At 44.5% G+C, this 72089-nt stretch overlaps 3 long non-coding RNA genes across 4 annotated transcripts; 2 read left to right on the plus strand and 1 right to left on the minus strand.

Annotated features, from left to right (window-relative positions):
- Positions 1–480: 480 nt before the first annotated feature.
- Positions 481–16270, minus strand: LOC310677336. The gene is made up of 3 exons (XR_014511090.1): positions 15653–16270; positions 2577–2724; positions 481–723 (listed from the first exon to the last, which is right to left on the minus strand). It is a non-coding gene; the product is annotated as an uncharacterized lncRNA (long non-coding RNA).
- A 4453-nt stretch (positions 16271–20723) lies between these two features.
- On the plus strand, positions 20724–36433 carry LOC310677340. Its single transcript, XR_014511096.1, has 4 exons — positions 20724–20834; positions 28548–28623; positions 29734–30079; positions 36072–36433. It is a non-coding gene; the product is annotated as an uncharacterized lncRNA (long non-coding RNA).
- Positions 36434–44707: 8274 nt separating this feature from the next.
- Positions 44708–51180, plus strand: LOC310677964. 2 transcript variants are annotated; one of them, XR_014511536.1, is made up of 3 exons: positions 44708–45954; positions 47044–47140; positions 50185–51180. It is a non-coding gene; the product is annotated as an uncharacterized lncRNA (long non-coding RNA). The 2 variants fall into 2 exon arrangements; XR_014511537.1 differs by lacking the exon at positions 50185–51180 and adding an exon at positions 48381–49538 and having other exon boundaries at positions 47044–48003.
- Positions 51181–72089: the final 20909 nt, after the last annotated feature.

Consider the following 72089-nt stretch of genomic DNA (forward strand, 5'->3'; position numbering starts at 1 on the left):
TTTTAAATTAATCAAAGGTGTGCTTTCCATAGCATATAAATTGTATGACCTGGACTGGTTAGCAAATGTAGAAAACTTTCACATATATGTAATTTCCAAAGGATTTTTGCTGTTTAAGTGCAGTAATTTTTGCCTAGCCCTCTCTGCATGTTAATCAATAGAATTGCAGTTGTCAGGATGAAAAGCAACTCCATCCTCTGCTAGAACATAAAGGCTACAAGTATCAGCCCACATTTTGATGCCTGGAAGCATCTTAAGAGCTCTCACCTGTTGAAAGCAGTGTTTTATTGTGCTTTGGGCTGAATGAGATAATTGCACCACCAGTCTTTGAGGCCATAAACTATGTAAGTCTCTTTTAGTTTGCTTTGTTTGTTTACATTTTGCACAGAACAGAATTCAGTCAATAATTCCACCCTGCATAATACATTTTGATAAATACCTTTTTAGGTGCTTCCATCTGAAGCTACCCGACGTTGCGCTTCTTTAGAAAAGTGCTGACAGTCTTGAGAGAGAAAAATCAATCCTCTTTATTCCACATTCCAAATAGCCTATTCTCTCCCCAAACTAGGACAGTGTTCTTAGCGTTGCATGAATGTCTGGCAGTTTTCTGATATATGCAAGGCTGAATATGACCAAATGTTTGCTTCTGCCTCCGGCGCTCGTCATAACTTCTGCTCTTTCCTGTGGAGCTTGAAGATTACTGCATCAGCCTGCTGAGCTGACCTGCAGGAAAAAATGCAGCTGTGTTTTTTTCCTGGAAAGATGGATTTCTCCATGGAGGGCGTGAGAAATGGATGTCGACATGGAACCAGCGAGGAAGAGATTCGTAAGGCAAGTGCTACTTGCATACCATTCAACAAGAACTAGGCTGCCTTTTTTAACCAGAGCCAGTCCAGGAGGATAGCATGGCTGATGGTATCAAAAGTCAACAGGAGATAAGAAACAGGAGCAAAGTCACACTCCTTCTGTCCCATTCTATGCAAATATCATCCATCAGGCCTGAGGCCACATTGGAATGGATCTAAATAATCTCTGCCATCCAAGAATGCTTGTAGTGGCCCTACCACAACACTCGCCTTTCCTCAAAGGGGTATATTTGATAGGGGTGGATAGTTGCTTCAGTCTAAAGGGTCCAGAGCTAATTTCTTTGGGAACAACCACACCACTGCCTCTTTCAAAACAACAGGTACCACCCCTCATGCAATGAAGCATTAGCCGGGGTTAGGCTTAACGGTAAAGGGTAAAGGGACCCCTGACCATTAGGTCCAGTCGTGGCCGACTCTGGGGTTGTGGCGCTCATCTCGCTTTATTAGCTGAGGGAGCCAAGGGAGCCAGCTTCCGGGTCATGTGGCCAACATGACTAAGCCGCTTCTGGCAAACCAGAGCAGCGCACGGAAACGCCATTTACCTTCCCGCCGGAGTGGTACCTATTTATCTACCTGCACTTTGATACACTTTTGAATGGCTAGGTTGGCAGGAGCAGGGACCGAGCAATGGGAGCTCACCCCGTCGCGGGATTCGAACCGCCAGCCTTCTGATCGGCAAGTCCTAGGCTCTGTGGTTTAGACCACAGCGCCACCCGTGTCCCTTCGGGGTTAGGCTTAATTTTCTTCAAATCATATCAGAGCCTATTTCTCAGGACAGTCCCAAGCAGCGTGGCATACTGTTGAACGTATGGTTCAGGAGTTTTAGTCCAAAACATCTGGTGGAGGTGCCAAGTTGGAGAAGGTTCAACAAAAGCATGCCTTAAGAGCACCATTTCCAGCACTGGAAAGGCTGGAAAGGAGTTTAGTGAGCCTCCTCTGCCATGAGTTACTTTTCCACTGATGGTCAACACTAGCTCACCAACAGGGGTCACAAAGGAGGATCCATTTGGACAGACTCTGTAGGCTTTGTTGTAGTACACATGCTTGGTATGCAGTAGGTCCCAGATTTAATCCCTAGCACCTGTCTCCAAAAGGGCAGGGGAAAACCCAATTCTGAAACCCTGGAGAACCACTGTCTGCCAGTCTTCAGCTTGTTGCTCTCCTTTTCAATTGCAACTCCTATATAATTCCTAAATATGCACCATGCTAACTGGGGATAATGGGACTTGTAATCCAAAACATCTGGAAGGTCTCAAGCTGTGGAAGGCTGGTGTAGGCAATCCTGAGCTAAACAGACCAATGGTCTGACTCGGTGTAAGGCAGCTTCCTGTGTTCCCAGTACGTAGCACTTCACATACATACCACCCATCATAGAGCCAGGCTAGTAAGCACCATCACAATCACTGTTTGACTGCCACAGAATGGCTTTTGAGTGCCTATTCAGCTCCATTTTTAGAAAGCTAACTTGAGATCAGTTACACACCCCAACTCCTGTTCTCACTAGCTCTCGCTTGTGCCATTGTCCCTCCCCCAGACTCACATTTCAGAAGTCTGATTATATCTTGTGACTTGCTGGATGCCTGTAAATTACCCCTTTGCATGGTGACCCTGGGGTATTGTAAGTATTGCTGAGCTTTTTATCATCATAACTCTGGTTGACACCAGCCTTTCATCAGCATTAGATAAATTGACATTGAATTAACCTCTTACCAGTGAAACCATGGAAATCGTTTTTCATCAATGTTCCTGCTCCTCGGAGGTGTTTGCTTGCCGTCGGAAGCCCCCAGCATCGGTCTTCTTTCCATCAAAGGTACGGTAATAATTAATTTTTCTGTGCTTTGGGGGTTTGGGTTTATTTCTTAGACAAACAGAACAAACATTGTCAGAATTTATTTTCAGTTACTTTTCTCATCTCCGCAGCTCTGCAGCTTTGATAAAAGGATCTCATCTCCATGGGTTGTCTTTAATCTACTTCAATAAAATGTGAATAATCTCATCAACACCTTTGGAGACTTAACTCCACCCAGCTGGAACACAGGGGCTCTCTGTTGTGGTTGCCAGGCAATGCCGCAGTAGATGCTGAACCCTTACAGGAGAAAAAATTCTTACTGGTAACTGGTGGAAAAAATGTTGACGGCCTGGGTTGGGTTCTGAGGTCAGGAAGCTTGTGTATCCCTTAACCGTGGGATCGTGATTACGTCAACCAGAACTATCCATAAATCAAAGTGTGGTTAATGACAGTCCAAACATTTCCTACAGCATAGTGCAATCCCCTATGACCTATACAATGGAGTAAGCCCCATTGAATACTTATTGTTGTGTAAACATGTATAGGGTTGTTTGCTAGCCAACAGAGGTCCAGCAGTTGTCTCCAAATAACTCACGAACAAGGTACAAAAAATACTTCTTTCTTGATGTTTACCCCACTACCTGATATTCAGTGAAGTTTTACTCAGTGCAGACCTCTTGAAATTAGTGAACATGTACCGTATTTTTCCATGTATAAGACTATATTTTTTCCTAAATTTTTGAAGTTTAAAATAAGGGGTCGTCTTATACACGGATAGCACATAGTGCATTTTCTTAATTTTGGGTTTTTAAAAATATGGGTCATCTTATGCATGGGGGCGTCTTATACATGGAAAAATACTGTATATCCTGTTCATTATACATGTTTATTGATTTCAGTTAATGATATACAATGAAATGTTATACAGTGAATTGAAAAGAAGGTTCAAAATAACTTTTGTAAAAAACAACAACCAGAAGCTTTTCTTTAGGACTTATAGGGACAGAACTACCTAAATTGTATAGAAATGTATTTATGTATGTTACTACAGCAGCAAGAATGCTACTTGCCCAAAAGTGGAAAGAAGCAGAAGTCCCAGTAAAGGAAGAATGGATACAAAAACTTATGGAATATGAAGAAATGGTGAAACGTACCAGAAGAATAAGAAATCACGATAACAAACCGTTTATAAAAGAATGGAAAAGTTTATTGAATATTTACAGATAAATTGCAAACAGATAAAAATATTAGCAGGTTTATTATAATAAACTGCAGTTACTAAAAAACCTGCAGATATTAAAAAATAAAATTAAGGAACCGCAGAAAGAGGGTGAAGTCAAACTTTGAAATGTTAAATTGATTATAAAAGTAATGAAATGTATATACTTGAAAAGTATAAACAAAACAAAACAAACAAACAAAAAGAAATCAATGACTAATTTCTGTTAATTTCAATAAGACTTCTCTGGATAAAACTTGGTTGAATACCAACCAAGTTGTTTTTCCACAGTGTATGACATTTCACAGTTGGTCTCATCTGCCTTTGGGGGAGGGGGGAGTCCACTAACCATGTGTGGAAAACCAAATAAGATTTCCCTTCAACACCCCCCTTTTTAAGCTAAAGGCAGGCCTGCCTGGCTTAAGGTTAGTCATACAGTTTCATCTTCATAAAAATATGGGAAAACTTTTTTGTACTTGCTATGGATAGTAGCACTTGTTTCCCTTCAATATGCACTACTGCACTATCAATTAATTGAAACAGGAACTTTTGGCCAAGTGTCCCTATTTTCCAGGGATGTCCCTGATTTAGAGAAGCTGTCCCTATTTCTGATGTGATCCTGGAATGTTCCACTTTTCCTTTGGGCATCCCTATTTTCGTTGGAGGGTATGGAGTTATCTGACCCTGAGCCATCTGAAGGCAATCCTTTATAGGGAAGTTATTTTAATGTTTAATGTTTTATTATGTTTTTACATATGTTGGAAGCTGCCCAGAGTCTCTGGGGCAACCCAGTATGATGTGTGGGGTATAAATAGTAGAGTTATTATTATGGAATGGGATGTCCCTGTTTTCACCAGAGAAATGTTGGAGGGTATGTTATAGACATTTGTGTAGTGTAGCAGTATTACAGAGTGTACATGTAGTATTTTGGTTCATGAGTGGGTACATTTTGCCGCACATGCTATTTGGGGAAATTCTCCTTACTTCCAGACAATACAGATATCTGGTGTCAGGGAACTGCCATCGGCAGGACAGGAGGTGCCAAGGCTCTCTGAGGTAGAGAGAGACTTGACACCTGAAGAGGGAACCAGTAGGGGGCGAACAGGAACGTCAAGGGAAGGGGAGTCGGAGGAATGGCTCAGAGATGCTTCCAGTGAAAACAGTGGGGAAGTCTCAGGGCCCCCTATAGGAACACCCGTTCCTCGGCGGAAACTGTCACGCAGAGAGTCCAGAAGACGTGTTTCCATTAAGGAGCTTTTATGTTGGAAACGTTTCCGAAAGCAGCCACTTTCGGATTCTGCTAGCGACTGACGCAGCCATGCTGGAGGGGCTCCGTCACAGGCAGAGGTTTGAGAAGCGGTTCAAACTCTGAGGGATTGCAATTTACACACAAGCAGCTCTTCATCCCATCACAGCAATCCGAAAGTCATCGACAGCTAGCTTGTGCCAGGGAGAGGCATCATGAGCGAACCAGCAGGAACCGGAGGGGCAGCTGGAGGTCCAAGCCTGGAGGAAAGGTATAGGACGTTGGAAATCCAGCTTGCCTTGCAGACGGCGAGGCTGGAAGAAAGGAGGGCTCAGGATGCAGAGAGGGGGAGGGAGAAAGCCACCCCACTCAACAGAAAGATGCCAGGATTGGTGCAGAAATTTGGGGGGGACCCCAGGAACTACCATGCCTTTAGGACAGAGATGCAATATGCTCTCAATCTGCAATTTGATGACTTTCCTGATGAGGAATCGCGAGTGGCTTTTGTAATTAGCCACCTCGAATCAGGGGCGAAGGACTGGGTTAGACCCTTGATGGCAGCAAATAATGAGATCCTAAAGGACGCGATGAAGTTTTTTCGTGCCATGGACCTGATGTTTTCCAGTGACATTGAGCAGGGAGGAGTGCGAAGGCAGTTAATGGCTTGCAAACAGGGAAACCGGACTGTCCGTGAGTACTGGACTGAGTTCACTATGTTGATTCATCGATTGGGGTGGGACTTGGCTTCTGAGCCCATTCAAATGCTTTTTGAAGAGGGTCTGTCTTCGTCCTTGAAAGATGAACTTTCCCGGAACCCCAGAGCAGAGTCTATGGACCAGCTGACTAAAGCCGCGCTAGCCATTGGAGCGCGCCAGGAGGCGAGGGCTTTGGAGAAGCGGGAGGGGAAAGGAGAACGTTGGAGGGAGCTCCGCATTCCAGACATTCCAGAGCAGCCTTTCCCGCCGGCAGAGCCGATGGAAGTGGGAACAGCGCGTGCGCGCACAGTTTCAAACATCGGTGAAGGGCGGAAGAAAGAGGGAAAGGGCGGGAAAAAATGCTATCTCTGCCAACAGCCAGGACACTTTGCCAGAGTCTGTCCACGGAGAAAGGAATGGCAAGGCATGGCAGGAGCTGTTGGGGGAGAGGAGGAGGAAAGCACAGAGCAGGTAAAAGCCAACGCCTGGCTGCCGTCGGGGCACAGCAGCCAGGCTCAAAAGCAGTGAGAGTGCCCGCACCAGAACCTCCCAGGCCTGCTCTAGTGATAGAGGTGTTGCTAGAGCTGCCAAATGGACACCCCCTACAGATCAAAGCCCTGCTGGATTCAGGCAGCTCCTGTAATTTCATGAGTAAGGAGTTCGCAGCTGAGCACCAGATACAAACCCTCCCCTTAAGTAAACCCCTGCAGGTAACCACGATTGACGGCAGAGAGCTGTTGGGAGGAGAAGTGAACCAACAGACTGTTCCCATGATAATGAGGGTGGCAAGACACACCGAGAGGATAGCGTTCAATGTGGCCACATTGGGAGGAGCTCCCATTATTTTGGGGATGAGCTGGCTGGCACTTCACGATCCTCTAGTGGGATGGCACCAGAGGGTGGTCTCCTTTGGGTCGGCGCATTGCCTGGAACACTGCAAGCAGGGGAAGGATCCAGGGGGAGCCAAGATCACCTTAGCTGGGATGGAGGTAATGAAGCAAGGGGAGGTGCCTCCGCAATATGCAGATCTGAGCAACGTATTCAGCGAAAGAGAAGCGGACAAACTGCCGCCGCATAGACCCTTTGACTGTCAAATCAACCTACTCCCGGGGGCTCAACTCCCAGTGGGCAAGCTGTACGCCATGTCAGACAGGGAGATGCAGGAGCTGAGGGAGTTCATTGACAAAAACCTGAAGAGGGGTTTCATCAGAGAGTCCCGAGCGGTGGGGGGCAGCCCAGTGTTTTTTGTGGACAAAAAAAACACAGATAAGCCGAGACTTGTAGTGGATTTCAGGGCCCTGAACGCCGTGTCGGAACCCCTGGCCTTTCCTATGCCCCGAATTGATGACATTCTGACCAGGGTGAGGAAGGGGAAGATTTTTACAAAACTGGACCTGCGGGGGGCGTATAATCTGATACGAATAAGGAAGGGGGATGAATGGAAGACCACCATGTTCACCCCTTTGGGAGCATTTGAATACCTCGTAATGCCCTTCGGTCTCCAAGCCGGCTCCGCATGTTTTCAAGCTTTCATCAACCACGTCCTGGGGCCGTTGCTCTACAAGAATTGTGTGGCCTTTTTGGATGACGTGTTGGTGTATTCGGAAAATGAAGAGCAGCATGTGAGGGACGTGAGAGAAGTGTTGGGCCGGCTGCAAGCCAATCAGCTGTGGGTGAAACTGGAGAAGTGCCAGTTTCATGCCAAGGAGGTGGAATTCCTGGGGTACCGCCTGTCAGACCAAGGATTGGCCATGGATCCAGGCAAGGTCCAGGCGGTGCTGGAATGGAAGACACCGAAAACCAAGAAGGATGTGCAAAGATTCCTGGGGTTTGGGAACTTTTATCGGAAGTTCATCAAGAATTTTGCACACTTGACGGCGCCCATCACCGACTGCCTCAGTAGCAAGAAGAAATTTGTTTGGACGGCGGAGGCGGAGAGAGCTTTTGAAGAACTGAAAAGGGCTTTCGCTTCGGAAGAACAACTTCTGCATGTGGACCTACAGAAGCCCATGAGGGTGGAGACAGACGCGTCAGACAGAGCGGTGGGGGCGGTGCTCCTTCAGCCGGGAAGAAATACGTCAGGGTGGAGACCGTGTGCCTTTTTCTCGAGGAAGCTGAATAAGTCCGAGCGGAACTACACGGTGTATGACAGGGAACTACTTGCCATTCACGAAGCGTTCCGGAGGTGGAGACATTTATTGATTGGGGCACAACACAAGGTGCAAGTGTGCACCGACCACAAGAATTTGGAGTATTGGAGAACAGCTCGAGTACTCAACCAACGGCAAGTGAGATGGGCACAGGAATTTTCCAAATTCCACTTTGAGATTTGTTATGTACCAGGCCCAGAGAACGTCAGGGCGGACGCTCTCTCACGCAAACCAGAGTACTTGGAAGGGGAGGGGGCAAGCGAAGAAAGACATGTCATTCCTGAGGACCGCTGGGTGTGTGGGGCGGCGCTGGTGGGGAGACGAGAGCTGGTAGAAGAAACGGAAACTGACGAATATGCCCAAAATAAGCTCAGAGGCCTCAGGGGAGAGGGTGAGAGCCCGGAGGGTTTTGAAGAAAGAAATGGGGCATTGTATTACAAAGGGGCACTGTATATACCAGAAGGTGAATTGAGAGGGAGGGTACTCAAGCAGTTGCATGATAGTCCCACGGCGGGACATTTTGGACAACACAAGACCATGTGGATGGTCACCAGGGAGTTTTGGTGGCCCAAGGTGAGGGAAGATGTAAAGGAGTATGTAAGAGGGTGTGACCAATGCCAGAGGGCCAAGGGGGAAAGAAGGGCGCCGGCAGGGTTATTGGAACCACTACCCACGCCAGAACGGCCTTGGGAGGCGGTATCAATAGATTTTATGACGGATCTGCCCAAATCCAAAGGGAAGACGGCCATCATGGTAGTAGTGGACCTGTTAACTAAGATGTGCCACTTTGTAGCATGTTCACATGCAGTCACAGCGGAAGAAACAGCGAAGTTGTTTGTAGAACACGTCTTCCGGCTGCATGGCGCCCCCTTGAGGGTTGTCTCGGACCGCGGGAAACAATTTACTTCCAGGTTCTGGAGGAAGCTCATGAGCTTGCTGCACGTGGAAGTCAATTTTTCGACGGCCCGGCATCCTGAAACCAATGGGCAGGCGGAAAGAGCAAATGGCATCCTCCAACAATATCTGAGGTGCTATGTCAATGACAGAGGGAATGATTGGGTCGAAAAGCTGGCGCTGGCAGAATTTGCCTACAACAATGCGGAGCATGTGTCCACAGGGATGAGCCCCTTTTTGGCCAATTACGGGTGTCACCCCAGGGCATTCCCGGGGGAGGGGGGCGAGAGATGGAGCGTCCCAGCGGCCGAACAGTTTGTAGAAGAGATGGAAGCGATCCATCGTCAGCTTCAGCTCAACTTAGAAAGGGCCAAGGCTCAATATAAGAAGCAGGCAGACAAGAGCAGGAGGGAAGGTGAAACCATAAGGGTGGGGGATCAGGTGTGGTTGTCCACCCAAGGGTTGCCGTTCAAAGGGGGTTGTAAGAAATTAAGACCCAAGAGATTGGGACCCTTTGAGGTCATTCAGCAGGTCAACCCAGTGGCGTTCAAACTCCGGTTACCCAACCACATGAAATTGCATCCAGTGTTCCACAGGTCATTACTGTCACCGTACAAGGGGGGAGGTGAAGAGGAGCACACCAGGGGACCGGTCTTGGAGGAGAGGGAAAGCAGTAACCATGTAGCGGAAATCCTCGATTCCAGGTGGAAGGGCAATCAGGTGGAGTATTTAGTGGCGTGGGAAGGGGAACCGGAGTCAGAAAACACCTGGGTGACTGCAGAGGAGGTCAATGACGAGGTTTTAACAGAAACGTTCCACCAAAGATTCCCGCGGAAACCACAGCCGGTAGCAAGGTTTAGAAGGGAGTATTTCGGCACCACAGACGAGGAAGAGGAACTGGAAGGATTCGCGGAGTCGGAGTTGGAAGAAGGAACGGACTCAGATGACGAGGAGTACCGAGAGACTAGGAACCACAACGAGTGGAGAAAGGTGTTCGAAACTTCAGACGATGAGGAAGGTTCCTTCCGGGGTTTTACCTCCTCACAACCCGTAGGGGAGGAGACGGGAGGGGGTGAAGGGGGCCCTGGAGGGGAGGTGGATGTCAGGGAACTGCCATCGGCAGGACAGGAGGTGCCAAGGCTCTCTGAGGTAGAGAGAGACTTGACACCTGAAGAGGGAACCAGTAGGGGGCGAACAGGAACGTCAAGGGAAGGGGAGTCGGAGGAATGGCTCAGAGATGCTTCCAGTGAAAACAGTGGGGAAGTCTCAGGGCCCCCTATAGGAACACCCGTTCCTCGGCGGAAACTGTCACGCAGAGAGTCCAGAAGACGTGTTTCCGTTAAGGAGCTTTTATGTTGGAAACGTTTCCGAAAGCAGCCACTTTCGGATTCTGCTAGCGACTGACGCAGCCATGCTGGAGGGGCTCCGTCACAGGCAGAGGTTTGAGAAGCGGTTCAAACTCTGAGGGATTGCAATTTACACACAAGCAGCTCTTCATCCCATCACATCTGGCTTACTGAAGAATTACACATACAATGCAGTAGCTCTCTCAAAAGTCTACACAGACCGTCCAACTATCCTGATATGTGTGGTAAATACATAAGCATGACTTTGCACAAACAGAACAGTGTAAAGTACAGTTGTGGCTGACAGAAAACCTCCAGGTAAGATTACCTCAATAAATTTCTGAAGATGGTTGGAAACTGCAGCTCAGATTTCAGTAGCTGACTGGGGCAAGACAACCCGAGCATCACCAATCTTAGTATGACTGCACGGACCCCTCTCCATGTGCTCTCTCTGGGAGGTGTGAGAGGTGATGACAAAAAAATCTGGCCTTTTCAGCTCCCAATCTGTGGAACATTGTCTCCACTGAAGAACGTCTGGTGCCATCAATTGCTTTAAGGTGACAGGTAAAAATGTTTTCATTTATCCAGAAGTTTGATCCTTAATTTGGAGGGTATCTAGTCATATGCAGCCTCTTGTTGTGCTCATCCTTTAAGTGAGATGGGGAGGATTGGCTCCAAACACACACACACACACACACACAGAGAGAGAGAGAGAGAGAGAGAGAGAGAGAGAGAGATACAATTTGGATCAGCACTTTAGGCCTTGTTTTATTTCTGGTTGTGTGTGTGTGTGTGTGTATACAGTGGAATCTCAGTTGTTGAACGTAATTGGTTCTGGAAGACCGTACGACTTCCAAAACGTTCGATAACTGAGACGCAATTGCTGGTTGGCAAAATCCATTGAAAAAATGGAGAAACGCACCTTGGAAGCCGTTCAACTTCCAAGGCATGTTCAAAAACGGAAGCATTCACTTTTGGGTTGTTGGCGTTCGAAAGCTGAAACGTTCGACTTCCGAAACGTTCGACAACCGAGGTTCCACTGTACCTTAAATGTTTCCTATTATTTTCTTTTTTTATCTTGCAACTTTCTTTCATAGAATCATAGAATCATAGAATCATAGAGTTGGAAGAGACCACAAGGGTCATCGAGTCCAACCCCCTGCCAAGCAGGAAACACCATCAGAGCACTCCTGACATATGGTTGTCAAGCCTCTGCTTAAAGACCTCCAAAGAAGGAGACTCCACCACACTCCTTGGCAGCAAATTCCACTGTCGAACAGCTCTTACTGTCAGGAAGTTCTTCCTAATGTTTAGGTGGAATCTTCTTTCTTGTAGTTTGGATCCATTGCTCCGTGTCCGCTTCTCTGGAGCAGCAGAAAACAACCTTTCTCCCTCCTCTATGTGACATCCTTTTATATATTTGAACATGGCTATCATATCACCCCTTAACCTCCTCTTCTCCAGGCTAAACATGCCCAGCTCCCTTAGCCGATCCTCATAAGGCATTGTTTCTAGGCCTTTGACCATTTTGGTTGCCCTCAGGCACTTCAGTCCAAAAAGCAACAAATAAGGTTAAAAAAAAAAGGAGCTATTTTAATACATCATGTGTGCTTCATTTTCTGTGCGAGAGGCTGTTGGGATGCCTATAGGTAAAACTGACAAGAGGAGAATGCAAGCAGGGAGGTTCTGTTAGGTCAGCAAGTACCTAATTGCTCTGCCAGCTGGAGCTTGAGGAACCTGCAGGACTTGGCTCCAACACTTGTCATTCTGTAATAACTAATGTTAGACTTAATGGAGAAATCAGGTCACTGGTTGCTAGCAAAATGCCCATTTTATTACAGAGACTCCTTTCATCTGCTGTGCCTATAATACTTTTACAGCTCCATTAAAAAAAGATTTCATTTTCCCTTTACTGTAATGGCTTGGGTCATAAATGAATTAATCTATTAGTTAGTATTCAGGCAAACTCTACCGTTCTATCTATACGGCCCTCTTCATCACTGGTTAAGCAGGAGTTAATGGACTCTTAGAATTAAGTGACCTATTTGGAGTACAATAATTTCTGTTGGCCTCAGTTTGCAAGAATTTTGACGCCTCACTGCTCTGGTCAAGTGAATATAGCATCCTCCCAGCTAGGCCTCTAGCCGTACACTAGCCTTTCCCTCATGTGTAACTAATTACTCTCTACCATGTAGCTTCAAGAGGAACCAAATAGCCTTTGTAGACAAACGTACATCCTGATGAGGGAAGCAGAGTCCTTCCTGATCATAGTTTTTCCAGTATCTTATCAAGCAGTGAGTTCTCAACAATGAATTAACAGATAATTTGAAATATAAGGTTATGAGGCCTTCTACCTATGAGTACCAGATGCTGGGGCAAACCACAGGAGAAGTTGACCACCTCTAAGTTCTTCTTGTGATCTTCCAAAGCCATAAACTTTTTGGATGGATCCAGCAAGGCATTTTTTTAATGTGCTTCAGCTTAAGGAGTAGAGTCGCTGTAGAATGTAGAAAGGAATGGCAAGGCTCTGATCAGTGCCTAGAGTCATAGTTCCCTAGTCACCTTTCTTCTGGAATTCATATCAAAGTGGAGATTTCACTTGAGAGGGCTGCATTTCATCGACAACTTGTGCTGCAGTGCGCTGAGTGGCCTAGATGTGGCTTCAGATCTGGAAAACTTGTTTCAAATCCGTGTTCCGATAAGAGGCTCACAGCATGGCTTTGGGAAAGCCGCTGTCTTCCAGCCTAACATTTAGGAGGAGGGCTAAATCACCATTCAAGGAGAATGACAGAATACAAAATATACCAAAATAACAAGATCTCCTTTGCAATATACAATATACAGTACGGCCTATCTTCTGTAGTGACAGAGCACCGCTGCTAGCAAATATTTCACAGCAGGGAATTACAGAAGCATTTTTACCAGTGAGAAAAGCAGCTCTGCTTCTTTCCGAAGAATGCTTTCTTTTGAGAGAGAGATACTGACTTCAATGTTTCCCTGTTGTGGAAAACACATAATTGCAACCCTGTTGACTAGGGTTTGGTCGTATCTGGCATACACAGAAACTTTGAAGCCATTTTGAGAGTAGGCAGATGGTGTTCTTTTCAGTCACTCCCTCTAATGCTGAACTTGGGTGACCTGTGCAAGCATCTTTGTAGGCAAAATGGGAACTGAAGGCTTAGAAGGCAATGACACTTGTGTGCGGACAGGCCTGACTTTCTCTGGTCTTGTGTGAGCAGGGCTCACTTTCAAAGAAAACATTGTTCAGGCGCTTGCTTCTTCGTGCTGGGGAGGGGAAACAGGAGGTAGAAGGCGGCAGAGAGGGGGGAAGAGGTGAATGAGCAGCTGAAAGCTAGAAAGGCAGAAGTGGATAAGATGGTACCTAACACCAAGGAAACTCTCGTCGATACACCCAGGAGCCTCACCAAAATGCTGGAGAGGCTGCACCTCCACAGGCACGTACCTCCACATGTGGGAATGTCCCCAAATCCAACTTTTCTGGACATCAGTCATATAAGAAATACACAAAATAACTAAGGAGGTATTAGAAGTAACCACAGAACTGGCCCTACTCAACATCTTCCAAGATAACAATGTCCGTTCACATTATAAAGAGCTCATAACCCACCTACTCTCAGCATCCAGAAACATCATAGCCAGGAACTGGAGAGAGCTGTCAGGAGTAAACATGGACCAGTGGTATCAGACAGTATAGGAAACAGCCTTACTAGAAAAGTTAACCAATAAACTGAAACTGACACAGGGACAAATAGAAGAAGACACCTTCATCACATACACATTCGTAATACTGGCGTACAAGTATAGCCAAATACAGGTCTAAATTCACACCCCTAGATTCTGATCACTATAATCTCTGGAGTTGTTGACTCAGGGCCTGGTTTGGTGAGTTACCAGCACTTAAAAATTCTCCTCAGCTTTTTATATATTGTAGCTGCTTAAAAGCCTCTTGAGTTTGCTGATCTACCTCTGCTTTTTATTGATTTTTTTTATGGTCTTATATTTTTCTCCTGTGTTTGTAAGCTATCTGGGAACCTCCTGCCGAAGGTGTGGCATATTATATTCACCCAAAAATCGGTCAGGGATATCTGATTTCTTCTCTTTGTTACCATTTCCCCCAGTGAGTTTCAAAACTAGCTTACCCTTGTTACTTGTAAGAATTTGTCAAGAAGGGCATTTCTGAGGTGCATTTAACTGTGTGTGCAGAGCCTGTATGATTTGAAAGAGAGAACCTGAACTGAATTAGGCTAATAGATCACCCTAGATTTGTTCCAAATATGTTTTCTGAGGCTGCGTCCTGTTGAGGTAGGATGACCAACTGTTTTTTAGCTGTCCCTTCAGAGTGAAAAAGAAGGAGTCAATAAAACATCTCACCCACAACCTTTTCTGTTTATGGCTTTATTGAGCTACACATTTACATACACACTTTACCCTAGTGTAACATGCAAGTTTTTGAACGTTAAAGTCTGGATATTCCTAAGAAGAGTGTCAGTCATGTGTATGATTTGAGCTTCTTAGCTGTGATTTTGTTCTTCGTACTTCAACATGTTCTACAAGGTTGAAATGGAAGTGGCTGTTCAAAGTCTTGATAACTTGCATGATGAAATAGTTATAGTGAAGAACTGGAGAGTTAGAGGAGAAGGAGCTGGGGCAATGATTGGGATGTGGGGACAGTGCAAGAAATAGTGTTATGCCACTCTAACCTAAGGGACATCACATTAAGGTTACTACATGCTTCAGGAGATGCTGAATTTCACACTTAAGGGGAAAAAATCCTGTGGCAGAAGCATAGAAGCTGCATGCAGCACATTGAGATACAAATATGTGCAGAATACCTGGTGCAGACAGGTTTTATATCTTAACCCTGTGACAGCAATTCAGACTTTGACCTCTGCAGGTCAACTAATCTGAGGTTGACATGCAGATGGAGTGTATTATGGGGTGCATGCCTAGGCTCAGACTTCATGCAGGTGGTTGTTTCAAGTTTATCATACCGTCACACCCGCAGCGAGGGTCTGTATGTCAGAGGAAGCCTGCTGTAATTGGTAGAAACTCAAGTCAGACATTTCAGACCTTGCCACTTCATTATGTCATGTGTCTAAGGAAGAATCAGACGGCGGGGAGATCATAATGTCTCTGCCTAGGTGCCAAATTTAGCTTTTGAGTGGCACCCTTCCGCCCCTCGCTATCTAGTAGTTTGCAAGACTGAAAGAGAAGCGGCTGTAATTGGATATTGTACGAAGGGGCACTGTGCTGGCTTCAGTCAGTCTGCCCTTTCTGAGCCAAGCTGCTTAATGAGAAGAGTCAAGAAGTTCAAGGTCACTCCAGGAGCTGACTTCCAAGTCAGTCTTTAGCTAGAGCTTTTGCTTTGATTGAACTTCTGGCAAGGGGAAGGGGAACACATAACTAAGGAGAGCAATTTTTCTTACCTTGTGTGAGCATGTGATGAAGGAGTCATGTAGAACTGTAGTCAGTAGATGAATAGTATAATGAGGCTTTAATTTTGAGCCATAACACAGTCCTGGAAGATCAAAAGTAAAGTTGGGATTTGAGAATATCCAGAATGCTTTATTCTCCACTGAGCGCTCATCCACACTTTCGCTTGGCCCGTTTTCTTAATTGTATTGTGTATCAATTAATTCCCCCGACATCTGAGAGCTTTTCTCATTGTTCTGCGTCTTGCAAAAATCCAATCTTATCCACTGACTTGAAGCTAAGTTAAGCAAAAATCTCTCTTCAGAATTTGCATGCATCTGGATCACTCGCTGGATCATCACCTTGTTGTGGTGAGTGGGCTTGCACCTTCCTATGATCCTTGTGAGCAAAGCTGTCGGGAGTCCCGTACTCCCAGGAGGGTCACCCAAGGCAGTAAGGTCAAGGGGGAGGAGCTAGACAAAGAATGATCCAAGAAATTCTCAATGGCAGCACAGGCAGAAGATAACAAGTGGTATGTTACAATGGCTGCGAAGGCGGATGAAGGCTGCAGCAGATAAGAATCTACCAGTCATTGTGACACTCATGCCATCAGAATACAGCCTTACTGCGAAGACGATATGTTGGTCAATGTGCACTGATCTACACAAATAAAGAAATGCACAAATAAAACAAATTCATGCACAGGCATTTTCCCAAAACCCATCCCAAACCCAAAGCCCCATGGTAACGGGGAAAGGACTGTGAAATCTGGAAGCTCCTAGTCATGAACTGGCACATGGGCAGTGGATACAGACTCATTTGTTCTGACTCAAGGAATGAGGCAGTTGAGTAGCTCGGCAGCTGTATCTAGGATGGAGCAGCCCTATTTAGGATCCACTCTGCTTCCCCCGAAAAGGGGGAGGGGCTAGAAAAGGTGCCCTGAACATAGCCTGCCTCACTTTTTCCCTGACTGCATTACTGCACTCAGTGGGATCGCCACCCAGTGGTCGTAAAAATTGACCTTTGGAACATGGAATACACAGAGCAATATAACAAGATGAGTGTCCTGAACGCAGGACTGCCATCATTGCAAGAGAGTTGCGACGTTTTAACATCGATATTGCAGCACTTCAAGAAACAAAGAGCAGGAGAGGGACAACTGAAGGAAGAAAGAGGAGGCTACACATTCTTCTGGAAAGGTGGTGGTGGAGGAGTTTGGATTTGATATCCCGCTTTATCACTACCCGAAGGAGTCTCAAAGCGGCTAACAATCTCCTTTCCCTTCCTCCCCCACAACAAACACTCTGTGAGGTGAGTGAGGCTGAAAGACTTCAGAGAAGTGTGACTAGCCCAAGATCACCCAGCAGCTGCATGTGGAGGAGTGGAGACACGAACCTGGTTCCCCAGATTACGAGACTACCGCTCTTAACCACTACACCACACTGGCTCCCTTCAAGACTCCCTTCAAGGTCTACTTGAACAAGAATGTTGAATACATGGAGTAGGCTTTGCTATCAAAAACGATCTTGGGAAGCTCTTGTCAGAAGTCCCTACCGGCATTAATGAGCAACTTTAAACCTTTCAAATAAAACTTACCAAAAACCATCAGGCTACTATTTTAAGCGCTTATGCACCAACACTGAATGCCAATGAAGGCATTAAAGAAAAAAAGTTATTCTCAGCTGCCAACAGGCCTGGTGCCTAAAGCCAGCTCCCCTTAAAGCACATCTTCCATTCTGTGCACATGACCAAGCCAGCGTAAACATCACTGAGACAGGAGTGCAAACATGCTGAGATTGTGGGCTTGGAAGAGCACATCTTTGTTTGAGACTCTGTCCTGCCATATGATGCCCCAAATCAAAGCAGCAACAAAAATACAATGAAAATATGAATAATGTGATTGCGGCAAATGGAACAGAAAGGGGAGAGGATTCCTGAGGGATTTGTGTCTGTAGCCAGGATTGATCACAAAAGGTACAGTAAGTCGTATGTTTAAGGACTGGGAAAGGGCTGAGAAGCCTTGTAATAATAATTGTTTTATTGTTTATACCACGCCCATCCTGCTGGGTTTCCCCAGCCACTTTGTACTCAAAGCATCACACAGATGTGAACACAGTTACCTACAAAAATCGCATAAGATCTGTCAGCATTTCTCCTTCACCGTCGCTCTTTCCTTCCCAGACATAATTGCAGTTTGGTCTGTTTCTCCCCAGAATAGGACCTGGTGCTTTGGTCAGCTGAAGAGGCTGTCTCTCAAGGGAAAGACTAGAAAAGTACAGGCCAAGTGGCGGGAATAGAAAGGAACAAATCAATTGGTCACTGGACGGCAGCTCTGTGAGGCAAAGGGGGACTGAGGCTTTGCAGTGGGGTCAGGAGCCTTGGCCAGCTCTGGGAGGCCTGTCTGTGTGTCCGCTCAGAGAAGAATTAAAACACTTCCAACCAAGCTTTGAGAGAACCCAAATTATCCCGCTGTGTGCAAATGGAAGCTGCTGTCGACCAGGAGAGCCAAGTTTTGATGTGCCACCCGCCGCCTCCTTACTGACAGATAACCGTTCTGTTTGGACACAGAAATGGGGACATTAGTGAGTTGCTTCTAAAGCTTCTCACAAGGGCTTTTTAACCGCTCGGCTCCTGCTGGCTGCAATGGGAGTCTTGCTGCTAAATCCCTCAATTGACAGTTTCAAAATGGCATGGCAAAGAAATATCAGGTGCCCATTCTCTCAGGATGATCCTAGGACAATGCAAGGGACATCTTTGACAGCCTCTTGGCCCCACATGAGAAGTTTTTCCCCCCTAAACATGTTCTTGAAAGCCAAGATTGCTATATTCAGTCTTGTATAATAAAGGCATTTGAGCCTGTACATGGATACAATTAACTGATTGGATGATTCTACAGCCTGCCTTTCTACTAGACAGTGGGTCTCCAAGTGAAAACCTGTGTACATATAATAAGATTTTTTTTTTTAAGGCAATGATGGCTTGAGTAGGCTCTGGGGGAACAACTATGGATGATGTCTAATCCCAAGACATCTGCGGCTGTTTCAAATGATGCTCTTTGAGGGTTTCCTGGTAACCATGGAGGAGAATCTCCCTCTTCCTGTGTGTGTGGTACCTAGTGACCATGTCCAGGTTGTGGACTTCCCACCGACATCTGCTGCTATGAGAACGAGATTCTGGGCTAGATGGGCCTTTGGTCTGATCCAGCAGGGAGGGTTACTGTGACATTTTTGACTCTGTGGGAGACAGGATATTTCACTTATGTAGCTGGACAGGCTGTAGCTCTTTTTTTTTTTTTTTTTGCAGGCAAAGACAGCTCTGATGGAGGGCTCTGTGGATATTCAATTCCCAAGGCAGATGAGGGGGGAAAGGTCAGTTCTACAAGGATGGGGAACATGCGACCCTCCTGATGTGGTTTGACTCCAGTTCCCATTAGCCTCAGCCAGCATGGTAAGTAAGTAAGTGGTCAAGGATGATGGGAACTGAAGTCCAACAACACCTGGAGGGCCACAAGGTTTTCCCGTCACTGGCACCATCTCCAGGGGGGCCTGGGGACCCAGGCACCCACAAATTTTTTGCTTGGATTGTTCCACTGTAGGCCACAAAGGGGCACTTCAGTCTCTGCAGAATGTCCTGTAGTTTGTTTCCTTATCTTGAGTTTGTAAGAAGTGTCTTTAGTTATCCTTTTAAGGTGAAGTTTGATTTCCTACCCCGCACAGCTCATTCTGGTGAGTTTCCCTGACAACAATCTCTCGCTGTTGACGAATTCATGCCACTACCTTGATGACCACTCGTGGTGCCTTTCTTTAAAGAGACAGCGTTGATAGCATTGGCGAGTGTTGCAGATAATAACTATGGGCACAAAACAGATTTTAGTGCTCCTTCTGCTTGTTGCTTTGACAAAGTCAAGCACCAAGAAAAAACGACTTCGTTCATTTGTTTCTGGTGTAGCACTTAAGTAAGTTCAACCAAACTTATCAATTAAAGGTATGTCCCCCACCTTTCTTCCAAGCAGCTCGGGGTAGTATATACATTGCTCCCTCTCCTCACATCATCCCCACAACAACCCTGTGAAGCAGGCTAGGCTGAGACAGAAAGACAAGCTGAAGATCACTGAAGGAGCGTCTCCACCCCCATCATTCAGCCCAAACACTGATGTCAGGAGTGCATGCAAGAGCCAGGCCCTGTGACCAGTAGGGCTTCACAGGACTGGAGCCTTCCTAAGTTTGTTCTGGAGAGGCAAGACGTGGCCACACAGGTGAGGCCGCTTGGTAACTCACTGCACCTGGTGGCAAGAGCCGGGAAGGGATATGTCAGCATTTCCCTTTGGCTCTTTGCCACAGCAACACGCTTCCTCCCTCCTTCCTTGCAGCGTTTGGCTTCTTGCTCCTGATCCTCGGACCCTTGACCTGGTGACTCCCTGCTTCCTGACCCTCGGATCCCTGGCTTCTGGACGTTTGTTCCTGCTCCCACCCCGTCATTGTGCCCCCGATCCTGACGTCCTCAGCTGGGACTTCGATCGTCCATAGACTGGACCGTGACAACTGAGGTCCACCTCTGAGGGTCTTCTGGCATTTCCTTCACTGTGAGAAGTGAAGTTACAGGGAATAAGGCAGAAGACTACCTCAGTGGTGGCGCCCTGCCTATGGGATGCCCTCCCTTCAGATGTCAAGGAGGTAAAGAACTACACAACTTTTAGAAGACATCTGAAGACAGCCCTGTATCAGGAAATTTTAAATGTTTGACGTTTTATTATGTTTTTATATGTGCTGGAAGCTGCCTAGAGTGGCTGGGGAAACCCAGCCAGATGGGCGGGGTATAATAATAAAATTATTATTATCATCGTCGTCATCATGGCTGAATGGGGATTTCAACTCTGGTCCCCCAGAGCCTCATCTGACACATTAACCCCCACACCACCATGCATCTTAAGCCTCCAAGACATTACATATGCTATCTTGTAAGAATCAAGCATTGTGACATGGAAGAACAAGAACCTATGAGGCTACCAGGTGGAGCTTGATGATTGTTACATCATAGCCTTCAGGGTGTTTGCTGACTGCTGGCCATATGTGTGTGCTTGCAGAACACAGAACAGCACAGCACAACTTTTCCAGGGCCTCCTAAACCTGCTGTTGGTCCAGAGCTCAGAAGGTTGGGCTTTGAGGCTGGAATGACTGAGCCGAAGCTGGAGATTTGGTAAGGCTACCCTGCTGAGATCAACTGCATATGTGCTAGCCCCTTTGGTTTAAAAGAAAGAAACACAGGAATATAAATATGAAACAAGCTTAGGGCAGTGTAGTTTCTCCCATGAACTTCTAACCACTCGGCAGGCTTTTCAGTCAAATAAGCCATAGGACCAGGGTGGATTGAGTTGTAGTCAATTAACTGTTGTTCAGAGTAGACCCACTGAAATGGATTTAAGTTGGCCATGGTCCTTAATTTCAGTGGGTCTGCTCTGAGTAAAAATTAGGTGAATACAATCCATTGTGTCTACGAATAAAGAGCTCAGGCACTAAAATGTGAAACAACAGTAAGGAAGAGGGTTCACTGAACTACGCAACTTTCTGAAGACATCTGAAGGCAGCCCTGTATCGGGAAGCTTTTGATGTTTGACATTTTGCTGTGTTTTTATTATGCTGGAAGTCACCCAGAGTGGCTGGGGCAAACCAGTCAAATGGATTGGGTGTAAATAATAATAATAATTATGTGCAGGGTGCCACAAGCATTCAATCAACTCTTGGATGCAGGCGCTATGTTTTTAAGTACAGAGAGCATGTGAAGTAGGCAAGCTTGAGCCCCAGTGTAGTCCCCAAATAGAAAATATAGCTGCTGTCTCTTTATCATTAACTCAATGAACCCATAATTATAAAATAAACCAGGGAGAATAATTAGCATCTCCATCTTCAATTGACTTTCACCGTTTTAAATGCAATTATGTTTTAACTAATTTAGCACTTGCGATAAATGTTAAGAGATCCAGAGTCTTCCTAGCCGGGCTTATAATTTGATTTTACGGCCCTTGAGGATGAGTTTCTTTATATGAATACTGGTTACTTCTCACTTCCTGATTTTTCTGTGTATAAGGGGCTTCCTTTATAACCCTCACATCACAATAGAGCACAATATATTGTCATAGATCGTGTGGAAGACAATTCCCATCATCCCTGACCACTGGCGATGCTGAAGGGGGCTGATGGGAGCCTGTTGCTGCCCCATCCTTTTCATGCCTCTTCTGTTCCTGGGAGACAAATGGAGAGGGGAGCTTGTCACAGCAGGAGGAGGAGACACCTGTGACTCTTCAGACTCATCTCTGCCTCTTGGCTTCTCTCCTCCCACTCTTTTGCTTCAGCTTCCGCCTCTGATTCTGGACTTCTCTCTACCACAGACTCTCCCAGCTCACTAAGCCCTGTTATCTATTCAGCTTCTGACACCTCTTCCCTGTCTTCTCCCTCTGATCACTCATCATCATCCCACCACTCTCTGGGCTTTGAGTCTTCTTCTCTGGTGGTTCCCCAACTGGTTCCTCCCACCATTCCTCTGTGTGCAGCCAATCCATGACACCTGATTGAGCCCCAAACAGTTTATTCTAGAAGAAGTCATGCCCACCAAGCTCTCAGAACAGAAACATACCTGTTAGGGAGTGAAGAGGCACTGCAGCATTTGCCTGCAGGTTCCACTTCTTCATTCTAAGTTTTCTTCCAGGCTTGTTAAAGGTTCCTTACCTTAGTGTGAGGCATGCAGTTTGCTTGGTGAGCAATCAGATCTGAGATGATAGTGGGGGGTTGTGTGAGGGTCTTTTGTGGCTCCTTAGGGGGAAGGGTGTGATCTCGATGAGTCCTTCTCATGTGCATATCACAGATTCCACAAAACACAATCTATAATATCCCCTCCCCTCACAACTTGCCAATAGTCCCTCTCCTGATTGTGCCAGCAAAGCAGTTCGGGAGGAGGTGGGTAAACACAGAATCATATACTTGTAGAGTTCAAATGGACCCTTTAGGACCACCTACCAAAACCCTGGAATGCAGGAATATCAACTAAAGCATCCATGACAGATAGCCATCCAAGCTCTGCTTAAAAACCTCCAGTGAAAAAGAGTCTATCACCTTCTGAAGGATTCTGTTCCACTGTCTGCTCCATAGCTATGGAGCAGAACAGCTATGGATCACAGCTAGCTATGGATCATAGCTTTTACTGTCAGAAAGATATTTCTGATGTTTAGTTGGAATTTACTTTCTTGGTATGTGTCCTACCCTTTGGAACAGGAGAAAACATCTTCCATGTGACAGCCCGTTAGCTATTTGAAGATGGCTATCACATCTGCTCTTAGTCTCCTCTTTTCCTGGCTAAACATACCCAACTCCCTCAACCATTCCTCATAAGGCTCAGTTTCCAGACACTTGATCATCTCGGTTGCCTTACTGATATCAAGATATACTGCTCCAATTGTGCGTGGTTTCAGAAGATTGTGGATTTTGCCGAGAGAAAACCTGTGAATAGCATCGCACGACAGTGATAGCCAAGTCAATATATGTGAATGATAACCCTGCTTCTAATAAAAGCTGTGAAGTGTTCACATAGGTTTCCCAACAATGCCAGTTGCTTTTTAATCATGTACTTCAATAAGCTGCTATACTTGACTGCAGTCCTTCCTGCCCCATTAAAATCAGTGGGTGTTCTGTAAGCAGGGGATTGCATGCTTTTTACTATTTCTCTAGCGCCAGACAACAGAAAGACAGGTGCAGAGCTTCTGAGGCAACCCATATTTTATTTTGGTGGATTAGCATCCAGGGATGGATTTTAACACTTATTGCCGAAGCAGGCTGTAATGGAAAATCTATACTTTTATCAATAGCACTGACAGTCAGCAAAGATTACATCCTATTTTATTCTTTCCTCCCTTTCGGTTGCTCACACTGAAGGATAATACCGGGTCAAGAGGAAACTAAGCAGAACATTTGCTAAGTAAACAAGGTTCGTTCAGCTGTTTCTAGAATGGTGGGAGACTCTATTTGGTTTGCCTCAAAAATGACTGAGCGGGGGCACTTTTTCTGGAGATACTGAGAAAGAAGACAGTAATCTTAATGAAATTTAAAAAATAAGAGTGAAGCATGCTGGCCCACATTCGTTTCCCTGTGCAATGTAAGAATAAAAAAAAAAATACTTTGAGAAGAGGAAATGTATTATAAGCAGTGGCAGAGAGGCTTTGCTGGTCTCTACTTTACAGGAGATAATGCTAGTGGAGTATTCCCAGGGAGAAACTCAGGGGCAAGAAATGTTCTTCCTGGGCCTGCTCAGATAAGATTTTCCCTCTTGGGCAAAGTGGTAGCGGCTTGACTGGGTGTGACTTGTGGGAGCAAATCTGAGCTGGATGCAGATTTGAAGGGAACTGGAGCTGACCTGAACCAGGGTGAGGATTTTCTAATGAGGGTATGTTTCAAATGCACCGAATCGTAGTTTTACCAACCACTGTTAGCTCTGTCAAACCAGCCTCCCTATTGTTTTGCTAATGCCCTAGGATTCCAGTGGCTGAATGAAAGCAATACTAAATGCAGGGCTGTTGAAATTGAAAGCCTTATATTGAGTCTCTCTCTCTCTCCCCCCCCCCCTTGAACAGGTATTTTTAGGCTGACCTGCCCCTTTTGTTTTCCAGACTTCACAACTGATAGCAGTTACTTAGAGTGGGACAGGAAGTTAACATGGCACACTATGGGCAAGTCACTTTGGGGTGAGGACATGTGACAAAGGGGTGCCTTTTTTGGCAGTAACCTTATATAGTGTTCCTTTTTAATGCTTATAATCAGTTTAGATCTTTCAATAATACACCTTCAGGGTTTTGCTTTTAACAGTCTACAACTTTCTTTTCAAATTCTGTTAAAGAAACACACAGGGTCTCTTTATTCATATAAACATTAAGTTGAAAATACTGTAGACAAATAATGGTTTTATCTGCTTGTTAATTGCTTAAATCAGTTGCTAGCATATATAAAGGCCCCTCACTTTTAAATCTAACTTCTCTTATTTTTACACAGAAAAGACTTGATTTATTTTCATTATTTACATCCTATGCCTTCAACGTAACTTCATGATTATGTTATGCCAACAAAATAGTAAAGTACACTAAAAACAGAAAATAGTAATATATGATGTTGGTTCTTTAATTGTTCACAAAATTTCTTCTAAAAAGAACTTGGTTCTTTCAACACAACTTCTTCTTTCTCTATAATTCTTTATGACTTCAATAAGCAGCAAAACTCTTTACAAACCAGGAATAAAATTATTTGAAATTGTTGACCAAAAAACACAGGGAGATACTTGAGGGTTAGGAATGTTCTTAAAAATTGGCCTGCACTTCCAATGTTAATATTGTCAATCAAGGGTGTTCCACAGGGTGGGTGCCACTACTGAGAAGGCCCTCTGCCTGGTTCCCTGTAACCTCACTTTTCGCAGTGAGTTATTTAGGCAACTCTTGGTTGTTCTCTATCCCACTTAGCATTTGCCATGTTAAAAGTACGTTCTGCAATTGAAACGAGGTGCATTTTTGGTCAAGAAGAGAATTCTTGATTGTTAGATTTCATGAACTACCTCTGCATGGAACAACCTGGTCTAATTCTGAATATAGAAGTGGAGAAGAACAACTGGGATCCAGGGAGTTCAAGCTTCTTTGATAACATTATAGATCACTGTTGAAAGATGCAGAGTGTAAGCTGAAGAGCATCTGTGTGTGTGTGTGTGTTTGCAGGGTCCTTTTAAAAAATATTTGCAGAAGCAAAGCTTCTGCTAACAGTTTACGCATATCACTCCAGGCCAGCAAAACTGCCAGGGGTTTTATTTCACTGCTTTCATTGATCGTGATGTGACAGAGTGACTATTTCAGGAAGTGCATAGCCATGTCTTTATTTTCTCCCCTAATGCGTATGGAGCAGTTAATAGGTTTGCAGTCCAAGGTGATTTTCTACCACAATGCTCGGAGCCATTAATGTATTATAATAGTCTCGTGTTTGAGATGAAAATGCACAGTTGAAAACCAAAATTTTAAAGGTGCCTTCCCAATGCTCTTGATCAGGGGTCCTCAAACTTTTTAAACAGGGGGCCGGTTCACTGTCCCTCAGACACTGTTGGGGGCCGGACTACATTTTGGGGGGAAAATGAACGAATTCCTATGCACATTACGTGTTACAGCTAATGACTTGCATTTCAAACAATGGCAAAAATATTTATCTACGTTTATAAGAGCAAGGGGGAACCTATAAAGCTTTACAAGTTGCAAAGGAAAGGGGAGGGTTGGGTGTACCAAATCTAAAAACGTATTTTGCAGCTTGTTGTTTAATGAGGATGAAGGAGTTGTTGACATTAGGGCTGAGTGATACCTGCTTTCCAACATCATAATGTATCTCCAGCTAAACCTTGTGATATGCCAACATTAATAATAATAATAATAATAATAATAATAATAATAATAATAATAATAATAATATCCCACCCATCTGGCTGGGTTTCCCCAGCCACTCTGGGCAGCTTCCAGCAGAATATTAAAATACAATGATTCATCCAATATTAAAAGCTTCCCTAAACAGGGCTGCCTTCAGATGTCTTCTAAAAGTCTGATAGTTGTTTATTTCTTTAACATCTGATGGGAGGGCATTCCACAGGGGGGTGTAGCCTTATGAGGCTTTGCCCTCGGGTGGGAAAAATATTGCGCCCGGGAAAGGGAAGTGGGAGTCAACAGACACTCAAGGAATAGTTTCGTAGAAAAGGCTTTTATTTCTACCATCCATGAACTGGTAGAAGGAGCAAGTGTGATAGTTCACAAAAAGCATGCATGAGTTCACAGTCATGTGCACAAGCATATATACCCACTTCTAGTTCCCTCCTCCTTTTCTCCTCCCTCAGGAGTCCTGCCCCATGAGTTCCTCTGAGCATGAACAGAAAGCTGTCTTGGGACTATTGGACTCTTCCCAGGAAAGGGGGCGGGGGTGAGGAGCCTTGCGTTCAGCATGTTCAGATGTCTTGCAACTGGAATGAGATAAGATTCGTTTCTCAGGCCTGAGTAATTCTTGGCAATGACAGAGCCTATTCATTAACCTTTAAAAGTAACATTTTGCCTTTTGCACAGCATCTTGTGATAGAGCAGAGGAGAGAAGAGAAAAGCTGTTTTGGATTTTTAGAAGACAAAAGGAATTTTGGACAGTTTTGAGGCCTGGTTGGATTTCACAGACAGGATTTGGGTATCCTGTCCCTTCAGGGGGACATATTATGATGCTGGAAAGGAGGAAATAAGACATGAAGGAAGAGGGCAGTTGCCGGCCACACAGACAATCAGCTTCACCATGCACAACTTCTGCCTGATTCTGGCAAGGGCATGCACTGCTGCCCCGGGCTAAGCCTTGGACAGAGCACATCAGCCAGGGCACCACATGGCATGGCCCCCCCACACAAACAAAGAGCCCCAGGGTGCCACTGGCCTCCCCAGAGCTGACTCACCCTAACAATAGCCTCTTGCCAGGCAAGTGGCAGCTACTGGGAGCCACCGTGCTGGGGGCACTAACCAAACATGTTCCGCTCAGGCTCCATTCCACTCAGTGATCAGCGCAAGGGAGGAGGTAGCTTGCTGGTGCTCACACGGCCAGAGAAACGAACTGAGGGGCTGGGGGACCCCACTCACATTTTGGGCTCCTGAGGCCATGGCACGCATTCTTTTCAAGTGTTAAATGTTCAGAAAAAGTCAGAAGCCCAAGGCAGTATAAGTTCCTCAACTAAGTTTATTCAACATTTGTCAGTGACAACAGCTCACTCATAGGAGCACAAGAACCAAACTGACTGGACACACAATAATAAACCAGAGCATGAACTGACCGTTGACAGTTGACGGTTGAAAGTGCATGCGCTTACTTGCCATTAGAATGTTAGTCTACCAACGCTTCTATGATTGGTTAGAATGCGCCTTGTAACATAAAATGTGTTAAACCCAATACATAACATCAAGGAAATGCCTCACCTCACCGGGTTTACCTCAGTGTGTGGGGACGGACTGAGCAGGCAGCGAGGTCCTCCACATTGTGGGGGGCGGCATGCCTTGCCCAGAGAAGCCATTCTCTCTCTTGCTACCTTGCTCGCTCTTCCCAAGGCCCTCCATTCTGCCCTGGGTGGCCTCGCTTCTCTGGAGCGCCTGGCCAGAGGACACGTGCCTGCCCGCAGCCAGGCCAGAGTGGGCCTCCTGGGCTCATCAGAGTCTGCTGCCCGAGCTGGCGGAAGAGGCAGAGGGAAAGCGAGGTGGTGTTGTTGTCAAAGGATGGAGTGGCAGGTTAAGCGCGAGGTGGCACCGCCCACTCGCTTGCCACAACTTGCTGCTTGTTTGCAGGGGGAGGTGGCAAATGAGGAGCCCCAGCAGCTGAGCCAGTGGAGCCACTCCCCTGTTGGCACCCCTGCTCCATTGGGCAGGCCGGAGTGCGCACAGGCTCCTCTGCTCTCTGCGCTCTTGCCGCCGCTGCAGTCCAGTGAGCCAGGTGGGTGAAGAAAGCGCTGCCACCACGGTCACTGTGCTTGGGACAGGTGCCCGGTGTTTCAGCTGGTGGGCCAGATTTACAAGCCTGGCGGGCTGGATCCAGCCCATGGGCCGTGGGTTGGGGACCCCTGATCTTGATCATGTCTCTCTATTCTGGACTTAAAGCCCATTTGGACATTCCAAGGAAGTTATGAGAGATGGGTCATAAATGGCTGAGGGCTCGAGTCAACCCCTCGCCTCCTCTCCCTGGGTTGTGGGCCACCCAAAAGATTGGCTCTGGGAGGGTCAGGAGTATTGCATATATTAATATTTTGCAGTTTGAAACAACTGGAAGCATAAGAACTCACTCCTTTTGGAAGAAATGTTCAGGCCCACAAAAATATTATTCAAACTTTATCTTGCAGAACTCTTCAAAACAAAACAGAAACATCAAATGATACATCCAAAAATATCCATTGGCCTTCGACTGTGCAGCTCATGGTGAGCCATTTTACATGTTTTTTTTCTCTGTGGTGTTGGGGGGGGGGGACTAAACTGGCAACTCCCTTCAAAATTTGTCACCTGATCTAAGGTTTGAACACTAATGTGTTAGCTAGCAGGAAACAGCAGTTAGTTATCAACTCATTAAAAGCAAAGAGAGAGCTCTGCTTGCTTTTCTAAAGCTTCAGTGGAGTCTACCCATGTTAAAACTTTTCACTAATACACATTTAGATAGCATGACATATGTGGTGGCGGCTGAACATCAGAGCCACCGATCTGCTCCCTGCTCACAGTGCTCGAGTTGAGAGGAAGTAGAGGGGGGCTTTAATGAAATCCACAAGCCTCAACCTCAGACTTGCTCCAGTTATACTAAAAAAAAAGTAGCTAAAATCAGTAGCTAAGGCACCACAGAAGGTACTGGGACCTTTGTGCCAACCCCATTCAAGCACTGCTGCAACATCTAGTTCAAGCTATCAATCTCCTGACATCATGTTCCCCTCTTCTAGATCCTCTTCTGTTTGGATTGCTTAATTATTTGGATTCAAGTTATGATTCCTCCTATTTTTGAGCTGCCTTTCAGCAGAAAGTTGGCATGCTCATAGTGTAGAGTTCCAAGAATGAATAATCACAGTGAGGCTTGCATTGATTTCCCCTCCCCCGCCCCCACCTATTGGTCCCCACATCACAAAAAGTTCAGAATGTGTAGGTGGCATCATTCTATATGTGAGTTAATTTATTTCTTTATAAAGGTTTATAGACCACTTAATCAGAGAGCTCTTTAAGCTCTGTGCAAAATAAAACTGTAGATAAAACACAGCTAAAGTTCACAAAACTATTAAAATAGACGCCATTAAAACACATATGAAAACAGGAAAACTTTGCAAATGAATTTAGGTAACTGAGTTATGTGTCTGAGTAGGCTTGGTTGAATGAAAAAGTTTTCCACAATTTAGCTTTCATAAGGAGATCATTAAAAAAAAAGTGATGTGATGAGGGACCACAGATCATGTCCTTTCCATGTTAAGTAATTGCCTAACAATGGGAACCAAGCTGTGAGATACAGTATATCTATTATGAGTGCCACAATTATTACTGTATCACTTTTCCTAGGCTAGATCAGCCTTGCAAATATGTTCACAAGAGTCACTAGCCCATAACACTGGAACGGTCAACCGGCTTTTCTGCCTTGCTGCTGGAAGAAATTCTCACCTGCCACAAGTGAGCAGATGAAAGGCCTGTACATTAAAAACATCCTTCCACTCGTCTAAAAGGCCACTGATAGTTAAAGGCCTGGTTACAGAGGAAAGTTTTTGCCTGGCACCTAAAGCTATATAATGATGGTGCCAAGCGAGCCTGTCTAATTGTCTAATTCTTTTCTGATCGATACATTTGGAGAGCTGCTGTTGGAAGAGTTACGACTGCACCACTTCCAATTATGAATCTCTGAGAGCAAAAGGTGAGAGGAGAAGTTGAGTGCTGATGAAACGATAGCCTGCTTTGTGAGTTTCTGTCATAATTTGTGTCGGCTGGAATGGGAGAGCAAGTAAGTGTTGCACAGGGAGTGTCTCCCTCCTTTTGCAGGAGAGGTTGGGCTGGTTCACACCTTAATATTCATCCGCTGTAGACTATGTCTTCACAGAGAGAAGTTTCGTGTTTATTTTATTATACATGGAAATCCATACAATTCTCCATTATGGATAAAGAGCCACCCAGAGTGGCTGGGGAAACCAGCCACAAAAAATTATTATTATTATTATTATTATTATTATTATTATTACTGGCCCATTGAAAATTACCTTAACATTATTAACTATGTTACTGAATATGAATAGGCAGACTTGGTGAGGATGCGAGAGTGGGCCTTCTCAGTGGCTGCTCCAAGATTTTGGAACTCCCTAGAGAGGCTAGACTTCCTCTTTGCTGTCCTTCTGCTGGCAAGTGAAAATCATTTTATTCTGTCATGCTTTTGGAAATTATCTGCTTTTAAGGAAAGGGCTTTTAATAGCGCTGTGCTGCTTTTGCTACCTGTATTTTAATACATTTATTTTTTCATTGTCTTAATTCTGTTACAGTTTGCTTTTTAACTATTCAGTTTTATATGTTTTCAGCTTTTTGTATTTTATGCCATACTTCTTTATAACAAGTATTATATTAGTCTAAATCATAATCACAATCATAAAGTTACGGATGGAAGAAAACTGCTCCTGTCCAGCGCTTTCTATCTAAATTTGTCACAGCCTCTCCAGGTCCCTGCAATGTCATCAAAGGGAAGCAAGTGGCTCCCATGAAAGTCAATTAAGCTGTTTCCCCGACAGCTTCATAGGTTGCAAGCAACTTCCCCAAAACATCTGCCAAGAGGACAGGTTCCTACCATCTCAAAGCAGGTGACTTCCTTTTCATTCTTCCAGAACCCAGCAATTTGAGCAGGCAGCCTAAAGCCTGTGGGAGAGATTTGCAGCGCCAGCTAAGCCTATATCTCATTTGGTGTCTGTTGCCTCAATCTCTTCCTGTCGTCCTCCAGCAACATTCTGCCTCCTTTGATGCACAGGAGTGTGAGGTTAGGGAAGAAGAGAAGACAGATAAGGCATCAGAATGTAGAGGAGGAATCAACATAGGCAACAGAACTAAGGGAAGGGAAGTAAACGCTTATGGCATGGGCCAGTCTCAGGCATTTTGCCTCTGTGCATTCAGCAGTCCATGAGAGCAGAGGCAGTGCAAGACATTGTGCCGCCTGAGCCTGACCCAGTTGTCTCTGCCTCCTTCTGCTCCTGGCTTCCTCTGACCCTTCCATTTGCCTCTTATTTACTCCAGCCAGCTGGCCTCTGACAAAGCAGTGGCGGCGTGGGCACTGCCAAGTTTGCTCCGAGGAAGGGGGTCTTTGCTCAAAGTGCAGTGTTGTTGGCAAAGTTGCTCAGAAAGCCCCTGTGCCACTCGGTGGGTCTCAGAAATACAGCTTTACAATGCCTCAAGGCAGCGGTGGCACTGGCACTCCCTGGGCAACCTTACTCACAAGGTGACACTCTGAAGTAGCCAAGCCAGCAGCGCCCTTGCCGCCACTGCAGTGTGAGTGGGTGGGGCAGCAGGAGGCAAGAGTGGCGTCAGTGAACAGGCAGCGCTATCCAGCTGGTGAATTGTATGCAGCAGATGGAGGGAGGGCACAATTCATTGCCTCTCATGCACCTCCTGTGCCACATGACCCATGACAAGGCTGGCCCAGGGGAGCATGGCTATATGCACAGGCTGTGCCTCCAGTGCAAGCATTACCATCCTTGGCAGACTTGACTCTTTCAAATTTCAGCAGTGCCCTGTGCGAGGCCAAAGTGCAATGCCCCCTGCCTCTCACCTTCCTTTCTGCTCATTTCACCACGTCATAGTTGTGGGGCCCTCTAGGCTCTGCATACAGTGCGGCAGAACCAGTAGCATAGCATGAGGGGCCACAGAGGCAGTTGCCCTGGGTGCAAAATGGTTGGGGGTGCAAAATTTCGACACTCGGATCTGCCTCAATACGGCTAAATGCTTCTGTGGCTGGGCTCCATTGAAAATGGCTTCTCCGCACGAACCAGGAAGTGATCTTGCCAGACAATGGAACAGTGCCATCAGGCAGTTGAATGGGCATGCATACTCCACCTGTTTCTCTCCCTCACACCCACTCCTGTCTCCTCGCAGTCCCGGGTGCTAGCAACCCACACTATGCCACTGAGCGGAACTGGTTGTACTACTCTAAATCTGCCTCGTTTCTGGCTCTGTCCTTTGCACCTCTGTGTTTCCAGTGAAGATCTAAAGGGAGAACTATGTGTGTGTACCTGAGCACAAGATTGGGAGCCACACATGACAGCGGCTTCTGATCACATGGCAAAGCCTACATGCAGTGGCAGAGGAAGGGGGGGGTGCAGGGAGTGCGGCCTGCCCTGGGTGTCATCACTGAGGGTGTGTGTGTGACAAAATGAGTTACAAAAACCAAACTGGGCTCACAAAACTTTTTAGGAGTGACGTGGTGGCATTGGCGCCTGCAGGTTCTGCTCTGTCTGAAATAGCAGCGTGGGACTTGCGCCTGCCTACTGCCTCTCCCTCAGCCACCCTACAGCTGAAGGGAAGGTGGCGGAGAGGCTCCAAGTGGCAGAGAGGCTTGCCCCGCCCCCATGGGTGGATCATCCCGCCCCCATGGGTGGATTATGCTGCCTCCATGGGTGGATTGCCCTGCCCATGGCTGCAGGACACATCCCTGCACCAGGCACCCGAGCAGCTAGCTATGCCGCTACCTATATGTACCTGGCTATGTGCACATAGGCCACCACTTTAGACATTTGCTGAATGCATGGATGTCTGAGATCGGAGCCACTGTGAATGTTCATGCTGCAAACAAGGCCTGCAGATGCAGCCATGCTCCCCCTTTTACATGTTCTCCAAATATGTAGAGGCCACTGACAAGCTATGGACTGACTGCAATACGATTACTGACAAACCACTGATACAACAGCCATGTAATCATCATCATGTGGACTTTGTTGTGGTTGTCTCTATTAAGTAGATGAAAAACAGGCCCTCCTATTGCGTGCAAAGCAGCAAAGTGTGGAAATGGAACAGGAAAGCTGCCATAAATGCACAAGGGCTTCTGCATTGCTCTGCAGACTATAGTGGGATGCATGCATTTCCGAGAGAGAGATAGAAAAGCAAAAAGGATAACATTCTGGGTGCGGATTCTTCAGCCTTCAGATAAATTTTTAATTAAAGGGGAACCTTCCCAAGCATGTTTTTCAAGAGCTAATTAGCACATAAATGAAATGGTAATAAAAGTCAGAGAGAGAGAGAGAAGAGGATAGAGAAGAAAAGATGCATGTTCTGTGTAGAAAACTGGGCCCGCTCAGTTGTTTCAGCAAATTGGTTAATGAGCCTAACTCAAACAACAAATCAAAGTCTGCATCTCTCTCGCAAGTTTTTCCTTAGAATATAAAACAACGCAAGTTAAGTCTCGGGCCTAGAAATAGCAGGCATGAATGGCTGGTAAATTTCCCAGCAGAAGTCCCATTAGTGCTCATCCAAACTTCCTTTTTGCCCCATGCCTTGCACAGATCCACACTTCAAAGCTCCATGCCTGAAGGCTTCCCCCCGGCTCCACTTTCCCCAAGAAAAGCCACTCGTTCATGCTGAATCTGAACAAATGGCAACTCAGGTTTTCTGTGGATTGCGCAGAGATCTTGGTGTCTCAAATGTCAGTGGCACTCTGTGAGATGCTAAAATTTGGCACCCTCTGCCTCTTGCGCTCCGTTCTAAATGATAGTTGTGGCGTCCCCCGTGGCACCCCCAAGGTTCCTTGCTCTGTGACTGAATTGGTAACATTCCCCTAAATCTGCTTCTGTCTCTGATTCAGTGGTGAAGAGCAGGTTTTTGCCGGGTAAGTGCATACCCTCCAAATGTCCCTATTTTCCAGGGACTGTCCTGGATTTACAGAAGCTGTCCCAGTTTCTGATTTGATCCCGGAATGTCCCACTTTTCCTTAGGACGTCCCTATCTTCAATGTTGCAAGGTATGGAGTGATGCAACCCCCGAGCCAAGGAGAGAAATAACTATAAAACTTTTAGAAGACATCTTAAAGCAGCCCTGTATAGGGAAGTTTTTCAAAGTTGAATGTTTTATTACGTTTTTATACATGTTGGAAGCCACTCAGAGTAGCTGGGGCAACACAGTAAGGTGGTTAGGCTATAAATATTATTATTATGATGGAACAGGGCATCCTTATTTTCTTTTTCTTTTTTTAAAATAATTTTTATTAACAGACCAATCAAATCAAATAAATTCCAAATTACAAAGCCGAATTTTAAATTTTTGTTGGGGGTACCCATATTTCAAGTTCCGAAAGGGATCCAATCCTCTTGTTGCTGCTGCTTTAATGTCCACAAATCTGTCCAAATAATGTTCACAATTCTATCCAATCCTTTCTTGTTGTTTTCCACATCTCTTCTTGTTATTTTCATATATTTTTCCTTTCTCTTTGTCTTTGTGACCTCTGATAGTTTTCACAAGCGGGTTGAAACAAATTTGTAATCCTGTGTGGGTTTTTCCATTCGTCCAAGAGTCTTATTCAGACGGCTACTGTTATTTCATCACTTCCATAAAGAAAAACATTATTGCCGTCTACTCGTTAAATTTTCACAGGTCTGTCACTCCATTTCTCAGTCCTCTGAGGAGGTTCTGCCAAGAATCCAATATGAAAACAAAGCTTCCTCCTCCCAATCATCAGTCTTTCGACAGGACCTGCCAAGATGGTGACTCCCTTTTTATTGCTGCATCATCAAAAGCCCTTGTTCTTTTCTCAATCTCCATAAGCCAAACTTTTGGTAGTAAATCATTTCCACACAGTTTTTAATCATCCTGCTTAGGTCAATTATGCGACGGTTCTTTCCTGGGGAGGGGTTATTGGTTAATCACATAGAAGAAAAGAAAAAAAGTCCCCCCCCATCCAGTCCCGTTCCGGCATACTGAACCTTATCTTCTTCATGATATATTTGTGATATATTCCGTTAAATCCAACCCGTCACTCTACATTCACAGAGGTCACTTTAATTAGCAGTCTTCACTCCCGTTCTTCACTTGAAATATGTGCCTTTGCTTCTTTTCCAATTGTTTATTTCGAGTTGCTGCAGCCAGTGCGCAATGAGAGACAGCGTCCGGGAGAGCTGGACCCACACAAGGGCTTTGTGCCTAGTGCCCTCACCCACTTCTTTCGAATCTGGGCGTGATTTATGGCCACAGCAGGCAAGGCAGTATTCCCCATATCCTTGGGGAATAAGGGAGGCTGCATACTCCCATATCAGCCTCTTAATTACCTCGTGTGAGCGGAAGAGGTGGTATTGTCAGCCATCTTCCAATGCACCCCTGGTGGGCCCCCAGGGCATCCTTATTTTCATTGGAGAAATGTTGGAGGGTATGAAGTTGCTGGGACAAAAGAAAGAAAAGCGCTTAGATACGGAGCTTTAAAACATGGACCTGTGCCAGAGATTAAGGCTGGACGAGCCCTTAGACAGTAGTGCTTTTCTGTAGGTTCATGTTCATGCCATAGGGGCTTAATGGTGAATGATGCCACATAGCAAGGATGAGCTCGTTGAAGGTTGCTCCGGCATGTGGCCTTGGGGACAGCGTAGGCAAGCAGGAAGACTGCCCTATGCTAGACTCCCTGCCCCATGCCTGACGCCTCCTGGGAGAACTACCTGGTACTTCAAAATGATTTACAGATGGTATCTAACTCCGAGTAGACTTGCTAAGATGCATAAGACTGAATCAGGTAAGTGTTAGAGATGCAATGAGACTGAGAGTACATTTTATCATATGTGGTGGGCATGTAAAAGGGTAAAAGAGTATTGGGAAATAATTCATAGCGAATAGAAAAAAAATGTTTAAAGGTACTTTAAAAAACAACAAAACCCAGTCCCTTTTGCTGGGGAAATTTCCAGGTGTCAAAAAAGGTTATTTATGTATGCCAATACCACGGCCAGTGTTTTATTAGCCCCAAAATGGAAAATGAGCGAAGTTCCAACTAAAGAAGAATGGCAGCTTAAACTGATGGAATATGCACACCTTGCGGACCTAATATATAGAATAAGAGAACAAGAAGAACATACCTTTAAAGAAGATTGGAAAATGTTTATTGAATATATGGGGGCAGATTGTGTATATTTGAGAATGTTGGCAGCATTAAGATAAATGCAACAGTGTAAATAAGTTTTGATGGATGTAATAATGGAATACTGAATGATTTAGTTTATATAAAATATTCAGGGATTTATGTTATGCAAAATGAACCATGGAAAGAGAAGGGAAGTCACTGATATTTTAAGTTGGTTTAAATGAATATTCTAAAATGTAAAACAGAAAATTAAATAAAAATTATGGGGGTGGGAAGAGAGAGAGAGAGAGAGCCTGATGCCCCCTGAACCAATTTGTGGGGAAGAGGGTAGGGAGCTTCCATTGCACTAGTGGGACTCACCGCACTGCTCCCTCTAGAATAACTGTTTAGCTGAATCTGCCCTGTGCTACTAGGCTATGTCCCCATGGCTTCCTCCAGGATTTGCTTTGTCTCATGTAACTATGACTTTTGCTCCTCTGATGTGGAACCTCCTCATCTATTACACTACTACAGAGGCTGGTCACTTGTTCCAGGGAGATCCGCACAGCTCCCCTCTTTCATCGTAACGGAGATAATAAGTTTTTAGTTTGACTCCTTTGCCAAGACCCCTTCCCTTTCTTCCTTGCCCCACCCATCTTACCTTCTGCTGTTTGTATAAGGTTAGCAGAGTATAGAGAATGTCTAATTAAGTTTAATTGTGTGACAGCTTTAAAGTGGGAATGTAATTACTCATTTAATTATTTTTGCCGCTTGCTGCTTAAAGGGTGGATATAATTGCTCTTTCTATAAGGGCACTAGACTTTATAAGCTGGTATGAAATTATAACAACCTCTCGCAGGTTCCCAAGCCCAGCAAGGGAAACTATTACAGCTGCATGGTCTCAAATGACAAGAAGAAGACCCCACATTGAAACTCTTTTAGGGAAGTTTTTAATGACTGATGTTTTAATGTATTTTTAATGTGTTGTTGTTGTTGTTGTTTCACTAATTCCTCCCACTTCTTATAGTCCTGCATCGTGACAGTGGGACATCAGGGTGAGGACAGACTTTTACCCCTTTCTCCCTATTAATTAATATTTGCAGAGCATGGAGACATTATTGAACAAGTATATATGTGCCGATTACATTTTCATCCCCTCTCCATGCTGCTTATGCTAACAACATCAGTAAAAAGAGGAAAGGGGAAAGGACCCTGGATGGTTGATTCCAGGCAAAGGCAACTATGGTGTGTGGTGCTCATCTCGCTTCAGGCCAAGGGAGCCGGCGTTTGTCCACAGACAGCTTTCCGGGTCATGTGCCCAGCATGACTTAACCGCTTCTGGCACAATGGGACACTGTGATGGAAATCAGAGCGTACGGAAATGTCGTTTACCTGCCTGCCGCAGCGGTACATGTTTATCTACTCGCATTGGTATGCTTTTGAACTGCTAGGTTGGCAGGAGCTGGGACAGAGCAGCGGGAACTCACCCTGTGGCGCAGATTCAAACTGCCAGCCTTCCGATTGGCAAGCCCAGGAGGCTCAGTCGTTTAGACCACAGCAGCACCCACTACCCTAATAACATCAGTGAAGACATCCTAATAGATAACCTCTGGAGATGTGCAACAGACAATCTGCTTGGTTGCAAGAGTTGTCTCGGGAGATGACATCCTGGATGACTTCTGTAGGTGAAATGGAGGGTTGGGGCTGGGGAAGGCACCATCTTGTCCTTTGCCTAAGGCAGCCTAATGGTAGGGCCGGCCTAGTTAAGCCTAGTTAAGCATGTAGAAAGCTAGCACATGAGAGAGCTAGGCCGAAGCCATTTTCCCCAAGCCTGGGATTCTGCTCCAGAGTTGTACCACTTGCACTTTCTATATGTGTCAGAAGCAATGCCACTGAGAAGTGTGGTGATTTTAAAGCCATGCCACCAATCTCAGTTGATAGGGAACAAAATTTCTACAGCAGATATTCCCCTCACAGAGCTTCAATTCCCAGAGTGGTTTAACAACCAATCCTTCTTTCTAGGGAACTCTGAGAACTGTAGCTCTGGAAGAGGAATAGGGGTCTCCTAGCAACTCTCAGCATCCGTAACTACAGTTCCCAGGATTCTTTGAAGGAAGCCATGACTGTTGAAAGTGGTTTGATACTATTTCAAATATATAGTGTAATTGAGGCCTTAGAGTGATCAGATACTATCATGTTTAGAAGTCCTTGTTTAGAAGGATATTGACAAGCTGTAACATGTGAAGAGGAGGACAACCAAGATGATCAAGGGTCTGGAAACCAAGCCTTATCAGGAAGAACTTTGTGATGGTAAGAGTTGTTTGACAGTGGAACGGACTCTCTCAGAATGTGGTGGACTCTCCTTCCTTGAAGGTTTTTTTTTTTAATTAAATATTTTTATTAAGTACAAATTAGAAAACATACATATTCACAACAAAAGAAAATACAAAAGAAAAAGAAAATACATCTAACCAAGGAAAAAAATAGAGAACATTTTGTCTCTTTTCATATTTACAGTTATTTATACCTCCCAAAAATGAAAAAAGAACAAAGAAAAAATAAAGAAGTAAAAGAAAAAGATCATAGGTGAAAATTTTTAAAAGTACATAAGTACTCACAATACATAGCCGTTTCCCATCTATATTTATATTCAATTGTATAATTTCATCTTGTCCTTATCTACCTTAAATAAAGTGTTTGTTTGGTTGTTGTTTTTTAAAAAAGACTTCCACCGTTTACCTCACACGTTTTTAATAATCTGTTCGTCAGAACCTCTGTTCTTCATATTTTCCCTTTGGATATCCTTAATATCTCACTTTGTATTTTTTATATTACGCACAAGACAAACAAACACTTTATTCTAAACACAACCAGATTTTTGTAGTTGAGGCCTGGTTTTGTAAATAATCATTTAAGAACTCCCATTGCTTCATAACCATAGTTTTGGATTTTCTCCTTATTATATCCGTCAGTTTTGCTAATTCCAGGTACTCGCAAAGTTTCCCCAACCATTCTCTTTTTGTTGGGATGCTGTCTTCTTTCCAATAGCAAGCAATCAAAATTCTTGCCGCTGTTGTCGCGTATAGAAATAAATTAGTTTTATCTTTTGGGATATCTTTATCTAGAATTCCTAATAGATATGCCTCTGCCTTTTTTTGTGTGATGTCCTTATCAATTTTTTTATTTCATCATGGATCATGTCCCAAAAGGTTTTAATCTTTGGGCAAGTCCACCACATGTGGTATAACGTACCTTTTGTTCTGTTACATTTCCAACATTTATCATTGTTCCTTTTATTTATTTTTGCCAATCTCTCAGGGGTTAGGTACCATCTGTGGCGAATTTTTCTAAAATTCTTCCTAAATAAATCACACGCAGTAAAATTTATGTTTTTCTCCCAAAAAGTTTTCCATTGGTGATTCTCCCCCACCAAGGAAGAAGGGGTGAGTGAAGATCTACACCAGAAACAAGGGTGGGAGGAGACCAGAAGCACCTGTTGTTCACTAAGAGGCCACTATAGCAGTGGCATAGTGGGGTGACTGCTGATGAGGCAGCAGACCCGCCTCCAAGGAGCACGTTGCAGCTGCCACTGTGACAGCCACAGCAGTGGGTGATGCATTCCTTGGATGCCTGATCTGCTGCCCCTGTGAATCCTGCTGCCTGAAGCAGTTGCCTCACTTTGTTGCCTCATGGGTGGGCCAGACCTGGGAGGAAGTTCCAAAGGGTAGGAGCCACCATGCTAGAGGGCTGATTCCTGTATCATATGCTATGGACCTTCTGATGAGATGCCTTCCCCTATAGATCACAGTGAACAATTTGGCATATATGAGGAGTGAGATGATTTTTTAGAAACGATCATTCGCACAGAGAAGAGTCGAAATGGGAGAACATAGCCATAGGTTCAAATACTGGCGGAAAATGTAAGAATCCATTTCTAATAACCCTTTCGGATGAAAGGGATTAAGCTTATGCTTGTTATGCACTGTTTGTGCTCATTATTTCTCAGAACAGGATTAACTTTGATCATTTTCTATTGCCACTCGAGCATCTGCTACGAGATAGGCTGGCACGCTGAAAGTTTTGTCACAGGACCCAAGTGCACTGTTACCTCATACACAGAATGTCAGTGGAAACTGGATTTGTTCAACTCGAAGGCCGTCACCAAACATTGCCTGGGAGACTCCAGTCAAACCTGTAAAATCTTCTGTAGGGATTTTAAAGGCAGCAAAAATGATTCTGATAAGATTAGCAAACTCTATCCTCATTCAGGCATCATGCTTGAGCAAGAAATAGCAGTCTGGATTTGGGGTATTGAGCCATGCAAGCTGGTCAGCCCCAGATCTTCCCAGGTTGAGCAGGAGACGTCTGAATGAGGCTTTTACCTGGATTTACTTGACTGAGTGTAGACACCTCTGCACATAGGAGCCCTGTATTATCATAGCTTGAAGACTTCAATTAAGTGAAGACTTCACTTTAGCTAAGCAAAAACAGTTTGGAACCTTCAACACACTTTCCCTGCTATAAACACAGGGAGGTCTGTAATAGAATGGGGAGGCACACATATTCCCACCACATAACACTGAAACGTGACTGGTACTCTGTGATGGTGCTTTAGAAGCTTTTAATGTTTTGTTGCATTCTTTTATATTCTGTTGGAAGCCACCCAGAGTGGCCAGGGCAACCCAGTCAGATGGGTGGGGCACCAGAAATTGTTGTTGTGGGTTCGAGGACTCGAGCCCCGCGATGTGGAATGAATACACACGGACACGTGATATAAGGTTTATGGGCAAGGAAAGGCCACAACTTTTATTGGTTACAGCAGTGAAAAGGTATTGGCTTAGGCATTGGATGTCCACAACAAAGGGGTTGAATCACCAGTAGGTGGAGCCTGTTGATGCCAATCCAACTATAGACTCTCCCCTGATGTCACCAAGGGTCATGCCATGGCCTCCCGCCAAGCAGGCATCAGACAGAATACACGACCGCCAGATTCCTTTAATGGAATACCCAAAAATTGAAGGCATAGGCGATGGCCACACCTAGCACTTCGACACACCACAACACATTATTCCAATGCCTAACCTACCCACCAATACCACAAAAAAAAAAGTTGTGACGATTGCTACAAGGTAGGCGAAAAAACCAAAAAGCCTAATGCCAAATGGAAAAATTCCTACCAGGCCCCCCAGTCAACCAGGGCGACCAACCTAAGGTCCATAGCAAGGCCAAGAAAAAACGTCAACCCTAAGCTAAAGGGAGTGGAGGGTGGGTGACTCGCGACGGGACGAAGATCGATGAGAAGAGAGGCTGGGAAGGGGCTGGCGCCCAGCATAAATGCTGGAGGACACCCCTCCTCAGTGGCACCTGATTGGGTGCCTGCTGATGGGCGTGGGCGCCAGCCAGGTAAGTGGGAAGGCAGGGGGCTATTGCCCCCTGCTAGGGGGCGGGGCTCGGGCTCCCGCCCACAACCACTCCCCTCTCTTCCAGGGAGGAGAGTCTTTGTTGTTCTGTCACCATCACCACCTTCATTATCCCAGGTTAACCCTGTGTCTGTCAACAGTTGTGTAGGAACACGTCCCACCAGTCTTCTTCCAATACAAAGATATCCATGAATACACACCTTAATAATGACAGGCATATAATACGCACCTGGCCTCGCTTCTCTCTCTGCTTAGCAAATCCAGCAATCATGCAAAGTTTTATATGGAAAGGGTAAAAACGATATCACAGAAGGACACAGTCGCAACCTCCATTTATCTCCAGTTGTCAGATATTTTACTGCAAATAAGTTTACTGTGCAGGTGTTCTTTCCTTTCATGGGTTTTCATGGGAGAGACATCACTAGTGCTGTCAAAATTCATGAAGCCAGGGAGCTCCATGGGAAGGCATTCCCATTTGCATGGAGAAGAGAGACAGGCAGAGATGAAATACTGCAAAATCTTTTACTGCACCTGCATAAATAGGGGCATGCTATGCCCTCCAGAAGTTCAAATCCTGGATGAGGCACGTTAAAATAACATAATGATCTAGCTGAGAGCATGCTTGGAGCAGTTTCTAATAACTACAGATGTTTCACACCTAAGGGTGTGAGGGAACCATAGAGCTTGATAATCAAACCACACAATGTCAAATTCACTTATTTGGGGCACTGTTGTCCCCCTCCGTTCAGGTCCCACAGTTTTTCTTTTCTTTTCCTTTTTATAAAAAAATCACCTTAAAAGGTTGCAGAAGTCATATATCTCCTGGGAGAGTGGAGCCCGCAAAGGATCACTGAAGGCTTTGTATCGTTTGTAGCAGCTTAACTGCTGAAATATTGTAGAACAAATACACTGCACAGTGTAAGCTCTGTCAACACAAATCTTTCTTTTGGGAATGATTGGCTGAGGAAAAAAATGTCTTAGAGATGCTTCTTGGTTGGACTGAACAACAGTCTGCACTGAACAACAGGCTTGTGTGTGAGGTGTGTGTGAGAGAGATATTTCACCAGTACAGCTCTTTATGTGGGCACCCATAACACTTTGATCAATATATGAGTACAGGCAACTCATTTTTTAGGACACCTCTACCCATCCCACCTTATATGTGTGTGTGTGTGTGTGTGTGTGTGTGTGTGTGTGTCTGTGTGTGTCTGTGTGTGTGTGTCTGTGTGTAATTTTCTAGTTCATTGGTCAATATTTATCTGTGGTTCATTGCTTTGGATCTATAAGACAGTCACATGTTTTTCAGTTTTCTTTGCCTGGTCTGAGTTAGAACAGACCCTCCAAGTCTCCCTATTTTCCAGGGACATCCCTGATTTAGAGAAGTCATCCTGGGTTCTGATTTGATCCTGAAATGTCCTCTCCCTCTGTGCCCTCAAATCTGTTCTGAATAAAATATGGGGTTTATCTGCCCCCCCCATTTGATCACAAGACATGGTGCGCACACATCATTTGAATGGCAATATCCATTAGCTTGGGGGGCCCCTGGTCCCTCAAATATTTCATGGGGGGGGGGGCAAAGGGACCTCAGCTCTTAGGAGTTGGCTCCTAGGATCTGGTAACAGGAAAAGGAGCAGGACTGAAATGAAGGGTGAACTATTATGCCACAGAAAGTGTGGGAGCTACTGCTCTGAGTAGGAGAGATCTTGCGTGAAAGCTGACATTCTAAAACAAACCCCTTCCTGCAAAACATTCTCACTGAAGTTGACAACAGTTGTATTCTTTATACATTAACTTTGGCGCCATTTCAGAGTAAAATTCATGAGCAAGAGTAACCAATTATGAAGGAATAGGAAGACAAAGGAATGCGATTCTGCATTGTGCTGGGACTTAGTAAGAGTTGAACACACATTATTCACTGGATAATATGTGGAAGAAAGGAAGAGAGTATTTAGCTCTGTTTTAATTACTGTTAATCTGCCGAGACTTTCCCATTAGAAATATCACACTGGCATTTTCTTGGGTACCAGCTGCAAGCCAAGCTCTTTAACATTTAATTTTGATGCACTTGCTCATCCAATTCCCTGCTTTCCTTCATCTGTTCACTATGCACCCATGCTTTTGAAAAGATCTTTCTGATGAGACACTCCCCCAAAATTTCAGTTAGTTTCAGTTAGTTTCCCCTTTGTTCTCCTTTGCCCCCTGCCTCAATCCCTAGCGCTCTCTCTCTCTCTCTCTGAATATCTCTCAGTGAATGTCTCTCTTTGAAGCACATCATGTTTCAGCCAGGGATAATGGCCTTTGGTATTCTGCTAGAACCATGTTAAAAATCACTGTGTTCCACTGGCTGAGGAAGTTACAGTGCTGCTCTCTTCCACCTGACAAAGTGATGATAATCTGGGGCTGTGCTGTGTACTAAACAATCACTATTCATTGGGGTTTGTTAGACATTTCATTCCACAGCAAAAGGAAAAGGGAACTTTTTGTCAATAATTAAGTTTCAACATTGGCAGAGTGGGATTCTTCAGGTGCCCACATCTCGGGGGGGGGGGAGGAGGGGGCCTAATGAAAGAGGCTCATTCTTTCCATGCTATGTTTTGAGAAGGGAATTAGCTCTCCAGAAGACTCCCACAAGGCTAATTTTTAACACAGGCAGCATCCTTCAGTAGAAGTCAAATCTCCCTAGGATCCAGCGCTGAAAACATTATCATTTCAAAATTCTCTTTACAAGTTCTTTGTCTTCAGCTTCATTATTGTCTTGTTCCTGTACTTGACAGAATTCTCATAGGCCTTGCATTATTACAGAGGAACATGATGGCAAGAAAGTCCTTTGCTCCTTCTGCAACCTTGAAGAGAAGGCTGTTCCAAGGGAAGCCATTACAGGGGCAGTTTCCTAATATACCAATATCTCCAGTGTTCAGGATGTGTGTAGTTTGTATATGTAGGCAGAAGGACACACACTCTTGTGCATGAGGGAGGTTTCCGGAGGTTTGATGGAACCACAAGTTTTGCAAAAGGACAATAAAACTTGGGGAGGGGCCAAAAGGGGACGGTATACAAAAAAAATGTTTAAACACAGCTAATTTACAACCAGGGACTGTTAGGCTGTGTGCACATTATACATTTAATTCTTTCCCTCAAAGAATTATGGGCATTGTAGTTTGTTAAGGCTTGCTGGGAATTACAACTCTGTGGGGGCTAAAGTACAGAGCCCAGAATTCCTCGAGTAAAAGAATGTGCTTTGAAGGTGCTTTAATGGTATAATGTATAAACAGCCTCAGCTGGAAACAGCTCATACCAGTTAGCTCTTGTGTTCTTCATTTGTGTTCTCCAAATGCTAGAAAAATAAAAGATTTGGTAACGGGTTTGTCATGGCCTCCCAGACCTGATAACTTGCACTGCCTCCAAGGGAAGTCCAGATGAGGAAAAGATCAACACTGCTCCACCCAGTGGATAGACTTTCAGCATCTCACACTTTTCAAGCCTGAGGACATGGAACTTCTGCCTTCCTCAGACTCAGAGCCCTCAGTAGCATCTCCTGCTTCTCTGTAGTTGCAGAACCAAAAATAAACCCTTTTAAAAGAACAGATAGTTCCTCTAGGGCAGGCATCCCCAAACTCAGCCCTCCAGATGTTTTGAGACTACAATTCCCATCATCCCTGACCACTGGTCCTGCTAGCTAGGGATCATGGGAGTTGTAGGCCAAAAACATCTGGAGGGCTGAGTTTGAGGAAGCCTACTCTAGGGAGACAGTGCCAGCAGCATAACAGGCCGTAGCTTTATGATGCTTCAATGCTTAGCTGAAGCCACATTCCCATGTTGTCTACAGTAGAGGGAGAGCTACAAGCAGCAGAGCTCACTGCAGAAAAAACCCAAACAAGAATCCAAACAAGGGAGGCTATTCCATAACCACGGTGCCAACACTGAAAAGACCCTCTCTTTGGTAGCCACCCACCTTAAAGTGCTTCTAAATCTGACTTTGTGGGAGATTAGCAGTCCAACCCAACTAATGTATATTCTTGCTAGTTAGCATGAGAAAGGGCTAAGTCCAGAGAACTGTATTGCTGATAGGCAGGTACTCAGACCATAGAAATACAACTGGTAGAGTGGTCTCTGTGTGATGTCATTTCCCCTCCTTTCCTAGAAAAGAAGGAGCATATAGTACTTCCTGTTCCTCTCTTTCTTCCAGTGATCAGCCATGAGGGCAGACGAGCCTTGTGCTTGTTCCAGCTTTAGGCACATACTGTAAATATGAGCATTTTGCCTGCATAGTTTTGACTAATGCCATCGCTGTGAACCAGTGCAAGAATATAAGTAAATCAAACTTACTGTATTTTTCGCTCTGTAAGACGCACCAGACCATAAGACGCACCTAGTTTTTGGAGGAGGAAAACAAGAAAAAAAATATTCTGAATCCCAGAAGCCATAACAGCAAGAGGGATCGCTGTGCAGTGAAAGCAGCAATCCCTCTTACTGTTCTGTCTGGGATAGCTGCGCAGCCTGCATTCACTCCATAAGACACACACACATTTCCCCTTACTTTTTAGGAGGGAAAAGGTGAGTCTTATAGAGCAAAAAATACGGTAATTTTTAAACTTTTCAGATTGTTACCTGATTCTTTGTTAAGTGGGATAAGAAAGGGGAGCCAGCTTAATCCATAGCTGAACTTGTTCAAAACAAGGTTTTATAGCCTAATTCCTATACTTTTAATTTTGCTCCCAAGGATGGGATTTTGAACCTCTTTTCAACTCACACAGGTGGGCACTTGGAGGGATAAATTGCAATTAATATATCCTCTCTTACTCATTAAAAACCCATCCCACAAACTTGACCTGATGTAAACCTGCTTACTGGGATTTGACCTTATATGAACGTGACCTGACGTGACCTTACTTAAGGCTGCTTCTACTTCCCCCGCGATCCCTGAGCCCCAGAATAACAGGTTGCTGCCACATCTGAGGTGTGGAAAAACTGGGAACTTTGCCCATCTGCACCCATCAAGCAGTTGGATTTTCCACTTACAACTGCCGGAGATTCCTTTTGCAACTCCACAGTGTGTGGAGCAGATGTCACTTTTCTCAGCCCCATTAGAGTGAAATTATCCAGAGAAAACAATATATAATTTCCAGTGATTTGACTTTATGCAGCCTTCCTATTCAAATGGCAAAATAAGAAATGTACAAATCATCACAGGCAATGGATGGGAGATAGAATGAGATCCATAAAGCACAAGAAATCCCAGGAAAATTGGCTTGGCACAAAACAGGACCTCTGGGATCTAACCCATTGTGTGATGTATGCAGTTTTGTCAAGTGAAGGGTAAAAAGCTACTTCCATAGGTATTAGGGAAGTATGTTAGGATATCAATGCTGTAAATTTTAAGACTGTGACACTGTGTTTTAGGCTGGCTGTAATTACTTTCTGCGTAAGAGAGAAACATGGTGGAAGAAATCAGAATGCGAGAACGCCGTCCGGCGGTGTCAGAAAAAGGAAAGGAGGGGTAAGTTGTAAACAATAGGCTGTCATAGTGAGTAAAATGGAATTTCTGTCTTTAAAAATAAAATAAAAACAGAGCAAAATTTCAGAAAGATTATAAATCACAGCTTTACCCCGCATTATTTTCAAACAAGCAATTCAAAATCTCTGCAGTTGGCCTTCTGGGGACTTCTTAAATCACTAAGCCCTTATCAGCACCAAGTAGAATAAAAGTCTCTTTCAGCACATTTATCCTGCCGTTTCATTTGAATCCAGCAAAGCCCAGGGAGGCGGCAAGACATCCTGTTCTGGACAATGTTACATTACCTTGGAAGGAGCAGGTCCACAGCTTTCGGGGTGCTTAGGGTTGCCATATTGCCAAAAGGGAAAATCCAGACAGAGTTGTTGATTGGGGGGGCAAAGTTGTTGAGCTCCCCAAAAACATTCATTTTGGGTCTTATATTTTTAAAGAATTGTAAAAATAAAAATAGCCCAACTTACCAGACATCCAGGTTTCCCCGGACATTTTATCAATTCAGCAAAAATCTGCCCAGACGCCATTTTCCTGAATGAATAATGTCCCGGAAAACCCAGATGTGTGGCAGCCTTAGGGGGGCTGCTGGATTCAACACTGTCGCTGGAGGCTCTGGTGGCCTTGGTGACTAGGAATCCTCTGGCTGTTTTTGGAGAGAAATGACTTGGCCTCTGTACTCCATGCTCAGGCAACTTCCAGATTGAATGGTTGTGTACCAAATTTCCTTTATGAGTGAGGCCAGAACTGAGGTGAACTACAGAATTGGAAAACAACAAAAAGGTGCTTGTTGAGGGAGCGAATAGTGCAATTATGTAGTTTAGTCATGAGGTGGCACTGGATTTAGCTGTATCCAGGTGGAGGCGGGATACAGCAGGATGCAGGTGGTGCTGTGGGTTAAACCACAGAGCCTAGGACTTGCCGATCAGAAGGTCGGTGGTTCGAATCCCCGTGACGTGGTGAGCTCCCGTTGCTCAGTCCCTGCTCCTGCCAACCTAGCAGTTCGAAAGCGTGTCAAAGTGCAAGTAGATAAATAGGTACCGCTCCGGCAGGAAGGTAAACAGCATTTCCGTGTGCTGCTCTGGTTCGCCAGAAGCGGCTTAGTCATGCTGGCCACATGACCCGGAAGCTGTCTGCCGGCTCCTTCGGCCAGTAAAGCGAGATGAGTGCCGCAACCCCAGAGTCGTTCATGACTGGACCTAATGGTCAGGGGTCCCTTTACCTTTACCTTTAGGTGGAGGCAAACATTTTCTGTGCTGTTCAAGACAATAAAGTTCTTGTCTAGTTTTCTAACTGATGCGTCCTCTGTGCCTTCTGTGATGGCGAAAACACTCAAGTAGTGCACGGACCAGGAAATCCAGCCATTTACTACCTTCCTGCACAACTTTTTGCTCTTTCCTACCTCTGCTCCATCGAAAAGTCAGTACGTCCTTTAATCTTGACACATGAGAATACTCACGCACCGGGGCAAATACTCCTGGACTCAGACAGAAAATGCCTTATTTTTTTAAAAAAGACAAATGCTTCTTTAACACCTCACAAATTCCTTACCCATTGATAGCTGACAGCTTTCTTTGCTAGCTGCCCTGCTGAGTTGGGTTTTCTACCATTTCTACTATGGTTTGTATGCTTTTATTTGGTGCTGTTCCTTAATAACAGCTCCCAAATGTGCCTATAACCTTGTTTTCAGAAGTCTGGTTTTGATGCCATTGAATCTACTGTGGCAATGCAGCAATTATGTGGGATTAAGTGATACATGAAACGAAGGATACTCCTGTGTGGGTTAGCATTTGGGGACAAAGTATAAAAAGCAAGTCATCTGGATGACTTATTCATAACGTGGCCATATTTAGAACAAGGTCAAACTGGCATCAGCGCCTTGAGTTTAAAATAATCCCTCCCCCTGTCCTCTTCCATCTGATCAAAATGTCATCTTCATTAGCAGACATGGGTACCATTTAGGAAGGGCACACTGTAGGTCTCAGGCTTACTCACTGGTTTTATATTACAACTCCAAGGGATTATTTTCAGAATTGTAGGAACCTAGGTGCTAGGTATGATGCTACAGATACACTTAACTTTGCTTTTTAAAAAAGATAAAATATTGCTGTTTCTCTCCCTCCCCCCCTTCTCACTCTGGTGCAAGAGTAGTCATATTTTCTATCCATCATTCAAAGGGAGGCAGGGTGTTATCTTTCCAATGAATCAATATCAGTCTTTGAAGTCAGAGCCTGAAGAGTACATTTATGCTGACCTGCTGTCAAACCACCTGTGGTTTGGATAATATTATCATCTGACAATTTAACATTTCCCCCCAAAGCAGTATTTCTGCATCAGGCATAGGCAAACTTAGCCCTCCAGATGTTTTGGGACTACAGTTCCCATCATCCCTGACCACTGGTCCTGTTAGCTAGGGATCATGGGAGTTGTAGGGCTGAGTTTGCCTATGCCTGATCTACATCTTAGTATTTTCCTCCAAATATTTGTAAGCATCAGACACTGAATCAACCTATGTTTCAAAGAAGCATTTTCCTTATTACATCTCCAGCAGCATGTTGTCATGGAACGTCACCTCACAGGGTTGTTGTGACAAATAGACCAGATATGGCATAAGGCTTCGTGGGGCCGGCATGTGAGACACATGCTTGAGCAAGGTTCAAATACCACCTTGGCCATGCCTCACTAAACTACAATTTTCAGAGTAGTTTATCCATCGATCCTTCTTCTCAGGGAGCTCTTGGGATTTATAGCTCTGTGAGCGGGGTGGGGAAGGGTCTCCCGACAACTGTGAGCATTCTTAACAAACTACCGTTTCCCAAGATAATTTTGGGAGAAGGAGTGACAGTTTAAAGCGATAAGATTCTGCTTTAAATGTGTGTGTAGTTCAGATGGTGAATTAGTTGCCTAATGAGATTAAATGAAGGCAGGTGAAATGGATGCATGGTATTGTTTTATAATAATAAAAAGCAGAGGTGCAATTTCAGGCTAGATACCAGAAATATACTAGACTCTATATTCCTTTCATCTCATGTGCACAGAAACAAACACGAAGATCCATGGAAACAGAACAATCAGTAAAGATTTCATGAAGGTGTCAGAAAAGAAGATTCAGCCGGGTGGCTCAGAAACAAACTGTGAAGTGAATAAATTCATGCAGGAAAGGGAAAGGGAAAGGATCATCTTTGCTGTAGTCTATGATTATGTGCTGCCAAGACATTTTGCTCAATGTCTGGCCTTGATGCTTTGTAAGTAACTGCTGTGTGTATTCCTACAATCTCTGGTGCGGTATTGCAGTTGCTGGATCATTGAAAGTCAGGGGGAGAGCTGAGCTGCTGGCCTAAAATCACAATGATAACGCTAACAGCCTAGGTAATTGAGGTTATTATGGATGCATTAGACATACAGACAAACATACACAATTATACACAATGCAAAGATAAGCGTATTCACAGCAGCCAGAGTCTTCTAGCTCCATCAGGAGAGAGGAGAGTTCCCACACATCAAACACTCACACACACACACTCAGCAGCAGTGGCTTAGCACCAGGATTCTCCAACCTGGTGCCCTCCATAGGCCTTGGACTGCAGATATTCATATTGCACAGCTTGAAGCAAGTAGGTGCTAAAAATAGAGTCCTTATGGAGTAAAAAACATTGTCCAGACCCATGAAAATATTATGCAAAGTTTACATGTAGAACTTTCTTTAAAATATAACCAAAAGGTAAGTGATATATTCAAACAATTCCATATCTTGTGCATATCCATCACAGGCTCAGCATCCTCTTAGAAATAAAATATATGTACAATCAGAGCTGACAATCACAACTCTCTCTCTCTCGCACACACACAAGCTTCATTGCCTGCATTCCATTTCCCTAGAGCTGTTTTCTCTCCCTTTGGGAGAGTCTTTTACCCATCTTTACTCCATAGTGTCTGAAAGAACAAGACTCCTTTCCAAGATGACTAATTTGCAATTCAATACCTTAATCACGGGACGTGGGTGGCGCTGTGGGTTAAACCACAGAGCCTAGGACTTGCTGATCGGAAGGTCAGCGGTTCGGATCCCCGCAAATGGAACTCCCATTGCTCGGTCCCTGCTCCTGCCATCCTAGCAGTTTGAAAGCGCGTCAAAGTGCAAGTAGATAAATAGGTACCGCTCCTGCGGGAAGGTAAACAGCATTTCTGTGCACTGCTCTGGTTTGCCAGAAGCGGCTTAGTCATGCTGGCCACATGACTCGGAAGCTGTACACCGGCTCCCTCGAGATGAGCGCCACAACCCCAGAGTCAGTCACGACTGGACCCGATGGTCAGGGGTCCCTTTACCTTAATCACCTGATCTAAGGTTAAACACTCACGTGTTAGCTAGCAGAAAACAACAATAGTTAATTATCAACTACCTAAAGCACAGAGAGAGTTCTTGCTTTTCTAAAGCTTCAGTGGAATCTCCCCATGTTAAACCTTTTCACCAATACACAGGAATTTCCATTTCAGTGTGAATTAAACCAATTATACATAACACAGCTCCCATCAGCCACTATTTACTATTACATTTATATGCCACTTTTTCTCTAAGGACCTCAAAGTGCTGTACATGGTTCTGCTCCTGCTCTCCATTTTATCCTCAAAGCAGCCCTATGAGGTAGGTTAGGTTGAGCTACCCCCGTCTATGTTAGGATTGTAACCTAACAAATTCTGATATGAGAACAGGAGTATGGGTACAAAATTAAGATCTATATTATTGTGGGGAATTCACACTTCAACTAAACAGTTGGACTGACTTAATGAATTCTCTGGTACAAATCTGGGGCTCCCTTATTGCTAGGGAATGAATACTGTGAGTTTAACATAAATTATTCTACTGGCAAGGATATAGTAAAAGGTGCCCATCATTATAGAGAAACATGTTTTAAAATAGAATCAACATGCAGACAAATTTCCATTGCTAGCTGTCAACACATTGGATGAAACAGAGCTTCTGAGAAGCCTCCATTTTCAGTGGAAGATAACTTTTAGTCAAAAACTTATTTATTTGCAGTGGAAAATAAGCTTTAGTCAAACCATTCAGGCTTTGGTTCCCATTCAAGCCAATAAAGGTTCTGTAACCCATTTTTAAAAAATGCTGGTATGAAAAACAAACAAAGCTGGGGTAGCTCAGTCGATAGAGCATGAGACTATTAATCTCATGGTTGTGGGTTTGAGCACATTGCTGGGAAAAAGATTCCTGCATTGCAAGGTATTGGACTAGATGACCCTCAAAGACCCTTCCAGCTCCACAATTCTATGATTCTAGGAACCAGTTGCTTCAGTTCTAGTTTCGATGAGGCAATTTAAATATGAGGTACAATGAAAACGTCGTTTGTATAATAAGGCACAGCAAACTAAAAGACCTAAAATTATTAAAACTAAAGCCTTCTCCAGGCATATCCCCTTGTTACAGTTCTCATCTCCCTCCATGATATTTTGAGATCTCAGGAACTCCAGAGATTCTGTTCCCGTGAGCCATAAGTTTGCAAGAGGGCAGGATTCCTCCATTCAAGTAAGCTTGCGAGGTGTAATCAGTGGTGGCTAACACCTGCTGAGATTGGCAGGGAAGTAGGTGGGGAGCGCGGTAAGCCAGAGTCAACAAGATGCAGAGCAAACTAATTCTATTTTTGTCCTCCTCCTTCTCCCTGCTGAATCTACAAAGGACACACTGAGACTAAGATGGAGGAAGTTGAGAGGCAGTGCCGCTCTCTTCAGTCATTGTAAGAATGCAGGCTGGTGGAAGCTAGCTGAGGGCAGTCTGGCCTTGATGGGGCAGTTCCCAATTCACCCTAGTGGACCAACCTCCACTGGGTCTAATTTGGGGTATCTACTACAGGCACCAGCCCCTAGCTGCTTCAATGGGATTTTTCCTGCCTCCCCACCACCGCTAAAGTCCCTTGTTGTGTTACAGCACCTCCCAGGCTGAGATTTGGACTTACTAATTTAAACACATGCTATAGTGCTTTGCCAAGTGGAGACAGTAGCCGTTAATCCAATGGCATGCTATGCATCCAATTACTTGCAGTATCCATCAGCAAAGCTTGCCGTCTTTGAGATTTCTTTTCCAATAAGCGTTGAGAATTTATTTCAGGACAATACTTCGTGTTGCAAGTTCTGCAATAATTTTTAAAGACTGCAGTGGACACTCAGAAAAAGAAGCAGCAGTGGAGAAATATTAGCATCAAACAAGAACTGCTTTTAGTGAAATTACAGTATTAAACCGGAATCCAGATATTCTCCATCTTAAAATCTTCAAGCCATCACTGGATGGAAACTCTCTCATGTTCAGATAATACAAAGCTTCCTCTTCTAAAATGGGGAGTGAAGTAAGTCTCGCTTATTGAACTGTGGAAGAAGCAAGTATTAACATTTCCACCCAGAGTTCTGTAATATTTTTGGTTTGTCTTGTTACCTAGAAAATCTCTTTGATTGTGCTCTAGCTTAGCAGTTGTGCAGGGAACTAGTGGCAAGGAACACTTGTGTTAATATAATTTCAAGGTCAGTGTTTTGGCCAAGAGGCATTCCCTGCTGTATTATATGCCTCAGATCCAACTTTAGGTGACAAGCCTCACTCTTACTAGGGAGTACTCTCCACTGAACACAATGGACTTGTTGTTGTTGTTTAGTCGTTTAGTTGTGTCCAACTCTTCGTGACCCCATGGACCAGAGCACGCCAGGCACTCCTGTCTTCCACTGCCTCCCGCAGTTTGGTTTGGTCAAACTCATGTTCGTAGCTTCGAGAACACTGTCCAGCCATGTCGTCCTCTGTCATCCCCTTCTCCTTGTGCCCTCCATCTTTCCCAACATCAGGGTCTTTTCCAGGGAGTCTTCTCTTCTCATGTAGCAACAGATCAATAAAGATCAAGCTTACTAGCTGCTTTGCTTCTCAATATTCTCTGGTTGGCCTCTGTTATTCTCTCCTACCAATAGGGAACCTATGTAAGGACTCTATATGGGCTCTTGGATACCCCATAAGGGAAAAGGGAATTTTTGTTTACAACATTCTGCAAACCACACTGCCAAACACTAGCCACGGCTTGTCTGTCTCTTTGGTGCTCAGATAAGGTTCTTGGCCTTGCCTTCTTGCTCTCCTCTCTTGTCCTTTGTGCTGTCTTGGAAACATTCCGTAAAGGGCAGTTCTGTGTTGGAGGCCTGTGCTGTCAGCTTAACTGTAGATCTCTAATGAAGTATATTAGTCTAAGCCGCTATTACAATATTCAATAACTGCCGGGCCTTCAGCAGTGTGTCTTAGGAGCCCTTCGATAACCCCCATTCCACCCCGGAAACATAAGTGATATTGGCATGATAAGGGGTTTTCAATTACGTCCTGGGTGTGATTCCATTTCCATAGTTAAGAGGTGGTTTAAAGCACCTCTGCAACAATTAGAAACCAGCCAAATGGATCCTGTAGGCATTCACCTATGATCAAAGACCCGCCAAGCTTAATTTGTATTTGTGTGTCCTCCAGAAACAGGACCGGGTTCAAATTGGGATATGAAGAGACAAAGTAATTGATGTACCACTCCCTTTGATATCTTATTTGCAAAGGCTGTGTAATTACTTGTCAGTCCAGCCTGAGCTCTACCTCAAGCAAAAACGCTTTAGTATTCTTCTTTCATTCTTCTTGTTTTAATTGTACTGACATTCCTGTTCTCTGAAGAAACATCACAAAGAAAAAACCCAGCAATGTGCACATCAGGAGGCTGGCTCTGTGGCCTTTGAAATTAATGGCAAAGCTTCAACAGAGTCCAATGGATGGAGTGGAATGGAAATGGAATTTTTTTTTGGTCCTACCGCAGACATCCACCAGTGTGATTGTGCGTGTGCATAATTTTAAATGTATCCAGTATCGACATATATAAAAGCCTATTCTCAAGAGTCTGTCACATTCTAGAATGATGGAGAAGCAAAGCCCAGGGGCTGGGCTATGCCAATGAAGAGGAGGGGCCATGCAGATTAGGAACAAGCTTGAATCTCAATGGCTCTAGTCAATGGAGCCATTAGAGTAAGATTTAAGGGCTTCCCCACCCCCTGGGACGCAGGTGGCACTGTGGGTTAAACCACAGAGCCTAGGACTTGCCGATCAGAAGGTCACGGTTCGAATCTCCGCAACGGGTTGAGCTCCCATTGCTTGGTCCCTGCTCCTGCCAACCTAGCAGTTTGAAAGCATGTCAAAGTGCAAGTAGATAAATAGGTACCGCTCTAGCAGGAAGGTAAATGTCATTTCCATGCACTGGTCTGGTTCGCCAGAAGTGGCTTAGTCATGCTGGCCACATGACCCGGAAGCTGTACGCCGGCTCCCTCAGCCAATAAAGTGAGATGAGCGCCGCAACCCCAGAGTCGGGCATGACTGGATCTAATGGTCAGGGGTCCCTTTACCCTTTACCTTACCACCCCCATGATTTTGCAATATTTGTTTTTGCTGTGATCCATAAGTTTAGCAATGCTTCCACATCTGCCACTAGTACAGTATATTTGAGGGAATTTAGTAGTCATTTAAAAAAATATCATTTTATATTTGGGATCCTGTTATTTCTGAAATAAGATTACAGATTGTAATGTAGATCAATGTATGTGAATTACTGGAAAGCTGCAGAACATAAGGAACCTGCTACACCTTCCAACAGATTTCCCATGTTGCTGGGTATATTCTTCTGAGTCAATGGAGAGTAAGATGCCACTGATACTGATTTTTTTTTTTTAATTCTTCAATTCTACTTATTTAAAAATATTATTTGACCCCCAAACCATTTCCACTCCTCCATGCCAAACCCTTGTTGTAGATTCACAGGAATTGGAGACTTCAGATGACCCTATGAAACTTAGGTTGCAACCCTATACTCACTTGCCTGGGAGTAAGCCCTGTGAATCAATAGGACTTCTGTTAATGTTTCTATTTATTTTCCTTTTTAAAAATGGCTTTCTTCCGTATGCATCCATCTTCAATTTCTCCTAGGAAGTGGTTTATCTGACAGCCTGTACTTGCTCACAGCAGCTGCCTTGTTTAAAAGAAGTTAAATGTAGTCTTTAGCTAAAAATACGAAACCTGAAAGCTGCCGGATTGATTAGTTTGCTCACTGAGGCTGTCTGGGTGTTACGATAATTCCTTAAGCAGAAGTGCTGAACTCGATGCTTTTTCCTCGGTCTGAATTTCCCCTCCCTTGTTGCACATCAACACTTTCAATGACTGCAAGGGTAATTGTGTCTTTGTTTGCCAGGAACATTAAAATTGTTATGGTTCTTGTAGGAAATGTGCCTGGACTACTTAACTAAATGACATTTCACAGCAAACTCTCCCGTTGCAGATACCGCAGGTAAGAGTCAGTGGTGTGGGGACGATTAACCCTTCATGCACTCTAACAAAGCAAACAGGTAAATATTTAGAAGGCTGATAATGCCCTACGTCCTTTGCCCCTTAATAAAAGGAAGAACCTGGTTCGAAATAGCAAATGCTGATTACAGCAAGGAGGACTATAAAATATTCTCACTAGGCAATTCAAAAAAAGTCCTAGGAAAGAGCCTTTGGTGAATCACTTTTTGGATTATAAATTTAATTCTCACAAAGCTGGGCATTTGAGCACGTTCATCCAAGGTGTGGGAACAGGAGAACATAAGAAAAGCCTGCTGGATGAGTTCAAAACACTACCCAGACTCCTGTTTGTTTAAAAATTAGATTTTATGTTTTACAATTTAAAAACCTCATTTAAACAACCTTAAAATATCAATGACTTCCCTTCTTCTCTTTCCGCGGTTCATTTTGCATAGCATAAATCCCTGCATATTTTATATAAACTAAACCATTCAGTATTCCGTTATTACATCCATCAAAACTTATTTACACTGTTGAATTTATCTTACTGCTGCCAACATTTTCAAATGTACACAATCCCCCCCCCCCCGTATACTCAATAAGCATTTTCCAATCTTCTTTAAATGTATGTTCTTCTTGTTCTCTTATTCTATGTTAGGTCCACAAGCTGTGCATATTCCATCAGTTTAAGTTGCCATTCTTCTTTGGTTGGGACCTTGCTCGTTTTCCATTTTTGAGCTCTCAAAACATGGGCTGCAGTAGTGGCATACATAAACAATCTTTTTTGACACCTGGAAATTTCCACCTGTATTATCCCCAACAGAAAGGACTCTGGTTTGGGTTTTTTTTTGGAAAAGTGCCTTTAAACATTTTTTTCTATTCATTATAATTATTTCCCAATACTCTTTTACCCTTTCACAGGCCCACCACATATGAAAGAACGTACCCTCAACCTCATTGCATCTCCAGCACTTATCAGATTCAGTCTTATTCAAGACAGAATCCTGTTTCCTATGGTGGCGAACCAGATGCCTTTGGAAAACCCACAAACAGGACCTGAGAGCAATAGCCCTCTCCTCCTGATATTGTCCAGCAACTGGCATTCAGAGGCGTGGTACCCCCTAATTCTGGAGGAAACATGGTGGTGAAATTTTATTAACTGGCCGGGAAGGTGGGGCAGTGTAGAGACAGAGCCTCAAAGTGGCCAGCACAGGCCTGGGGCAGGAAGCATTGTAAACATGTCAGCAGGAGAACTGCATTGGCCCTGCTGGTGCTCTTGAACCAAGTTGACTCATCAACACCCCTACTTCATCGCAGTATGCAGCAGTAACTCAGTTGGAGGGAGGTCAGGTGTGGGGCACAGCCCCACCATGCAGGTGGCAGATTAGGGCTGTGCAAGGGGGTCAGCATCTCAAAGTCCAGTAAGCGAGTCACTGGGCTTTGCGAAGGAGGTATGAGCCTCTGGCAGAGTCCTTAAGGCCTCCCACCTCCTTCCCAAATCGTACTTCGCATTTTTCCAGTTTTGGGAAGGAGCTGAGAGGGCGATAGGACCCAGACAGAGCCCCCCACCTCCTTCTCAAAGCCAAGTGCCTCCTTACCCATTGTGCTGGGCCCGGGGGTAACCCGTGAAAAGCAGTCCAGGACCAGTCCAGAGTCCAAAGTTTCCGCTAGGAGTCAGTCCGACAGGGCCAAGGCAGGACACGAGGCAAGAAACCAGGCAAGGACAGGTACAGGATCTCTGGCATACAGCAATGTTGCTCTCGCAACCTGGGGCGGGGCCCGGCAGCCTTTTATCTTTGTCAGGGTAATGGCCGGTCCTGATCCCCCGGCGAATCACCTCCCTGTTTCGCCCGAAGGCGAGCACTCCTCCTGCGAGTACTGAGGTCTCTCCTTCTCTCAGACCTTAGTCTCTGCAGCTCGGGAGGTGTTAGTGGGTTACTAGACCCAGGGGCTGCCTCAGCCTCCCCTGACCCAACCAGTAGAGGAACAGCTGTAAGTGATTGCCCAGCTGAGGGCAACAAGGTAATCCCCACATCTGGAGCCAGGGCAGGCTCAGGCCCCTGACATGGCCCAGCTGGTGTTTGTTGCAGGGGAACCTGTGCAGACTGGGACTCTTCAGGATTAGGCCCCTGACTTGGTTCAGATGATGCCTGAGGCAAAGGATCCTGTGCAGACTGAGTCTCCTCTGGTTCCGAGTCCGAGCCCGAGTCCCAGGGCATCACACACATCTTTGGAAAGGCAGCATGAGGACTGGGGTGGAGTGGGGGTTTGCACCAGATTTTGGCCTTGCACAGGGTGCCATAGTACCCAAGTCCACCACTGCCACCACCCCATCTGCTACTGGAGCCAATGCTTGTACAGCAAGCTCCTTTTTATAAACTGTGCTATGCCGCTAGGGCTGATGGGAATTGTAGTGCAAAATGTATGGAGGGCATCAAGTTAGGTCTAAGCTGTAAAGCTATATTCTCTCCACCCGACATTGCACCAGATTAACACCCCCCCCTTATTATGTTGTTTTCATGATCATATCACTTTAACAAAAATGCAAACTTTTCATTCATATCTTGGTATTATGGATGCTACCTGAAGAATATATTTGGATGTATGATATTTCAGTACTTTAGAGGAGCAAAACTCGGTGATGAAGAAAGAGCTTATCCCTTTTTCTAGTCAAAGCCTTGATTTATTTTTATACCAATCTGCCAAGGAGAAACAGTTGCAAACAAATAGCCATCGAGGAGGGAAGAAGATAGCTGAGAAGCTGAAAAAGGGAGAAAAAGCAGTGATAGATGGCAGCAAACACACACAAAAAACCCCCTCTCTGTTTTCAATTTAAGGCAACTTTAGGGATTTCATTCAGAAAATCCCAACCCTTGATAACTTCACCAGCATTTTAGTACAAATATCCACATTTTTGTATGCAATTTTGCCTGATATGAACATTATTGAAAAGGAATTTTCTCTTATACAGTCCATCTCGGTAATATGTTCACTTTCTGTGCACACCTTACCCTAGTATATGCATTTTTGTACACATGACTTGGTTGTAAAATTCAGAGACGTGCAAATTTCCAAGGATTTGGTTTGTGTATTGTTTTGGGAAGCGCAAGTTGGTTAGGTTTGCCTTTAAATGAGTTTACAGCTAATCCCTTCTTGGTAGACGACACCAGCTGCATTAAGAGAGCCTGACTGCTACTGAAAGGAGCTGCTTATGTTGCAAAATGCCCTTTGAGCTCCTAGATTACTGTCTAGAAAACAGAGTGGCCCCCAAGCAAAGCTACAGCAATTGGCCACCCCTCCTTTACAATGCCAATGTGGGTTTCTTTCTCTCTGCCGCTTCCTGCAAGTTCTTCCTAGGCAGCCAGGGGGGAGTAGTTGCTTATGGCATAGATTCACTCCAGCGGCTGCCTTGCAACGGAAACTGCTAAGAGACCGTGCATTTCAAAGTTCTGGCTTTATACAAACCTGCAACAGATACAGAGTGCCCACAGACACATTACACACCTTTTAAGGGAAGTCGGGATAAGGAACTGGGCCTGAGAGGAGGAAAAGGAATTTTTTCTGAGGTTTTCATTTGAAGCCTAAATTCAAGTCAAGAAACCAGTGCTCCCTACAGAATCCTGAAAGATCCACCACAGGTCTTAAAATTCCTGCGATGTGTGCATAGGTACAAGGCCTTAGGCATTTTGGTTAAATTTTAAGCCACAGCATTTGAATGTATCATATTGCCTCCATTTCTCAGGGACAAGGCTTTGTGTAGTTACTGTTTTGTACAATTTGTTTTGCTCCTGATACTTGGATGTGCAATGTCTAGGAGAAGCTCAGATTTACCTTGGCATATATCTTTCATACAGGTTATCATTTTCTCAGGAACGTAGAGGGTCTTCTGTCTGGAGACAGCGCCACTGGATTTTGTACTCAGAAACTCCTGCAAAGAGGGTCAAGTAAGGCTTTGATTACTGTGTCGAAACATGCACAACAGGTGCTCCGAGTTGTATTGTTTGGGTCAACCTCCTCTTGTTTCTCAATCTGGTCTCCTCTTGGGTTTGCAAGTAACAAACTCCATAATCCTTGGCACAAATGACAAGACAGTTATGCTGTATGAATTCTCTGCCCTGGGTGTGATTTCTCTCTTTTTGTGGCTCTTTGAATCAGGAACCTTTGGCTCTGCTCTGCTCTGGGTCAATGCTAACAGTGATTTGTAGAGCAAGATATTGAAAATAGTGAATCATTAGTGAAAATAACGTACAAAATGTATCAGGGGAAATTGCTTTGAAAATGTAGGCAAAATCACATTCAAAAATTGCTGATGAATTTTCAGGATTATTTTTTTTTTAAATTGCAAGCTGATGTGAAAACATAGACAACTGAACCGAAGATTGGAAAAAAAGAGCCCCTTAAATTACCACATCTGCCCACCCCTAATTATTGTATCCTTACCACCATCCATACCATCTTGGGATGAGGTCTTTGCCTACTTGGATGGTGTGTTTGCCTGTCTACTAGGAGGAAGAGGGGAGGTCAATGCTGCATTTGGTCTAGCCATGGAAGGATGCAGCCATTTTGGTGCCTTAATTTGCCAAGTCACTCTCCAGCTCAGCACTATTGTGCTTCGGCGCACAGTTTGGGTATCACTGAGAGACAGAGAGACATTGACTTGAATCTGGGCCTAAATCCAAGCTCAGCTGTCAAAGGACTGGGTGCCCCTGAGCAAATCATTAACTCCCAGGCAGTGTGAGATGGGGACAGGGGTGCTTCAAGGCAAACGCTGATGCGCAGCTTATGAAACCCTTCGTACTCTGAAAGGGCTGTGATGATTAACAACAACGGCTAGGCTCATTGATTTCCTCGCTTGCACCCCTGTCTGAGGACTGTAGAGGAAGTGCCCCTTCAGAAGCGTTATTATTAAGCTCCCCCTTTGTTGTCAGAGAACACCTTTCTTTCTTTGTCATTGTCTTAATTTTTAAATTTATTTTAAAAAATCAATTCCTGTCAGGGAAGAGCACTATGCGATGGATAAGGGGGCTTTTTGTTTTTGTTTTTATTTTAAACCAAGCAGATGCATTAATCAAAGGAATAGAGAACTGGAGAAAATGTCGGGCCTAATAGCTGGTATTGACTCAGCCCATTGGTGACAGAAAAGCTGCTTTTAGCTAATTTGCATGGTTTCAGTGACACTAATTAAGAGACCCAATAGCTTTTATAATGTGATAAAAGGCAAAGTCGGTGCGTGTGTGTAGGTGTAAGGAAAGCTATTCCGAGAAAGCATCAGTTCAAATAGTAGCAAAAAGATAATGTTAGGCTACCTAGGCAGCATGTTGAAAACAACCAGAAGTATTCACATATTTGTGTTTGACGAATAACCCGAGCCTCTCTCCTATGGTTAAGGGATAGATACTTACAGACCAGGGTAGAGATAGATAGTTGCCAACCAGCCCATATTTACTGCTCTGTTAGGAAAGGCATAGTAAACAAGCAGTACTCCACTGCTCTATATAGGCACCATGGAAAAACAATTGATAGCTCTATCCTCCATGAATTTGTCTAATCCGCTGTTAACTGGTGGAAAGCAATAGCAGGCATTCTTGTCACCGCAGGTATGCAGCTATACATCCCTTGCCTCCAGTCTACACAAATATTATACTGGGCCACGCATGCATCTGTCACATTCCTCACAGGTGCACATCCATGTACAGTGGTACCTTGGGTTAAGTACTTAATTCGTTCTGGAGGTCCGTACTTAACCTGAAACTGTTCTTAACCTGAAGCACCACTTTAGCTAATGGGGCCTCCTGCTGCTGCCGTGCCGCCAGAGCCCAATTTCTGTTCTTATCCTGAAGCAAAGTTCTTAACCTGAGGCAATATTTCTGGGTTAGTGGAGTCTGTAACCTGAAGTGTATGTAACCTGAAGTGTATGTAACCCGAGGTACCACTGTACTCCATTTCTTCTCATTCTCTTCACTGCACATGCACAGCCACCTTCTCTCCCCACTTCTACCTCTCTTTTATTCTCTCCCTTTTACACACAGGCACAGCACCTCAATCTCTCACTCACAGATACCCATGAGCCTCACCTGATTCTCATTCCCTCTCAGGCTCATGCACCGTACACAACTCCTTTCATCTCTCTCTGTCATCCCTGGATGCTGTATCAAAGTAATCTGGCTACACCAGCTGCTTAGACTTTCTTTTCCTTCACTGCAGCCTTGGGCTTGGAAGCATGGGCTGAGGCCAAGTTGCTTCATTGTGCTGCTGCCGTACAACTGTTGCCACCCCAAGTTGTGCAGTTCCTGGAAATCTGGGTTCGGCTGGGCAGGTAGCCTATGAGCATCTTCATTGCCTAACCAGCTTAATGTGAAATGCTGTGAGCAACACACAGGGTCATTCCTTCTTCCAGCTTGTCCTCTCCTTCCAATTCCTGATTTTAAAATTTACAGCAACATTCAATGCCCTTGTTGCTGTTTGGTGTCCTTCCTCCCTTATACTCCAGACAGGTATGTATAGATAACTTGGAAGAAAAGATCATCAAATGCCCAGGTGTGCTAGCAGGGGCCCAGAGAAGAAGCCCCAAAGGTTAGGTCTCTGGGCCAAACCTGATACCTTCAAACTCTATCCAATCTGGCTAGTTGGAGGGGAAATGCCTGCTAAACATAATCTTGCTGTCATCTGCTGGCAGAAATAGGGCTGGATGACTTTTTTGCTCATCACATGGGTTACTGTAAAACACAGCTGAAGTTGTGTCTTCCCTCAACCCCCCTCCTAAGCTACCTTGGATAGTTCAGTCCCCAAAGTGCTAATGAAAGCAACTTAGAATTATGCCCCATTTGCTCAGTGACATGCGAAGAATCATGAGTTGTTGTGTTTTGGGTTTGGTGAATTATTAGGGAAGCCAGTTCTGGGAGTACTTCATCCATCATGGGGTCTTCCTCTTATCTGCTATTTAAATAAGATATCCAACATGCTGGGCTCCTGGATGTTCCAGAAATCAGGTGCAGTGCAGCTTTAGAAAGAAAAAGAAAGAAAAGAAAGAAAATTCAGAGGACTGATTTCTAAGACTCAATGCTAATACACATCTTCTTCACAGACACGTCTTCTCAAATCTGCATTACAAAGAGAATAACAGTGGCGCCTCAGGTTACATATGCTTCAGGTTACAGACTCCGCTAACCCAGAAATAGTATCTCGGGTTAAGAACTTTGCTTCAAGATGAGAACAGAAATCAAACAGCAGTGGAGCGGCAGCAGCGGGAGGCCGCATTAGCTAAAGTGGTGCTTCAGGTTAAGAACAGTTTCAGGTTAAGAACGGACCTCTGGAACGAATTAAGTATGTAACCAGAGGTCCCACTGTACTTAAGGAGAGGGTTTTCTGGACCATCTCCCCTCCTCACTTTCATAAGGGCCAACACTGTAAAACATCTCCACCAGACGAGTGTTCATCCTGATTTGTGTGCACACAACTTATGGGGATTTTTGCCAGTGTTTATTGCACATTCCTTTTGATTTGCTTATAGCGTGGTTTTGTGACCATGACCCTGATTTGCTTGCAGTGTGTGCATATGTTTTATGGTTAATCATTGGTAAATTCCTCATTTTCAGTGTACAGTACTTCCTTGTCACTTTCCTAACAGTGGATTGAAAGTGGGTTTGTTGTGCTAGGTCAATAGGGTGTTTTAATCCACTTTAATAGCACAGATCTAAATTTCCTAGTAGGCACTTGAATGCCAACAGTCTGGAGGCACCCTTTCTGTCTTATGTGAACACCACTGCCTGCCTTCCATTCTACCTGCCTACTCCATGCCACATAATCACTAGAAGCCCTCTGAATCTCAGCAAGGCCAGCTATTAATTAACCCTTGTTGTTTTCGCTGGTTAGCATTGGCAAGTACTTCCAGAGGCTTTGGCTGGATCTAGACACAGTTTCAGTTAACCACGTTGCAAACTTTGTTGTATGAGAAATCGAGTTAGCAAAAATAGAACTCCACAGCGCCGTCTGGTGCCACAGTGTTAGAATGCACAAACAACGCATATAAAGCCCTTTTTCTTTGCCCATGTAGCTGAGTTTGAAGTTTCCTTTTTGCCTGCACTGCTTTTGATGAAAAAATGATTTAATACTGCAGAAGCAAAATGTTGATTGGAAAGAGGATGTAGTCGTACCTGGGAAGTCAAACGATTTGCGACTCGAATGTTTTGGCTCCTGACTGTCACAAACCTGGAAGTGAGTGTTCCAGTTTGTGAATGTTCTTTGGAACCTGAATGTCCGACATGGCTTCTGCAGCTTCTGATTGGCTGCAGGAGCTTCCTGCAGCCAATCGGAAGCCACACCTTGGTTTCCAAACGTTTTGGAAGTTGAACAGACTTCCGGAACGGATTCTGTTCAACTTCAGAGGTACAACTGTGGTACCCTCTTCACATAGAGGGTAAATGGAGGAGAGGAAATGGCCCTGCTTTCTTCCATCTTAGGCACCCTGTGTGAAGTGATAGGCCCAGACTTCAGGGGGCTTTCTTCACCCCATCTCCTGCAAGAGGAGTTGGCGGCAAACTGGATTTGGGTTTGGTCACAAATGTGCTGGTGAGTCTCCATGACTGACAGCATTGCAATGTAGACAATCACAATTACGTTTTGCCATAGGCTGCGACAATTCAAGGTAAGCACGAATCTATAAACCAGCTTTAACCTAACATTGTTATTGTCTTGGTTTGTTTTTTATTTACAGCTTACTCTTAGCCTACTTTTTTGATTTGTAGCCTATGAATAATTCACAAGACATTTTCAACATCCATGCTGTGTTGCTTCCTCTGGTGGACCAGCCTCACCTTGAAATGTGCTGGGATTCCTGAAACTTGTAAATAAGTAAATTCAGGCATGTCTGTAATGGGATTCCCTTCGGTACATCGGATGCTTGGGATGGGACAATGAGAAGTGGCGGCTGACCCATTAAGATGAATGGGGCACTGCCCTACCAACCTCTGCCTACCACAATGAATCCAGTTGGAGTGATTATAAGGCTAGTGCCTCTGTTCCTTTCACACTGCAGTACTGGTATACCACCATGCCATGCTCTATTTCATTCATACCAGTAGGTACTGCAACGTGAAATGAGCATTAGAAATCAGGACAGAAGCAATATCATTATAATTATCCCCTCTGCTCAGCAGTTGTTGAGGGGAGAGGGCAATCCTGCTGGTGGATGGGTGTGCCAAGGCTCCACAAGGCTCAGGGGGGAATCTCAGGTTCTGCAACCAGCTTTCCTATAGGAGCATCACCAGCAGGATGGGTGGGGAAAGTTGAGGCTCTGCACCTTACAGGGTGTGTGTGTGTGTGTGTGTGAGAGAGAGAGAGAGAGAGAGATGAAAGAAAGGCTGGCTGAGTCAGGATCCTTGTTCGCTGTGAGGCTGGATGCCTTTTCTGTGGACATTTCAAGTTTGACAGCAACAGTGAGCTGGAGAGAACAGCATGCAGAACTGAAGCACAAAACTCCCACGGTTTTCTGTGCAGCTGCAAACGGATTATTTATGGAATCGTAAAATACAGAAATGAGCGGCAAATCTGTGCTATATTCCATTCCACACCATTAATGGTTTTCATATCATGCGGAAGCTCCAATATAATGCACAAAATATCAGGGAAATGTCCTGAAAATGGAAAGCGTTCTAGTGTGAACACAGCCTAGGATTGGTTGGTTTATTCTGTCTGTCATCAGCTCTGGCGCCACCTGCTGTTGCCTCCTTGCCTTCCACCTAATGTACTGACAATGGGCTATCTCCTTGGATGCACAGGACTGGGGCATCTGCATGTGTTGCTTATTTCTCCCATCTTCTGTTTGGTGGGATAAGATGGTGTGCATATGATGTCATGAAGGTGTATTGTTTCACATTGCAGCTGATGCTGTGCATGTGCATGCTATCCCATCAGGTACAATGAGAAGAGGTCAAGTAGCCTGAAAAAGTACACAGGGATGGGGAGCCTTTGGCCTCCCAGATGTTCTTTATCTTGTAACTTCCATCAGCCCCATCCAGTATGGCCAGTGATCAGGTATGATGAGAGAAATATTTCAGCAAAATTTGGAGGGCCACACATCCCACTTCCCTTAGTTAAACACCACCTTGGCTGTGAGTCCTGGAAGATCTGCTCCCTACCCTGTAGGCCTTTCCCACCTGGCCTGCGAAGGTGGGGCCCTGACTGACTCCAACTACAAAAGCTGAGGCTGCTGAACAGACTCTTTGGAGTGCTTTTTAGAGGGTTTAGTTGGAGAGGTTGTTGCTGCTGTTGATTTTATTTTTTGTATTGTTATTTTAGACAATCTCTATGTGGGACAAGAAATCTCTATGTGGGGCAAGAAGCTACAGTTAGAACTGGATATGAAACAACTGATTGGTTCAAAATTGGGAAAGGAGTACGACAAGGCTGCAGATTGTCTCCCTGCTTATTTAACTTATATGCATAATTCATCATGCGAAAGGCTGGGCTGGATTAATCCCAATCCGGAATTAAGATTGCCAGAAGAAATATCAACAACCTCAGATATGCAGATGACACAACCTTGATGGCAGAAAGTGAGGAGGAATTAAAGAACCTTTTAATGAGGGTGAAAGAGAAGAACACAAAATATGGTCTGAAGCTCAACATCAAAAAAACTAAGATCATGGCCACTGGGCCCATCACCTCCTGGCAAATAGAAGGGGAAGAAATGGAGGCAGTGAGAGATTTTACTTACTTGGGCTCCATGATCACTGCAGATGGTGACAGCAGTCACGAAATTAAAAGACGCCTGCTTCTTGGGAGAAAAGCAATGACAAACCTAGACAGCATCTTACAAAGCAGAGACATCACCTTGCCAACAAAGGTCCGTATAGTTAAAGCTATGGTTTTCCCAGTAGTGGTGTATGGAAGTGAGAGCTGGACCATAAAGAAGACTGATCGCCGAAGAATTGATGCTTTTGAATTATGGTGCTGGAGGAGATTCTTGAGAGTCCCGTGGACTGCAAGAAAATCAAACCTATCCATTCTTAAGGAAATGGTCTCACTGAGTGCTCACTGGAAGGACAGATCGTGAAGCTGAGACTCCAATACTTTGGCCACCTCATGAGAAGAGAAGACTCCCTGGAAAAGACCCTGATGTTGGGAAAGATGGAGGGCACAAGGAGAAGGGGACGACAGAGGACAATATGGCTGGACAGTGTTCTCTAAGCTATGAACATGAGTTTGTCCAAGCTGTGGGAGACAGTGGAAGACAGGAGTGTCTGGCGTGCTCTGGTCCATGGGGTCACGAAGAGTCGGACACGACTAAACAACTAAACAACAACAACAGTGAAAGTAGTTCATCTGCTCCAAAGCAAGTTATCTAACTTGAAATGAGTTGTACCTTAATAAAACTCTTTTAAGTGCACCTTTTGAGGCTCCTTTTTTGTTGTTGACACCTTTCCATGGATGCTTCACTATCATCACACATTGTGCATTTCCACTTTGTGCATGTGAGGAACAGGCACTCCAACATGGGCTGACCAAGGCCAGGGATGGGAAGGAATTCAGTTCAGTTTGCATTTTATTGTGAATCTACCTAACTGGCACTGCCTGGAACATTATGCAGACTGAAGCAGAGCTATCTTTGAAGATTCACACTCCTCCAAATAATGTGGACAGAAATGAATCCATTACTGTGCGAAAATAGCACACAAAAATGTATGTTAGGGAAAACTGCAAAGAAAAAGATCTCTATTAGGAGAAGCACACTGTAGAATGCTGATGAATTTTCACGAGATTTAGAAAGTAATGCGGAAAGATAGAGAACTGAATTTAAGATTGGCAAAATGAGAAACTTCAGAAGAACCACAATTGGCAGATGTCCTCCATCGCTTACCAACACACTTGCATGTTAATACATAAGCATAATGTCTTTTGAAAGCATACATACTTCATTTTATTGTATGCCACCTTTCCACGGTTAAAACCTTGCTTAAGGTGGCTTACAACATGAACCCCCCCTTAGTTACAAACAGTAACAAAAGTAGTCACAGACAATAAATAAAACACCAAAAAGTACACAACCAAACGTAAGACCTAAAATAGCGATGCGAAAATTAATATCAATAACAGCAACACCCCCCCTCCCTACAAACACCCCTAAAGAAGAGTTTGTTCAGCAGCCTCAGTTTTTGTAGCTGGAGTCAGTCAGGGCCCCACCTTCCCAGGCCAGGTGGGAAATGAGCTGCTCACAAAGAGCTACACAAATGCTGTGTAGTTTTGATATCACGGTGGTTCTCGGTAACAGTGTGCCTGCAGTATATAGTGACTCCCTGTTGATTTCCTTAAGAACAAACAAATGGATCTGAGGGAACTATTGCACCCTTGCTGCCTTGTCTCACTTTTAATGGACTTAATTTACCTTATGAACAGAAAAGGAAGCAGGCTTGGATGTCAGATGCTTTTAATCACTCCTCCTATAAGCAGCTCCATTAGAAGGCTCTCCAGTTACCTGAACTATATTTTTCTGTTATGCATTAGGGAGTGCCCTCACCATGACAAGTGACCTTGATGCCACCCAACTTTCTGAAAGTTGCTGCATGTCACAAAGGGGAAGGAAGAGCAACCAGCTTATATCCTTCTTTGCTCAGTTGCTAAGTCGATCTGCCAGGTGATGGCACTTTTCTCCCACTTAGCAGGAGGGCTAAATGAATTAATGCCCACTTGCTATGCAACAGCAATAGCATGACCCTAAGCACATTTAATTCTAAGGGTCTGGAGGAGGATGCAGATGGAAATTCACAGCTTAATAAACTATGAACCCCAAAATCTGGGATCACCTCAAAACCGGTGCCAAGGTTTTGCAATCATTTTGCAGCCTTTTGCAGCAAAACCCTCATGTTTTATAGCACCCGGCAAATGGAGTAATTGATACAACAGGGTTCGTAGTTAATGCCCCCAAACCCAAAAATTGCATTAATTTTTTTCTAATGTACATTTTTTTTTTTGCAAAACAGTCCCACTGATAGAATGCATTTTGCATGTCGTTTTTAGTAATATAAGTGTTTCTGTGCACACTTTACCCAAGTATATTCTTCTTTGCACACATTAATTGGCTGAGGAGCAGTATTGCAAAATCGGAAGAAGTTGACTGTATTTCGGTATGCATCTATTTTCTGAAAATTCAAATCCCAGAGAGTGCCTTCAAGCAAACTATCTGGTAATCTGAGATGCAAAATCAGCCCCTAAAGAAAAGAGATTTAAGAGTGGCACCTTAATTACAGCAAGGGGCTGAATATATTAGAGATGTGTAAAGTACACTCCTGCGAAATGTTGTTAGTCTTTACAAACTTCTTTCTTTCTTTCCTCAGGATTACTCAGATGTTTCTCCTGAGCAGGAAATTCCCAATTCACTCACAGGAAGATACTGCAGCTCTAAGCTGGAACGTATGCATACACTAACATCTCAGCTTCAGCCTCTGGCATCTTCGGTTTGAGTGATCTTTAGTTGTAGGGCAAAGGGGATAGAAATCTCTAACACTCTGGAGAGCTCTTGCTTGTATAAACAGTACTGGACCTGATGGATCAATAGTCTCGCTCAAACTATGACAGCTTTGCATGTTCATATGAAATATAGCTTTAGGCTTTATATCGTGGCAACTCTAGAGTACGCCTCTTGTCTGTGAGCTCTAGCTTAGTTCCTACCTGAGAAGTAGTAGAAGTTATTGTGATACCTGATCTGATTTCAAGGAAATAAGAGTCGGATGTATGCACTATAATTCTGAATAGGGTGACCAATGCCAGTTGCTGTTTACATGTTTTATTAGGCATCAGGAAGTTTAGTGATGGCCTTATCTAAAACGGAAACCGATTGATTCAAAGCGTGATATAATGGCTCTGTTCAGATGACATTTGCGTTGGGTATTAATACATGGATAGGTGTCAGTGGAAATAGGATCATGCCTGCCAACTCTACCTCTCTCTACAATTCTATGATTCATCCAAGTATTGACTCAAAGCCATGAGCAGGTAAAATTGGAGCACTCAGCTCACGTGCACACCAGATTTGTTCATATAGAGAAGGATGTGGAAATGGGACTACGGCTGTTCCCCTTCACACCCAATCCATACATTGATGTACCCGCACATCACATCTGAATAAGGCAGCCTTGACTTTTGCTCAGAAAGGCAGTTCGTTGTTATTTTTAGAGTACTTCTTAGTTTGTAAATTGCTTCTTCTTACGACTAGCCCATTAGGTGGGTTGGAGGGATATAGTCATTTGTCCAAGAGACCAGCTTCTTGGCCAAGTAAGGATTTGGGTGCAGAACTCTTAACTCCTGCTGCCTTACATTTCCCAGTATTTGAAATGATTTCCAGGAAGACAGTGAGGCCTAGCTCAGGATTTGATCATTTTCTCTTCCTGCAAATTTAATTCTTGGCATTTGGGAGACTTTACATGCACATAAAGGTCACATCTCAAACCATTTTAAAGTCCTAGTTTTACCAAAGTCCTAGTTTTATTATAAGCCTGGTGTCCTTTCTGAATATGCATAAAAGATTACACCTACATTTGAGCTTTTAACAGGCCATCTGGATGATAATTTCATGACCATTTCTTGTTCCTTTATGTACCACCCCCTAATATCTTCCCTAATTTATCTTATCAGTATGTATACTCACTTGTAGGGATGAGAGAGAAATTCGGTTCAGTTTAATAGGAATATAGCTTCACAGTGAAGAACCCAAACTTGGACAGTGTGAAGCAGGATCTATGTTAAGGCATGTATTCCTCCAGGTTCTGGTCCAAATAATCACAAACTAGATGGGCTGAGCTATCAAAACAACTTTGTGACAGACTGGAGGGGATTAGATTGGGTGGAGGTGTGGCTCTCCCCAGTCATCTTATCCTATGTCAGCATCAGTCATAGAGGCTGAACCCATTAACCTCTTCCTGCTTCAGCCAGCCCTCACCAGTCATTTGCTCTGGCTCCACCTACTATTGACTTCCCTGCCTTCCACCCTATGAGTTCAGTTAGGCAACAGCCTACACTGTTCCTCAGAGCTCTTCTTGCAGTGAAGAAGCTGTACTAAACAAGTATTAAGAAGCACGGAACAAGATGTCAGATCTTTGGAACTTTCCCATCATGCCCTGCTTCTCTCGCCACATGTGTTTGTGTGCTCAATGTAGAACCCATGCGCATCAGAGTTCCTGAACCAGACTGTCAAGTTCTAAGTTACTCAAAAGTCACCTCACCTCAAAGTCCTACCAATGTGTCCAGGAAAGTGACATTCATTTCTTTCGGTGCCAGTAATGTAATAAGAGCTCCATATAAGGACGGAAAGGGATGAGTGAAGGACAAAACTCCTACTTGCAACTCCATCAGTGATAATTTGGGGAATCACAAGAAGGACCAGGAAATGAATAAATGATAACATCACTCAGGGCCTCAGGAATATTATCTGACAGGTTACTAAATTAATGCTTACTTTGAGCTGAAAGGAAATTGCCTACTCCTTGATGTGTTTTGCACTTTTTCGAAGGGCTAGGGGGAAAAAAAATACAATCTTCATCTGTTTTCAGTTGATGGGAGAAAAACAGCAAACAGCACAATGGTAAAATAACAAAGCACAACTTTTAACAAGTCCAC

Source organism: Podarcis tiliguerta (genome assembly GCF_965153285.1).
Source record: "Podarcis tiliguerta genome assembly, chromosome: 5".
NCBI classification, from domain to species: domain Eukaryota; kingdom Metazoa; phylum Chordata; class Lepidosauria; order Squamata; family Lacertidae; genus Podarcis; species Podarcis tiliguerta.